General features: G+C 33.1%; 6 protein-coding genes and 2 pseudogenes across 6 annotated transcripts; 5 read left to right on the top strand and 3 right to left on the bottom strand.

Annotated features, from left to right (window-relative positions):
* Window positions 1-839: 839 nt before the first annotated feature.
* LOC107635115 (ALBINO3-like protein 2, chloroplastic) lies at window positions 840-6,916 on the bottom strand. The gene is made up of 14 exons (XM_016338494.3): window positions 6,286-6,916; window positions 6,088-6,194; window positions 5,602-5,729; window positions 4,902-4,973; window positions 4,485-4,586; window positions 3,757-3,816; window positions 3,467-3,532; window positions 2,697-2,744; window positions 2,404-2,601; window positions 2,259-2,314; window positions 2,014-2,131; window positions 1,746-1,835; window positions 1,376-1,485; window positions 840-1,271 (listed from the first exon to the last, which is right to left on the bottom strand). Exons 1-14 carry the CDS (start codon window positions 6,669-6,671, stop codon window positions 1,097-1,099), a joined length of 1,716 nt encoding a protein of 571 aa, XP_016193980.2. The 5' UTR covers window positions 6,672-6,916; the 3' UTR covers window positions 840-1,096.
* Window positions 6,917-11,216: 4,300 nt separating this feature from the next.
* On the top strand, window positions 11,217-12,089 carry LOC107637161 (arogenate dehydrogenase 2, chloroplastic pseudogene; annotated as a pseudogene).
* A 52-nt stretch (window positions 12,090-12,141) lies between these two features.
* Window positions 12,142-18,234, bottom strand: LOC107637160 (arogenate dehydrogenase 1, chloroplastic pseudogene; annotated as a pseudogene).
* Window positions 18,235-24,626: 6,392 nt separating this feature from the next.
* On the top strand, window positions 24,627-27,656 carry LOC107635114 (UDP-arabinopyranose mutase). The gene is made up of 4 exons (XM_016338491.3): window positions 24,627-24,761; window positions 24,879-25,039; window positions 26,041-26,170; window positions 26,264-27,656. Exons 2-4 carry the CDS (start codon window positions 24,926-24,928, stop codon window positions 26,281-26,283), a joined length of 264 nt encoding a protein of 87 aa, XP_016193977.2. The 5' UTR covers window positions 24,627-24,761; window positions 24,879-24,925; the 3' UTR covers window positions 26,284-27,656.
* On the top strand, window positions 26,397-27,656 carry RGP5 (Alpha-1,4-glucan-protein synthase family protein). Its single transcript, XM_088483812.1, has one exon. The coding sequence runs from the start codon at window positions 26,397-26,399 to the stop codon at window positions 27,435-27,437; it is 1,041 nt and encodes a 346-aa protein (XP_088339938.1). The 3' UTR covers window positions 27,438-27,656.
* Window positions 27,657-35,618: 7,962 nt separating this feature from the next.
* On the top strand, window positions 35,619-36,926 carry LOC107637158 (uncharacterized). The gene is made up of 3 exons (XM_016340601.3): window positions 35,619-35,744; window positions 36,396-36,533; window positions 36,621-36,926. The coding sequence occupies exons 1-3, from the start codon at window positions 35,619-35,621 to the stop codon at window positions 36,924-36,926; spliced, it is 570 nt and encodes a 189-aa protein (XP_016196087.1).
* A 19,927-nt stretch (window positions 36,927-56,853) lies between these two features.
* On the top strand, window positions 56,854-61,856 carry CYP97A3 (cytochrome P450, family 97, subfamily A, polypeptide 3). The gene is made up of 15 exons (XM_088483579.1): window positions 56,854-57,476; window positions 57,811-58,027; window positions 58,180-58,251; window positions 58,339-58,449; window positions 58,732-58,923; window positions 59,049-59,210; window positions 59,619-59,714; window positions 59,795-59,896; window positions 60,084-60,116; window positions 60,211-60,291; window positions 60,372-60,454; window positions 60,788-60,919; window positions 61,007-61,067; window positions 61,257-61,322; window positions 61,498-61,856. The coding sequence occupies exons 1-15, from the start codon at window positions 57,124-57,126 to the stop codon at window positions 61,672-61,674; spliced, it is 1,938 nt and encodes a 645-aa protein (XP_088339705.1). The 5' UTR covers window positions 56,854-57,123; the 3' UTR covers window positions 61,675-61,856.
* A 170-nt stretch (window positions 61,857-62,026) lies between these two features.
* LOC107635113 (sterol 3-beta-glucosyltransferase UGT80A2) lies at window positions 62,027-69,190 on the bottom strand. The gene is made up of 14 exons (XM_088483580.1): window positions 68,854-69,190; window positions 68,338-68,534; window positions 67,563-67,799; window positions 66,970-67,081; window positions 65,766-65,936; window positions 64,941-65,004; window positions 64,672-64,729; window positions 64,399-64,576; window positions 64,133-64,275; window positions 63,309-63,411; window positions 63,143-63,219; window positions 63,004-63,051; window positions 62,771-62,920; window positions 62,027-62,501 (listed from the first exon to the last, which is right to left on the bottom strand). The coding sequence occupies exons 1-14, from the start codon at window positions 68,966-68,968 to the stop codon at window positions 62,295-62,297; spliced, it is 1,860 nt and encodes a 619-aa protein (XP_088339706.1). The 5' UTR covers window positions 68,969-69,190; the 3' UTR covers window positions 62,027-62,294.
* Window positions 69,191-71,651: the final 2,461 nt, after the last annotated feature.

Below are 71,651 nucleotides of genomic sequence, written 5' to 3'. Positions count from 1 at the left end.
TTCATAACCTGGCGTTACACCAAACCTTGCGTCATATGCAAAAAAAAATAGCCACAAAAGATAAATGAACTTTAAATAAACATGAAAATGAAATAAAAATTGAAAGAAAGCAAAATTCTTGAGGAAAAGAAAATAAAAGTAAAGCACTTGAAAAAAAGAAGTAAAAGTAAAACAAGTTGAAAGTTGATTTCTGACACTCACGTACACTTGCACTCCTTGACGTCAGTTGTGACTTGAAAATCAAATTGAAGTCTCTAACTCTTCTAAACTTCTCCCATTTATAAACAATGATATGAGATTGCTAATTGCTTTTCTCTTTTCTACTATCTAACTTTTCGAATTTTCATAACCAACGATATTGTATTGACTATGAAGAGACTTTGTTCTCCAAACTGAAAATCCCACATCTTTTTTACTTTGGTCACCAAATCTTTGCCCCCACGTTCTTTATTTACCACGAGTCGAATAATTTTTTCATGTGTTATTAACAAAATTCGATCTAAATTCTTTTCGGCTCGGCTCATATCATGCATAGTACAATCGACGCTCTCCTCATTATGGTCGAATCGCATGGAGTGTCAAATTTTGCACTAACATTATGAATCGTATTTCCCCCCTTCAAATTATACCATGACTCATTCGATATAACCATACAAATTTAACCTAGAACATCTCAATATAAGTATCTTTGTTTTACTAGAGGCTATTCTTAACTAGAAATAAAACTCCATCATTTTCATCGTATTTCAGTTAATTTCCATCTATTACATAGAAATAGAAGTGAATTTGAAACGTGCAACATTAAAAAAAATGTGGATTACAATTACACATTTAACGTATACATAAAACAAGTATTGAATTGATTAAATAAACCTATTTCTAGGTAATTGAATATGAATTCTGTTATTTCTACTCATTTATATCTTGTGTATGGAGTCTCCAATACCCTTCACTGTTAAATGGGGATACACAAAAATTTTGAATTTGAAATACACAGCTAAAATATTAATTCAAAACTCTAAACTAGCGCAAAGAAAAACTTTTATTGTTTTGAATATACAACAAACAACATAAATAGAAACCAAAACAATTGAATTTAAAGTTCTCTCCTACTATTGGCAAGATCGGTGACAATATCATCATCATCACCATCATCATCATCATCATTTCTCTCGCACTGGTCCAAGAATTTTTGGTAAGAAGGGTTGTAAGCAACAACAAGACGCAGGTACTTGGCAGCTTCTTCCTTATTACCCTCATCATATAGAGAGCTGCGTATTGCCAAAGACACAATCCAATATAAAGAAAATGACAAGAACAGTGTTGAAAAAAAAAAAAAGTTTCAAACTGGACTAAGATGAACTCTAATTTGTACCTAGCAAGAAGTAATAAACCATCAAAATAGTAGCGTTTGCTGGTAGGATCTTTCGGCTCCTCCATATTTGCAATTCTTTCAAAGTGTACGCGTCCTTCGGCCTTCTTTCGCTGCCATACAGAAAATCTTGTTTTAATAGACGCAGACATCATATAATAGATCTCTTCTAGTAAATTTGGTGATATTGAGGAGGAATAGAGGTGCAATTTTCGAGCAAGACAATTAGGGAGTACAAGACCCCTTCCATGCACATCTGTCACGATGTTCCCTATTAAATGCATATCTAATCCATTTTTTGGCCATATATCTCTCCAAAGGACTGGTGCAAAATAAGTTTACTCGGTTTGACAAATTGTAACAAGTGTTTCACCTGTCGTTCACATGCAGTTCCGGCCCACTGGGACGATAGAATTAAAAGATCAAGATCTTCTGCATCAGTTGGGAGGCCAGCATGATAAAGCTGATAAAAAAAAGAAAGTTAATTGGGGGTTACACACATTAAGTGAAATCAGACCAGTGCAGCAAAAGAGACAGTATACATCACAGTTCTTAGATGACCCAAATACTAGACCCGGCACCTAGCACCATCATAAGTCATATAAATTTAAATTAAAATGCGTGCAAACATGACATCATACCTTTGATATTGCACGCTCAAAGTATTCATTAGCTTCATCATTACTCTGTTTCAGCAACAGAATCCGACCCATCAAAACCAAAGCTCTTATATATTGAGGGTCCTTATCAAGTGCATGTCTGCAAATGGAAGTTACTAATCCAATGCACCATCAATCAGATACAAAGCCTAAGAAATAAGATCAGCAGAAGTGGTTCCAAAATCAAATTTTCTTCCCTTACTGAAGAAACTAGAAGGATGGCTTACTTTAGTAAAGGGATAGCACTTTCTTTATCATTACTGTTCATAAACGGGATTGCAAGCTGTAAGCAAATCAAGCATTGATTAGTGACAAATTCTTGATAGCAAATCTAGTTTGAAGAGCATAATGTACATGTTCTAGATCACTCACAGCAACCAATGCTTCAGGGGACATTTCCTCTATGGGGAACTTATGCCACTTTTCAGGTGAATCCATAGGGTTGTTTCCAGGAGACAAAGTTTCCTTGGTAGCTTTAGAATCACCACCTTCCTCAATAGCTGCTTTTTGATTTTTGTTGTCTTGTAACCCCAATTTTGCAAGGACAACAGGATTTCTAAGGGCATAGTGCTGCAAAATTTATTTGTAGAGCCAATAGTTATTATTATTATAAAACAGTAGTTCAAAACAGAAGAACTGAAAGATGTGGATGACATATTACTGACCTGAATGAGGGTTAATGAACTGTTGGTGGCCCAATAGAGTTGGCTTCCCTGCACGGAAAGATGGAATAAGTATACCATGAAATTAATATTAATGGTCGGTGCATCTTTTGGTTTTGATTCTTTTGTGTAGGATTTTGTCACAGAAATCAAATTTTATTCACTCCCCTCCCATAGCTTGGCCATGAAATTAATATTAATGGTTGGTGCATCTTTTGGTTTTGATTCTTTTGTCTAGGATTTTGTCACAGAAATCAAATTTTATTCACTTCCCCTCCCATAGCTTGGCCACAGATGTTACAAGTGACATGGGGTGGTTTTTGTTTCAAATGTTTTTTTTTTTTTGGTGTAAATTCATCAGTTTCAAAATGCATTATGTTCTAGGTTTTGTTGTGAATTCTAATTTTAAAATTTAAATTGTTAGAGCTTGAATTAATTAAATATATAAATTATCTTATGAGTCTTAAATTAAATGTAGTAGGCCATTAATGGGCCTTCAACCTTTTATCATAATTTTAAATTATGGATATTTTATTTTGACAGTTAAAACTTCACACACATTATGATCTTTCCTATATTTTCCTAAGTTTTATCAATAGCCTTATTAGCATAAATTGTCCAAACACAACACAGATAGCATCTATTAGTTTGGTAATAATGCATGTTGATAGAATTTCCAACCAGTAAAAAAAAAAAGCTAAACCGTATTTAAGTGAAAATATGTTATCTTAGAAGTTAGAGTTGACAACATAACAAGTAAGGATTAGAATTACCTGAGGAATACAGAAGCCAATAAAAGCTATAGGCAGTGTTAGGAAGTCCAAATACCACTTGTAGTACTGCAGTAACAAATGTATAACTCATTTAGGAGACATATTACTACTTTAGGATTCAATGAATAGTAAAATCCTATATACTATAACAAGCAATATTCATAAAACACTAGTCAAATGAAATAAGGATAAAATTGCAAAATCAAGAAATCAAGGATCAACTTGATTTTTTGGTCAGAATATGCAAAATTATTGATAGACAATAGAACTAGAAGACAACTTCGACTCACTTTGGCTAATAAGTCAAAGATGTCCCTCGCTTCTTCAACCACAGGTTTTCGGAAGGATATCTGATAAATAAATAAAACACAAATTAGTAAACATTATACCACCAACTTATTCACGCCCTTCACAAAACAAGTGCCTTAAGGTAAATTACAATACACCCAAATCCTTTTACTAGTATAACTTCAAGCAGGTCAGAAACATCTAATCTCTGTGCATATTATACCCATGCACAACTAAGGGCCTAGCATTATTCATTCCTTCATGGAGCCAAAGAAAAATCAATTCAAACTTATGTCACATAGTAAACATACTACTCAAACATGTTCATAAGGCTCATTTGTGTTTGTATTATTTGAGAGTTCAAGCAAAAGTTAGCCCCAAAAAGTTGTTAAATTTACAACTTATCCTTTTATGCATGAAAATTAATTATATAAGCATGTGGAAAAATAATTTAGGTTTTAATATCTTGGTTTTCAAGATGCTAGCTTGCCTAATCACAATATTATTGTTTTCACTGTGCAACTCGATTAATCACATGTTTGACCTGTTGCTTTTGGATCCAGTGATCTATTCTTATTTATTTAAAACAAGAAAGTAGAAAAAGTTCTGCTTCATGTTTTGTGAATAACTTTAGTTCAATAGGCAAGGAGACAGTGGTGAAACAACAGAAGGCAATCATAATATTATTCTATGGTTAAATACCTATTGAATATGAATCAAGAATCCATACCTGAACATTAATGTAGTGCAGACTAGTAATCAGAATAGGAAATATGAAGCCTGAATAACCATGAGAGAGTTCTGTTAAATTCTGGAACCACAAAGCACCACCCTGCACAACATATGACAAGCTTAAATCATTTAGTAACAGAGTGACTGTGTCAAAGGTGCATGTATCCTCCAAACCCAAATATAAGATACATATTATGTTCAGTTTAAATTTTTCAACTATAAGCCCATAACTTAGATTACATCATTATATTTTGCAGTTATCATTCAAATCTCTCTCATCATGTTAGATATACTTTAATGATAAGATCCAGTCATCCGTGGAGCTAGAACCATTAGAAGATTAAATTTGAAAGATATGAAGTTACACAAAGCAGACGCAATGATTAAACAGTATTTTAGTAAGTCAGTGCCTTACACAACTGAAACCAGGGTGACCATCCAGTGACATCTTCCTTATGCTAATCATCCACAAGAAAAAACATGGAAGCTGAAAATAAATTGAAAGATAGAAAGTCAATATCATGATAAAACTTTTGTGGAGCCGCGCTATCGACATATCACATTATTCTTACATATTTTGATTTCTCCAGAAGGTTAAAATGATCTAAGGAAATTCTACAACTTCAATTATAAATCCATGTTCCAAAATACAACTGTTCTGTCGACAGGAAGTGGCACAAAAGTCTATGGCTGTGTCTAGCTTATGCAATTATTTGGATCTGTCTTCAGCAGAACACATGCACTGTTAAGTTTCTCTACAAGGTAAAGCAGGTGGTCTACACGTTGTCCATGCACTCTTAACAAATAGCAGTTTGCATCGAAGGTTGATTCAACTGATAAGGATTGAAATGTGTTGGCTAAGAGCTCATGGAAAGGTTGGTACTTTTCTTTTTCTTTTTCCCCGTAATTGACACTCATTTATTAATTTTATTTTCAAATAAAAATTGTTTTCTTTAGCTACTGAATGAAGCCAAAATATAATAATCTAATCAAATGGTACTATAAAATTCTTTGATTATCAATGCATAACAATTAATAGTATCCAATAAAAAAGTCTGCTTAATAAGGAGAGTAAGGAAAAAGGAGAATTTCAACTCTCAAGCTAGATATATCACCTGGGTAATAATAGGTAACAGTGGCCACACGTATGAGGGGCACCCAACTTCTTTTCTCTTCTTCTGGAAAAACTGAAACTGACGACGGTAACTCTTTCCTGAGAAAGGTGGTGGAATTGGAGGAGGCACTTTGAGAAGTGAAGGAACCAATAATTAATAACAATTAAAGTAGATATCGAACATAAATATCAAATTATGCCAAATTAAAGAGGCTTGTTCTTTGTGTATATACCATATACTAACACAATCAATATGACTCATTACTATATTGTCAAGGTAATTGAGAACAATCATCACTAACATTAATCAAATTCCAACAATAACTATTACTTAGAAATCAGAATTAAACAATACATTCAAGATAGCAATCAGCTCAATCACAAACGCTAACAAAGTGACCATCTTTAAAAGTAATCAGTAATAATTTGAGTTCAAAGCTTATGGAGGGAAATGCCTTCAAATTAGAATAGAACGCAGGATACTCACATTTCGGGAAAAACTCGGCAATTCTTTTAACCTTGTGAAGTGTTAGAACCAAAGGAAAAAGCAGAACAATCCTCAGAGCCAAAGTAGATGAAACTATAATTATCCACCTGAAAGTTTTTCAAATTCCATTCAGTTGCCAAATTAAACCAAAAGATTCCATATAGCAGCGAGAACCAATCGATGGAGCTTGAAGCTTACCATGGAAATCCAGAAACATCATGGTACGCATCAAGCATCGAAATCAAAGTGCGAACGGGGAAAATGCGGTCATCTTCGCCGCCGCCGCCGGTGGAGGCGGCATCCCCGATCGCTCTAAGTAGCTCCGAGTCAACCTCCGATTCGACTCGGAGCGAGTCAGCGTCCCGTTGGCTGTCGCCGGGGAAGTGAGTGGAGAAGGCGCGCGTACCGAGGAACGCGAGGGGAGGTGCGCGTGACAGCGAGGGATGTGTAGAGAGTGGCGGCGGTGGTGGATGTGAGGGAACGTGACGCTGAGAGGTGAGGACACGTGGCACAGAGAGGAGGGAGAGGGAGGTGAGTTGCCGCGAACGGCGGATGTTGTTAAAAAGCGCCGCCGCAGTTGCCATCGACGGCGGAAGAACACAGAAGTTCAGTGTTTAACTAACTTAGCTAGCTGGGAACTGGGAGGTGAGTAACCTCCATTTTCTTTTTTATTTTTTCGGTAAGGACCGGGGCAAAGCAACAAAGCCCAGAGGCCAGAGCGAACAAAATACGAGCTCCAATCTGAGACCCGACCTGGCGTCCAAACCATCTTCCCTCTCTATGTTGCGACTTGCGACTGCGAGAACTTATTCGAGTAACTTCCATTCTTAGAAAAAAAATTTCTAATTTGGGCCCCTTTTATGGGTCAGTAGGCATATTTGGTGTTATAATTTACCCAAAAAAAACACAATAGTTTTAGAAGTCGAAAAAGTCTAGGACCAGCAACTTTATTAAATTCTGGCCAACATGTAACCAGCAAAGAAAAGTGAGTTATTGGATAAAATTTCACACCAATCTCACACCATTAAAATCATTATTGATAGCTATTTGATAGCTACAAATCACAAAAGTTACTGTTCCTCTAACATCCCTCTTAGAAGTTTATCAATTTTGATTTGGTTGGGTCCAAGTTTTTGTTGCCCCTATAAAAGGGTTACTTAATTAGTTATTACTGTCCAAAACAATGACCAAACAGTAATTTTAGAAAAAAAAAAAAAGTAAGTTCTTGATATTTTGTTCCACCGATATTTAAATTTTTTAAAATTAAAAATTATATTTAAATTTTTTATTTTTTTAAAACCTCGACACTTGGATTTTTCTGTCCATCTGGACTTGCAGAACATAATAAAAAAATCTGACTAGATACTATTTTGCAGATGTGATCGTTATGATATTCCACATGTATGGTATAAAAAGGTAACGGCACAAAAAAGATTTCAATCCTCAAATGATGTTATTTGAGTCTAAACACTCTCTTAAGTTTGTCCCTTTAATTTTCTATATTTTTATAAAATTTATAACACATTAACACAATCACACAAAACTCTAAATAAAGATAAAAAATCATACTCATTCTGTTTTTTCCTAAAAAAAAAGTCCAATTTTTTTTGTTGACTTAGTACATGTCTTCGTGACTTCGTCTACGATGATAAATTTGGTTTGCATTGTGAATTCGTTTTACGTAAAAGGGTTTTAGTGAGTGCAGGCATTTGAAAAATGGATTGATATAGCATATTGTAATATGAGTTGATTTTGAGATTGTATTGTTTAGGGTTTGATTTATAAATTGCAACTTATGATGAATGATAGCGTACTCTGCATTAGGGTTAGAGCTCGCAGCGAGCCGTTCTTATCTTTTTTTATCTCCACTTTTTCTTGAGTTTGAAGATACATTATCGGTGGCCATGAGAAGAATTAAAGTCCCTTTTTATTTACTCTTCCTCTAAATTTGAAAGATTAGGGTTAAGGCCTAAATGATATCGTTTGAGGATTGAAGAATTTTTTTATTCTGTTATTTTTTTATACCATTTATGTAGGACATCGCAACAATTATCTCTACAAAATAATATCTACATCGTACTTTTTCGTTATGTTTTATAAGTCCAAATGGATAAAAAAAAATCTAAGTGTTCATATTTTAAAAAGGTTAAAGATTTAAATATAATTTTTAATTTAAATATTTAAATAATTTTATCAAATATAATTTTAATTTTTAAATACTATTAACTTTAATTAATTATTTTTTATAATTAAAATTCTTTTAATAAAACAAATCTAAGCGGATTAAAATTTAAAATCCAAATTTAGTCGTAATACAAATTATCAAGAGTTTACATAAAAAAAAGAAGAAAATCCAAAACAACGACCCCTGACAATTACCTCGAAAGACAACAAGGTCCTTGACAAAAAAAATCCAATCCGGCACCGACAATTATTTCGAAAGGACAACGAGGTTTTTGTGCCAAAAAAAAGTTAATGTTATTTTTTTTGGCACAGGAGCTAATTAGTCCCAAAAAAAATATCAGGAATCGGATTGAGTGGTTTTTTTTTTTTAGTCTCGTTGTCCTTTCAAAGTAATTGTCAGGTATTTACTCTAAAAAAAATAGTAAAAGGATAGAAATGAGGACAGATGGAATATTTTTTTACATAAATAAATTGAATTTATTATTTAACAATGTATATATTTTTATAATTATTTATATTTTTAGTATATTATTAGTTAAAATTTAATTTTAATATACTGTAATATAATTTTATACGTGTATCTAATTATATAAGACTATGTAAAAAAATATTTTTATCTTAATTAATGATCATTTGAAACAAAGAATATAATTAAACAATAAAACTATGTGTGCATTTTTTAAATTAAGTCTTCAACTAAGTTTGTTAAGTTGGGATGCTTCTTTTTCCTTACTTTTTTTCTTTTGTTATATTTATTTTTTGCGCACTTCTTGGTTTAATGTCGTTGTTACTGTCGTCGTCCTCATTATCGTTGTCATTATTACTACCACCACCACTGCTATTTTCTTCTTCATTTTTCCTCCTCCTCATCCTCCATATCCTCCTTTATTACTATTGTCATTGTTATCGTCTTCTTCTTCTCCTTCTTCTCATCCTTCATATCCTCCTTTATTACTATTGTCATTGTTATCGTCTTCTTCTTTTCCTCCTTCTCTTATATATATTCAGCAAAAATATTAAGTATAAAAATTTTGATACATAATACAAAAAATTTTAGTATAGAAGAGTACAAAAAAATTAGTGCACAAGAAATTTTTTTGTGTTATATCAAATAAACTTTTATACTATGTGTTGTATTTATAAGTTTATGTGCTATGCATAAAATTTGTTTGGTGTATAAAAATTTTCGTGCTCTATAACAACATTTATATTATGTGTTGAAGAAGTTTATAGATAAAGAACCATCTAATAAAAATATGTATTTTCTTTTGTTAGATTCATACTAACTTAATTACTAAAAACGCTTGTATATATAACATTACTTATAATTAAATAATAAAAAGTAGAGAAAATTTCATTTTTTTAAGAGATGTTAAAATGACACTTTTTTTTTCTCTATTTGTAAAATGTACATTCTCCTCTCTTATAACTTTTAAAAAACTTCTTCTTTAATCTATTTTAAATTTTTTGTGTTAACTAATGTTAACTTTATTCATTTTTCAAAAAAAAATTATTTTTTACAAAAATAATCTTTAACAAAAATTTTATTTTTTGTCATTAAATTTTTCTTACCAAAATACTCTTTAATAAATTATTTCTTTATTGATTAAATTGTATTCTTGATAAAATATTTTTTAAAAAAATTCAATAATTAAATAATTTTTTCAAGATATCTTTCAATAATTTTTAATTATTAAATTGTGAATTTACCAAAATTTTCGTTAACAATTACTTTTATATTTTACTATTAATTTTTTCGATATCAATATATATTATTTTAACATTAAATAAAAAAATCTTACTACTGTTAATATGTAAAACAATTAATATATATTGATATTGAAAAATAGTTTACTAAAATTTTTTAATATATATAAAATTGTAAATTAGGTGAACAAAGATAAAACATAAATTGAGATTAATTAATATTATTCTATTATTTATTATTATGTAAAATAATTATAAAAAGAATTTAATATACCTATTTTTTTAAAAATAATTTTTATAGACTGTTAATATAAAATAATTTTATACATATATTTAATTAAATAATAAAAATATTTATTTTTTATATTAATATATAAATAGTTTAAAATTTAAAATAAATAATCATTAAAAAATTAAATATAATTAAACTATTATAAAAAATATCCTTATATCCAAATTAAACTCTAGACAAAAAAAAGATAGAAAATTTTTCTTATAAATAGTCCCCTCATATATTGTACTTGTCCCTCCCATGGCCATAGTTTCAGAGTCCTCTTCACTTTTTTTGAATCCAAAGTTGATAGAAAAATTTGTCTTATAAATAGCCTACTCATATATTGAGGTTTGGTTTGGTAAAACTTTTTACAGAGGTGCTTGTGCTTTTTAAAAGGTCAAGCTCCTCATTTTGTGTTTGGTAAATCAAAAAGATAATGTGCTTGTGCTTGCAGCTTTTAAAAGATTGAGTTACTTTTGAAAGCACCTAAGATAGAGCTTTTCAAAGTTGGCTTGTACTTTTCAAAATTTAAAACTCTAATATAACCTCATATGTTAACTAATTTTCAAATTTAATGCTTACATTTATGTCTATTATAGTATTTTTAAATTTTAAAAGCTATTTTACCAAACACAATTGATGTTGCTTATGTTTATTAAAAGCTATTTTTTATTTGATTTACCAAACATAAATGCTACAACTTTTAAAAAGCCATCTTTTAAAAGTTAACTTTTATAAGCTACTTTTAAAAAGTAAAAGCTTTACTAAACTATGTCTGAACTTGTCACTCCCACGGCCACGCAGATTCCTCTTCTTTTTCTCTGAGTTCAAAACCAATAGGAAGTTAAAGTCGATGAGGTAAGTTCCGATAGAGCTGCGCTCCAGCTATTCCTACAATTTTTTCTTATAGGTTCCTCTTTGAACTCTCCACCGCTAACCACTCATAAAGGCCACGGAAACCATTATGCTCTCCATTGCAACTCTCAACCCTTCAACCCCATTCAACCACTCCCCAGATTACATTGTCTGCCGTATTCTCAACCGTTACTCTCTCCTCCCATCCACATTCTCACTACTATCCAAATCCAATCCCTATTCCTCTTCCTCCACCTACAAACCCCTATGCGTGCGCGCCATCGATGCCGCTCATCTCTTCGACTACGAGTCAAATCTCGCCAAGGAGTTCACTGTCTCCCATCACCTTAAGATCGCAATTGTCAGCTTCGGCAACTTCGGCCAGTTCCTTGCTGCCACATTAGTCCGCCAGAGCCACACCATCCTCGCCCACTCCCGCTCCGACCACTCCGCCAAAGCCAGAAAGCTTGGCGTATTATTCTTCCAAAACCCCAACGACCTATGCGAGGAGCATCCTGAAGTGATCCTCCTCTGCTCCTCCATAATCTCAACGGAGCGCGTGCTCCTCATGCTCCCTCTCCAGCGCCTCAAGCGCAACACTCCCTTCGTTGACGTCCTCTCCGTCAAAGAATTCCCCAAGAAGCTCCTCCTTGAGCTCCTCCCCTCCGATTTTGACATCCTCTACACTCACCCGATGTTCGGACCTAAGTCTGCAAGTGACGGATGGACCGGCCTCCCATTCGTCTTTGAGAAGGATCGAATCCTCGACGAAGAGCACCGTGTTTCTCGCTATGAGAAGTTTCTCAATGCGTTTGTTAGAGAAGGTTGCGGGATGGTGGAGATGAGTTGCGAGGATCACGACCGTTACGCTGCCAGTTCGCAGTTAATTACTCATACCGTTGGAAGGATTCTTGAAGGATTGATGCTAGAGTCGACGCTACGAAAGGAAATCTACTATGCGGTCTACAATGCTAACCAATGAGATGGAAATCTTTGGCATAAATTCATTTGGTGTCTATAGTTTTTGAAAGAGGTTATGACGCATCACTGTCCTCAGATTTCTCAGGCAGTATAGACCTCTTTGGCAAAGCAAGGATCTGTTCTTCATTTTCAAATAGCTGCTTTTGGTGGATATTATGCAATCGGCTGAAAAGCTGCTTCTTCAATGATTCAAAAGCCAAATGGAATCTTTCTAGTTGCTCCATGGCATTTAAATTATTTAGGAATAAACCATAGTACAGATCAAAACTATCCCCCACGGTATTTTCCACCAAACTCAATAAAGTTTCGTAACCCTTTGTGTTGATTGGTGTTTTTTCTAACCCTAGTTTTTCTAAAAGTCTTCTTGTTGTGTGTGCAACAAATTGGGATCCAGCTGCATGCCAATTATGTGCAGCACAAGACATTTCAACTATTCAGCATCCTTCACTAGCAAAAATGTCGAGAAACCGATAAAATCGCAATATTGTTGATTCTTCGTTCCCAATTCTAACTTTGTCATAAACAAGAGGAAGATTTTTTCACCCATTCTTTTCACTCTCCGGCCCAAACTTGGGATGTGTGCAGAAAACATCAAAATCAAGAGGCAAGTGATGAAGGAAGAGGTTTCTAAGAAACTCTTTGACGGATAATACATCAACAAACAATGTACTTCTCTTCAACCTTTGGAAAGGTAATGATTTAAGAACTTTACGGTCGAAAGGATGGAAGTGCAGAATAAAATCACTTATGGATGTTGCTCACAAAGATCATCTGCATCGCTGAAATGCGAAACCCCCAAGTCTCAAGCCACATCAGAGTAGTCTGATCTAGAATACGCCAAAACTTCATGACCTTGACTAACTATAGTTTTTGCAAAGAAGATAGGAAAGTTTTCAAAACCAACTATTGCAATCTTGAGCTTTGTGTTCTCATCAAACTGGTTAGAATTGTTTGAAGCGGAACTACTTAGCTGAGCAACATCATTGGATCTGCATTATTTGCATCATTACTCATTAATCATTATCATGTAATAACCCTTTTTCCATTATAAGAACAACATCTTCCGAATTCAAAATGATTAAGTTGCTTGCTCTCAATCTCAACAAACACGAACACTCTCTAAAACATCAATAGCAAATATTCACACAATGTAGCAAAAACCTCTGAGATTTTTTCAAGTTTCAAATATCAAATACCTGGAATACAGCAATGCAGATCCATTACGAGCCCGCCGGAGCAGTGCATGGCTGTTACTTCCATCCAGCTGCTACAACCTTTCACCGTTCTCCATCAACTAATTCCTCACCACTTGATGTAACCGTGCAATGAGCTGCTTCCTGAGATCCTCAAACGCCAAATCAAGCTTCTCCAAAGAATTCTTATTAAACATGAACAAACCATAGTACAAATCAAAGCTATTCCTAGCAGTGTTCTCCACCAATCCCAACAAACTCTCGTATCCTTTCGAATTAATGGGCGTCGACTCCAGCTTCAATCATTCAAGAATCCATCCAATGGTATGAGTAATTAACTACGAACCAGTGGCGTAACGGTTGTGATCCTCACAACTCATCTCCACCATCCTACAACCTTCTCTGACAACCGCATTGAGAAACTTCTCAAAGCGAGAAACACGGTGTTCCTCGTCGAGGATTCAAACCTTCTCAAAGGCGAATGGGAGGTTGGTGCATCCGTTACTTGCAAACTTAGGTCCGAACATCGGGTGAGTGCAGAAGACATCGAAATCGGAGGGGAGGAGCTTCTTGGAGAATTCTTTTACGGAGAGGACGTCAACGAAGAGAGTGCTGCGCTTGAGTCGCTGGAGAGGGAGCGTGAGGAGCACACGCTCCGTTGAGATTATGGAGGAGCAGAAGAGAATCACTTCGGAATGCTCCTCGCATAGGTCGTCGGGGTTTTGGAAGAACAATACACCAAGCTTTCTGGCTATGGTGGAGTGGTCGGAGCGGGAGTGGGTGAGGACGGTGTGGCCCTGGCGGACTAATATGGCGAAAAGGAACTAGCCGAAGTTGCCGAAGCCGACAATTGCGATCTTAAGGTGTTGGGAGACAGTGAACTCCTTGGCGAGCTTTGACTCGTAGCCGAAGAGCTGAGCGGCGTCGATGCTGACCACGCAAAGGGGTCTGTAGGTGGAGGAAGAGGAATAGGGATTGGATTTGGATAGTAGTGAGAATGTAGATGGGGTGGAGAGAGTGACAGTTGAGAATACGGTGGAGAGTGTAATCTGGGGAGTGGTTGAATGGGGTTGAAGGGTTGAGGGTTGCAATAGAGAGCGTGATAGTTTCTGTGGCGGTTTTGAGTGGTTAACGATGGAGAGTTCAAAGAGGAACCTATAAGAAAAAATTGTAGGAATAGTCGGAGCGTAGCTCTATTGGAACTTACCTCATCGACTTTAACTTCCTATCGGTTTTGGACTCAAAGAAAGTGAAGAGGATTCTGTGTGGTCATGGGAGTGACAAGTTCAAATATACGAGTGGGCTATTTAGAACACAAATTTTTCTATCGGCTTCGGACTTAGAGAAAGTGAAGAGGACTTTGAAACCGTGGCCGTGGGAGTGACAAGTACAATATGAGTGAGCTATTTGTAAAACAAATTTTCTATTCTTTTCTTTTCTCTAAAGTTTAATTGGATGTAAGAATATTTTTTATAATAGTTTAATTATATTTAATTTTTTAATGATTATTTATTTTAAATTTTAAATTATTTATATATTAATATAAAAAATAATTATTTTTATTATTTAATTAAATATATAAAATTATTTTATATTAACAGTGTATAAAAATTATTTTTTTAAAAAAACTAGGTATATTAAATTCTTTTTATAATTATTTTACAGTATAATAAATAATAGAATAATATTAATTAATCTCAATATATGTTTTATCTTTGTTCACCTAATTTACAATTTTATATATATTAAAAAATTTTGGTAAGATTATTTTCTGATATCAATATATATTAATTGTTATACATATAATTAAAAAACGTTTTGGGTAATTCAGGTAATATTTTTGGTTTTAGTAGAATCATGTAATTTTCTCTTTCATTTGGTTTAATATCGCATTTTATCTGAAATTTAAAGTCCAAATTTAGTCGTAATACAAATTATCAATAGTTTATATTAAAAAAAATAGTAAAAGAATAGAAATGAGGACAGATTGAATATTTTTACATAAATAAATTAAATCTATTATTTATCAATGTATATATTTTTAAATATTTATACTTTAGTATATTATTTTTTAGAATTTAATTTTAATATACTGTAACATAATTTTATACGTATATCTAATTATATAAGACTATATAAATTTTTTTTTATCTTAATTAATGATCATTTGAAACAAAGAATATAATTAAACAACAAAACTACGCGTACGTTTTTTAAACTAAGTCTTCAACTAAATCGCCACGTTGGATATGCTTCTTCTTCCTCCTTTTCTCTTTCCTTTGTTATCTTTGTTTGTTGCGTCACTTCTTTTTTAAATGTTGTTGTTACTGCCGATGTCGTCGTTGTCGTTGTCTTTGTCACCGCCACCACTACTACTACCACCACCACCACTATCTTCTTCTTCATTTTTTCCTTCTCTTCATCTTCCATATTCTTTTTTTTATGTTATATCAAATAAATTTTTATATTATATGTTGTATCTATAAATTTATATACTGTGTAAAATTTGTACAGTGTATAAAAATTTACGTGTTTCATAACAACATTTATATTATGTGTTGAAAAATTACAGAGATAAAGAATCACGCAATAGAGGCATGCATTTTCTTTTGCTGGATTCGTACTAACTTAACTACTAAAAACACTTGTATATACAACATTATTTATAATTAAATAATAAAAAATATTAAAAAATTTTCAAAATTTTTTTGTCTTTTGCCATCATTTAGTTATAAACTCAATTTTTAAATTTAATTTTTTTAATCCAGTAATTTAATCACATATTTTATCTCATGCTTTTAAACATTAATGACATTGCCCTCTAATATTCCTCTATAATAATATTACATTGTCAACATATATTATCATTTTTTACCAGTATTTAATTAGTAATAATTTGTGTTCTTGCAAGGATACTCCTTCCGAGCTATACGTCGGCTCCTCGTTGATCGTGGTGTGCTTAATGACTGTAGCCGAATCGGGGATATCCTCGTGAACTCGGACCCGAGCGTGGTACCTGCAAAAAGGACTCCGACACTCAAGTCAGTAAAGAATTATAAAAGGAGAAAGTGTTCGGAATACAAGTCGTTTGTATAGTAGTGCGTTGTTGCTGAATGAATCCTATGGTCACCCATTAGTCTTATTTATAATGTGTTTCGGGTTGATTTGTTCATCGGTAAGTGCCGAGATTTTTGTGACCGATGTAAACACGTGCGGGCGAGATCTTTGGAAAATATTTGGATACGTTGGGAGACCTTATCGTTTTGGTTTGGTATAGGCTGACCAAGGTATAACTCGGCTTTATCCTATGTTTGAGGGTTACGTTACATAGCCCCCAAGCTTGACTTGCGATTTTCATGTTTTAGCAAGTTGAGCTTTAGAATGTGGTTATACCTCGATTTTTGTTAATAACCCCAGCCCCCAAGCTCAACGTGTGATAGTTCTTTCAAGCTTGGGCATTTTATTTATCTTCCACATAAATCCATGTAATAAATTTTCTTGGGAAACCGTTATCTTTTCACTTGGGTTTGGGCCTTGGAAATCGCCTTGGTATGTGAACAGTTACGCTTTTTGAGTTACCCACTTAGTGAGTGGGTTATTGTGCTCCTTTATTACAGTTTTTCCCTTGGAAAACTGCACGAAGTTTTTATCCCGGTGGTCTTTGCTTAAGTGAGCGAAACATGACTGCGAAAGGTTAGTCTTCCTGTTTTTCTTTTTTGTCGTTTCGTCTCCACAATGGTTAGAGAGAGAGAGGAAAAGAGGGAGAAAAGGAAAAGAAAAAGGTAGTAGAGGTGAAAAGTGAGAATCCCTACCAGTGGGTACACGTAGACATTAAGACCCGCGTTTCTTTTTATTGTGATGAGGAGTCTCTTCGTGAAGTTAGGTCTTTGAAGTTGTCAAAAGAGGGATCTGGCATAGGTGTCAAATTAGTGCCTTGCAATAGTGATGAGAAGGTTTGTGAAAGGAGGGGTGACTGGAGTTATTTCTACATGTATACTCCGTGTTTTTCCGAGCTTTTTCTGAGATTTTCTTTTACTGATTTCGAGTGTAATGTTTTGACCCAACTCAACTGTGCTCCATCCCAGTTACATCCCAATTCTTGGGTATTTTTTAAGGCTTTTCAATGTTTGATGAACTTTCTGAGTTTTTCGTCTTCATTGAATGTTTTCTTTTCACTGTTTCAATCAAAAGGGGTTCGAAAAGGGTTGTGGGTTTTTCTGAGTAGCTATCTGGGCCGCTCTATTTTTCTTCTTTACAAATCATCTTTTAAAAAATTCAAAGCCATGTTTGTGAAGGTTCGTTCTTGTGAGACTGAATATCCGTTTTACTTGGATGACAAACTTGTTGAAATATTTTCATTGTATTGGTGTCCGAAGCCAATGCAGATTTTGGATTCTGTTGAGAGGAGTGAGGAAGAGAATATATTTCTGAATTTTTTAATTGAGTGTTTTGCGGAGGGTGAATGTTTGTCTATTCCAAAATTGCTTAAGTATGATGAAGGAAATGATAGGGAAGGGTTGGAAGCATATATAGGTATTAAGTACTTGTTTATTTGCCTTTGTTTAGTGTGAATGATTTTTTATTTGAAATTTGCATGTTGCAGGTGGAAGGGTTCCGAATTTGAGTACTTTCCACCTTCAATCGTTTTTGAAAAAGAAAGGTGATAAGGCTGGTAGCGTATCAGGTATGGCAAGGGAATGGGGTGGGGACGTGGCGTATTCTTCTGCCCAGCTCCCTCTTTCTCCAAAAAGGAGAAAACTTGACTCTGAGAAGTCGCTCGAAGTTCTTTCTGAAGGGGATTTTACTGGCAAGTCTGTTTTTGAGAGACAAAGAAAGCTTCACGGTTACATTGATGAGGCTAATCCTCATTCCGTCTAGAGTGACCAGTACCTTATCTCCGAGCTTTCTGACCGTGTTTCCCAATATCCTGGGGATATGGGTTTGACCCGGCATACTGTATTGAGGCAATGGGAAAGTTTGTCCAGGTAATCTTTTTACGAACAGTACCTGTTTTTATTGTATTTGAACTTGAGATGCGCTGATGCTGCTTTTTGTTTTGTCTTTTAGGTTGTTGCTTCCCGTTTGTTATGTGTCGAGCATACTACTGAGTTGCTGGCTTCGGAGCAACAAATCGCTGTAGATAAGGTGGTTAGGCTAGAGCAGTCTTTGAGGGAGAGGGACGAAGTGATCATTGATTTGACCGGAAAGGTAAAGAGTGGAGAAGAAGAAGTTTCAAGGTTGCAGGACCAGATTCGTCTCTTGTAGGCTGAAATTAAAGAGAATGATAAGAATAAAGGAGAAATCACCTCTCGGATCCACGAGCTAGAGGAGGAAGTGCTCGAAATATTTTTCGTAGGGTTTGACCGTGCTGTCAGTCAGGTTCAATTGTTTTCTCTTAATTTTGCTGTGGAGAAGCTTGATGTGACCAAAGTGGTGATTAATGGTGAACTTGCAGAAATTGAGGCCGATGAGGAGCATGCTGAGAATGCTCCTCCCCCTTCCTAGGATATTTTTCTTGTTTGTAATTATTTTGAAACTGTTTTGCTTTTTCCGAAATTATTCAGAGTACTTAGAATGTTGTTTTATCTGACCTTCAGTGTCGGTTTGAACTTTGATCAATGTTTTGCTTCCAGTTTTTGATGTGCTGGTTAGTTTAATGATATTTGATATATCTGTTTAGATAGTTGGATGTGTTAAAATCCTCACTTTTTGTTTGAGCGACTTTTGGAATCGTTTGTTTCATTTGATCCAGCCTGTGAAGTTGGTTTCGATGTTGGTGATATAGAGTGATTCCAAACGTTGCCTTGTTGGTTCGATGCTATTTATTTGGCAAGAATAAAGTATGAATAATTTGCGTAAAGATTGGTATATTCATTTGTATATAGTTTTGAATTCCTTTTAAGGGAGCGTGAAGTGATCGGCCTCGTTAAAACCTGTCCGAGTAAAACCCTCCTTAGGGATAAAACCTCATGATCAGGAAAAAGAGTACATGGCCAGTTCACATATACAATAGAGATTCAACTGTAATACATTTTTAAAGACGAAATGTTCCAAGTGTTGGGAAGAGTTGTTCCTTCTAGTGTTTCGAGAGAATATGCTCCTTTTTCGATGACTTTAGAGACGCAGAAAGGGCCCTCCCAATTAGCACCTAGTTTCCCATCCTGGTGGTTTCCGAACTTCTTCCATTTGCCTTAGTACCAAGTCTCCCTCTTTGAAGGCTCTTGGTCGTACTTTCTTGTCATATTGCTTTTGCATTGCTGTCTGCATGGCTTTTTGTCTTAGTTCGGCTAGGCTTCGTTCTTCAGTTATTAGGTCAAGTTCGGCCAATCTGGCTTCCGGGTTATGTTGTTCGTTGAAGTACTCAGTTCGAGTCGACTCTTGGCTGATCTTAACAGGTATCATACAGTCTGCCCCATAGACCAGCCGGAACGGGTTTTCGTTTGTTGTGGTCTGAGGTGTTGTGTTATAACTCCATAGCACCTCTGGTATAAGCTCGGCCTAGCATCCTTTAGCATCTGTTAATTTCTTTTTTAAGGCCTGCAAAATAACCTTGTTATCGCCTCCGCGAGCCCGTTGGTTTGTGGGTGTTCGACGGAGGAAAAATGATGTTTGATATGTAGGTCGGTTAAATATGAAGCAATTTTCTTATATGTGAATTGTCTGCCATTATCGGATATGATTTCTTTGAGTAAACCGAATCTACATATAATTGATTTCCAAATGAAATTTTGTACCTTTTCTGCTGTGATTTTCGCAAGAGGTTGTGCTTCGATCCATTTTGTGAAATAATCAATAGCTACCAAAAGGAATTTTACCTGCCCTGTTGAAAATGGAAATGGTCCCAGTATGTCCATCCCTCATTTGTGAAATGGCCAGCTGACGTCTGAAGTGTGTAATAGCTCGGCCGGGTTGTGTATTAGAGGCACACATTTTTTACATGCATCGCATCTTTGTACTTTGCCTTTGCAGTCGTTTCTCAGTGTCGGCCAATAGTATCCTGCTCGGTGTATTTTTGTGGCCAGACTCCTGCTTCCTGTATGATGTCCGCAGACCCCGCCGTGTACCTCGTCCAAGGCAGCTTCGGCTTTCGCTTGGCTTAGGCATTTCAGTTGAGGTCTGGAAATACCTCGCCTGTATAGGTCTGCTCCGATTATAGTATAGTGGTTTGCCTTGTATCTGAATGACCTCGGTTTTTTGTCTTGTGGTATCTCCCCAAATTTTAGATAGCGAATGAATGGGCTTTGCCAATCTTCCTCCTGTGACATGCTTAGAATAGGTTTGATATCTAAACTTAGTGTTGTTAATGTAATGTGATTCAATGTTTCTGTTTGATCGGTTATCCTATGTGTGGCTAATTTGGATAAGATGTCGGCTCTGCAGTTTTGTTCTCTAGGTATATGCAGTATTTCAAAACTTTGAAAAAATTCCATTAGGGTTTTGACTGAGTTCAAATATTTTTCTAGGAGTGGATCTCGTACCTGAAATTGACTGTTTACCTATTGTACCACGAGAAGGGAGTCACAGTGTACTTTTAAGCTGGAGATCCCTACTTCTTTGGCTAACCTTAGGCCTGCTAGTAGAGCTTCATACTCGGCCTGGTTGTTGGTTGTTTCAAAAAGAAATTTGATTGACTGTTCGGCTTGGACTCCATTATCGTCCTTCAGGAGAATTCCTGCTCCACATCCATTTTCGTTTGATGCTCCGTCCACGTATAATTCCCATGTTTTGATGTGATCCTCTTTATCTGTGAATTCCGAAATGAAGTCGGCCAATGCTTGTGCTTTAGGTGATCCTCGCGATTGATATGATATGTCAAATTCAGAGAGCTCGATTGCCCATTTCGTTAATCGTCCCGCTAGGTCCGGCTTCGATAATATTTGTTGTAAAGGATGACCTATCCGAAATATAATTGGGTGTGTTTGAAAGTAGTGCCTCAACTGCCGAGCAGTGATTACTAGATCGAATGCCAATTTTTCTATCATCAGGTATCTTGTCTCGATGTTTTGTAAAACTTTGCTTACAAAGTACACCGGGTGTTGTTCTTTCCCTGCTTCTGTTACAAGCATAGAACTGATAGTGTTAGTGGAAATTGAAAGGAATACGAAGAGTGGTTTACCTTGTTCCAGTTTCTTGAGTATGGGTGGTGACCCCAAGATATGTTTGAATTCGGAGAAGGCTTTTTCACAATCTTCTGTCCAAACGAACTTATCCGACTTCTTCATGGTTTTGAAGAAATGATAGGATCTGGTTGCTGCGGCTGGTAAGAACCTGGATAGGGCAGCTAAGCAACCTGTGAGTCGTTGTACTTCCTTGATCGTTTTTTGTGACTGCATGTTTAGGACTGCTTGACATTTGTCAGGGTTCGCTTATATACCTCGGTTTGTGAGCAAAAATCCGAGAAATTTGCCTTTCTGTACGCCAAATGCGCACTTCTTTGGGTTTAGTCTCATATTGTAAGCTCGGAATTGCTGAAAAATCTCCTGAAGATCGGCTTCGTGTTATTTTTCTGAACTAGACTTGACGACCATATCATCAACATGTATCTCAATATTTTGTCCGATTTGATTTTTAAAAATTTTGTTCATCAGTCTCTGATAAGTTACTCCTGCATTTTTTAGTCCGAAAGGCATTACCTTATAGCAGAAATTACCTTGGTCGGTAACAAACACTGTCTTATCCTCGTCATCTGGGTGCATTTGTATCTGGTGGTATCCAGAGTATGCATCCATAAAACTCAGCACTTGGTATCCAGAGGTGTCGTCTACTAGTCTGTCAATGTTCGGTAGCGGGTAGGAATCCTTCGGGCAAGCCTTCTTTAGATCTGTGAAATCGACACACATCCGCCATTTTTCCGAGCTTTTTCTGACCATAACGACGTTTTCTAGCCATGAGAAAAATCGGATTTCTCGGATAAAACCTGCATCAAGTAATTTCTATGATTCTGCCGCTGCTGCATTTCTTCTTTCTGTGCCCAGTTACGTTTCTTTTGCCTTATAATTCGGGCATTAGGGTTGACTGCTAGTTTTTTGCTTATGAAATTCGGGTCGATCCCTGGCATGTCAGCAGGGGTCCAGGCAAACAGGTCGGCATTGGCCTTCAATATGCCTTCCAAGTTTTATCTTGTTCCTGCAGAGAAAGCCGAACTGATGTTAGTATATTGATTTATTTCACCCAATTGTACCTTTTCTAGGTCGTCCGTTGGGGAGGGGTGACTGTTGTTGTCCCTAAGGTCCATTCCGGCCAAGGTGGGAATGCTTTCCGAGTTGTAAACGGAATGGATTCTCGGAATGGTTTCCTTCGTGATTTTCTTCAAACTCGCGTTGTAGCATTGTCTGGCTTCCTTATAGTCGGCATGCACCGTCGCCACTGTGTTATCCTGCAGAGGAAACTTGACACATAGATGAATGGTAGAGACAATAGCTCCAAAAGAGTTAAGGGACCGACGCCCTAAGATAATATTGTAAGGACTAACACAATCGACTACCAGGAACTGGATGTCTAGTGTTTTGGAATCTGGGGGCTCTCCCAATGTTGTTCTTAACCATACATAACCTGATATAGGGACTCTTTCACCTGAGAACCCTGCCAATTCTCCTCCCGATGGTTGCAATGCCTTGTCGCATAGCTGCATCTTTTTGAATGTGGAGTAGAATAAGACATTAGCATTGCTCCCTGGATCGAGCAGGACCTTTTTTACGGTTAGTTCTTCCATGTGAACCGAGATCACTACTAGGTCGTCTGAATTTGGCGTCTGTGACTTAAAGTCGTCAGTATTGAAACTGATATGGGCGGCTGAGGTTGGAACTCTTCTAATGTTTTCGGTTTTGCCACAGCTATAGCTTCTTGGAATTTTTCAGGTCGGAGACTGCTCTTGATAGCATGCAGCTGTACTTCTGGATTAAGGTCGGGAATTTCCATCGCTGCCGTTGTGAAGCGTGTCATGTAATCCTTTAGGCTTTCATGCTGCCCTTGTTTAATTGTGCTGAGGTAGTCTGAGTCCCTCATATAGATTTTGGATGCTGCAAAATGATTGATGAACATTTTGGCGAACTCATCAAAGCTGGTTATGGATCCTGCAGGCAAATTAGAAAACCATAATAAAGCAGCTCCATCTAAAAAAGTTGAAAAAGATCGGCACAGGATGGGATCGGAGTCACTATTGAGGAACATCGTAGACTTGAATTTCGTGACATAAACTTTAGGATCTCCGATCCCCTTATATGGTGTTAGGGTCATAGGGAGTATAAAATTCTTAGGTATTTTGAAATTCATTATCTCCTCGAAAAACGGGTTGGTTCGTCGTCTTCCAGTTTTGGGGGGTGTTTCCCCTGTCTTTGCGTTGTACTCTGACTAATGCTCTTCGTGTTGATCAGTGTTTGTTTTTTTGTTGTCAACTTTCCGTTCTCCGTTATTTTGTATTGCTACTAACAGTTCGGCCATCCACTGATTTTCTGCTAGGAGGGCGGCGTTAGCGGCCATGAGATCGGTATTGGTTCGGGGGGTTGCTGGGTCTCCGAGTGATCAGTCATGCTTCCTTTTCTGCAAAGAAAAAGGGGTACAAAGCAGATATGGATAGGTTATAAAAATTAAAATATCGGGATGGGGGTGAAGTTAAACTTTCCGGCCCCACGGTGGGCGTCAAATGTTCTTGCAAGGATACTCCTTTCGAGCTATACGTCGGCTCCTCCTTGATCGTGGTGTGCTCAATGACTCTAGCCGAATCGGGGATATCCTCGTGAACTCGGACCCGAGCGTAGTACCTGCAAAAAGGACTCCGACGATCAAGTCAGTAAAGAATTATAAAAGGAGAAAGTGTTCGGGATACAAATCGTTTGTATAGTAGTGCGTTGTTGTTGTTGAATAAATCCTATGGTCGCCCATTAGTCTTATTTATGTGTTTCAGGTTTATTTGTTCGTTAGTAAGTGTCGAGATTTTCGTGACCGATGTAAACACGTGCGGGCGAGATCTTTGAAAAAGATTTGGATACGTTAGGAAATCTTATCGTTTCGGTTTTGTATAGGCTAACCGAAATATAACTCGGCTTTATTCAATGTTTGAGGGTTACATTACAATTCGTATTCATATTTATAAATGTTTTGCACATAAATATATAATTTATATCTATATTTACTAAAATTTTATACACATAAATTAATAAAATTTATATTAATAAATTAATATAATTTATATTTATATTTTTTAAAATTTACACATATAAATTAATAAAAGAACAATTTAATATTTATATTAATTAAATAATAATAAAAAATACTTAAAATTATTGGTCCAAAAAATTTCTCTCTCTCTTAAATAATTAAAATATCAATTACTTTGTTTAAGAGTTATTAAGAAAAGCGGGCAGAACGAGGGGTTGACTGTTGTGAATGTTATAATGTCTGAAATGAGTTATCCATCCACAAAAGAGAGCAAAGGCAAAAGGCCAATCCAAGGGCGGAAACTTCAGAGATTCAAGGATCTGGTTCCTCTTCCTCTCCAGCACAACCATTTTTATTCTTAGTATTTACTATTATTGTTTAATTTAATTATTATTTCAAAATTAATTAATTAATTAAAATTTTCATTTATTCGTTTGAAGAGAAAGAGAGAAAGAAAGGAAGAAAGAAAAAGGAGAGAGTTGAATGAATGAGAACACCGCCAACACTGCTCTCTCTCACAATTGACTCAGCGGTCATTAATCTCTCCGACTTCTCCGATCTCTCTGTCATCCCTGATCACATCCTCCTCGATCTCTTCCTCGTGAGTTTTCCTCCACTATTTCTACTCTCTTTCTTCTCCAATTTCAAACTTCGTACCCTAGCTATTCAATTCATTCATTCATTCATAGGTAACAACAACAACACCCCATTCTTATTTTGATCGTTTTTTTAGTGTGTTGTGTTTTGATCTGCCCTAAAAATCTGAACTTGCTCATGATTTTTGCTGCCGCTGCAAGGTCCTTCTTGTTAGGGTTTTCTTTTTCGTGAGTTTCTCATGATGCTAGTTAATTTGGTTTATATGCAGCTGCAAGTTTACGTCAAATGTTTGGCAAAGTTTGTTTATCATTATTAGTACCTAAAACTCTGAATTGAGTTGATTTTTAATATATGGGTCATTGGAGGGTTAATATCTTGTATATGCACATGAATTTTATCGTAAATTACACATCTCTGAGGTTAGGTGATATTACATACCTCGCACTTTACAGTGACTACTTCTTTAGTGGGGAGGTTAGTGTCAGTGTGTCACATTTTGCCATATTCAGGTGAATATTATATAATAATTTGAATGTGAGTTTCAACAGAGTTTATGTATACCCTTACAAAGGGAGGGCATCTTGTGTATATCACTTAATCTCAAGGGAAGTCAATGTGATTTAACCTATGATTTATGATAGGGTGCAATTAATTCATCCATGTAACCGAACCCAACTAGTGGAATAAGGTGTAGCAGTTAGTAGTCCCAGGGTCAGATTTGCTTTACATTCTGATTTATTCTTTTTCGACCCCGTTACATTCTGAATTCAGATTTCCTTGTTGGTTGTTGCCTTGACCTTGGATATTTATTGCAATAAAGAAGCAAGTCTTCTTTGTGATTTTTCCATCAATGGAGTCTGCCAATCATGATTCGTAATTTAGAGTCAGGCTATTGTAAATTTGGTTCTGATTATTTCGTTCTCTTTATAGAATATAAATCTTTTATTGTTTGCTGAAGTTTCATTTTGTTAGCATTTTGATTGCATTAGATATTTTTGTGGGCAGAGAATTTTGAGAGCTGGTAAACTGACTGAGAAAGTTCTGAGATTGTTTATAGCAACCGGTAAGGATGAAGTCCTCTCACTTGTTCAGGCACTGAATATACAACATATTCTGACCCCTGTGCTTCCTACCAGTGAGTTTTTCTAAGAATTTATCTTACACATTTTGTGACTAATCCTGGGGTGGCAAGTGTTTCTTTTCTGACCCTCTTAAATACTTTTTACAGGGTGCTCTGAGAAATTTTAAGAAAGCATTAAACCATTGTCTGCACTTGACTGCACTTCAAATTTGATTCATCGGGCGTGGCAGCAAACAACACTTGAGTTTTGTGAGAGAATTTGTATTCTGCACCTCAGAAGATGGCTCAAGTAACTATCAACGAAAATGAAGTGGATATTGTGATTGGCGCATTGCACTCTGATCTTAAATCTTTCTTGAATGAGTGGAAGCCAATATTCTCCCGTTTCCACCTGATAATAGTGAAAGATCCTGACCTCAAGGAGGAACTCCAAATTCCTGCGGGCTTCAGTGCGGATGTCTATACAAAATCTGATATTGAGCGTGTGGTGGGTTCTTCCGCCGTTCTCTTCTCCGGATATTCATGTAGATACTTTGGTTTTCTGGTTTCACGGAAGAAGTATGTTGTCTGTGTCGATGATGATTGTGTCCCAGCAAAAGACACTGCAGGAAATATGGTAGATCCCGTGGCTCAGCATGTTGTGAACCTTAAGACACCCGCAACTCCTTTTTTCTTTAATACACTGTATGATCCATTCTGTAAGGGTGCAGATTTTGTTCGTGGGTACCCATTTAGCCTGCGAACTGGGGTTGATTGTGCTTTGTCGTGTGGACTATGGCTGAATCTAGCAGACCTTGATGCACCAACACAAGCCCTTAAGCCAAAAGAGAGGAACACGCGATATGTGGATGCTGTTCTGACTGTCCCGGTGAGATCCATGTTGCCGGTGAGTGGTATCAACATTGCCTTCAACCGTGAAGCAATTGGCCCGGCATTAGTCCCGGCTTTGAAATTGGCCGGTGAAGGAAAGTTTAGGTGGGAAACTGTGGAAGATATATGGAGCGGAATGTGTGTGAAAGTAATATGCGATCACCTATCCCTTGGTGTGAAAAGCGGATTGCCCTATGTCTGGAGAACAGAAAGAGGCAATGCCATAGAGAGCTTAAAGAAAGAGTGGGAAGGAGTGAAACTGATGGAGGAAGTAGTTCCTTTCTTTCAGTCAGTAAGGTTCTCACAATCAGCAACTACAGCCGAGGCTTGTGTGCTCGAGATGGCCAAGACAGTGAAGGAGAAACTGGGGAAGGTTGATCCTATGTTCTCTCGTGCCGCTGAAGCCATGGAAGAGTGGGTCAAGCTCTGGAAGTCAGTCGGATCCAGCTGAAGGATGGGGAACGTGTGATTGGCATGTTCTCTGGATTTGTAGAAAGAGTGAAGGTTATTGTTGCCTTGTTGGTTTTCTTATTTCTTTATTTTATTTCACTAATTTGTATCTGTTTTATTCTCACTATGTAGTTACCTAAACTTGTTTACCTGACAGTTACTCTTAGATTGAAAGGCTGAATAAAATGATTGTACTTGTGGGCTGTGGCAATTGAATAAATGTTTGTCTTGCATAATCACATAAAATGCAAGTAATTGTTACCCCCCAAAAAAGGGGGGCAATAGGAATTCAAATCAGAGTTGAAGGATTTCATCAGTGGTTTTCTGCAAAATTACTTTTCTTTTTTTAAAAAAAACCAATTATCATTACAATAATCCTGATAAAACACCGATTAATCTTGCTTAATCAACACAGCCACTGTCCTCCACTTTTCTATTGTGCCGACCATGCTGGAGCAATATCCTTCTCCCCACCTTACTCATCAACACGCCATTGTCCCTGTCCGAGCATGCCTTCCGACGCTGATGGAGGAGCCAACTCCCATCCTGTCACACTCACCTTATCGATCCGGCCGTGCTCGCCTTCCAGATCCAGTCATGCTCGAGTTCCAGTTCCGGATGTGGTGCTCGCCTTCCAGTTCCAATAGTGTTCGCCTTCCAGTTCCAATAGTGTTCGCATTCTAGTTCTGGGTGTAGTTTCTAGTTGTTGTGCTGTAGTTTTTGGCATTGGGAAGAGAAGACAAAGTTAAGACAGTGGCCCATTACTTGCCGAAGATGTCACTTACCATGGAAGGGAGACCACCGGGCAACCCAATCTGAGTGGCAGGAACGAAAATGGGCTTGTGAGACCATGAGGACTTGTTGGGTCCTCCTCGGTTGGGAAGAGGAAGGGGTTGTGGTGGAGTAAGAAGGGTTAGAGGAATAGGGTTTTTTTTTTTTATCGTTGACAGATTTGGGGAGATTAGATCCGATGTCTAGATCGAAACCAAAATCGTAGTTGTTGAGTGAAAGAAGCGATTATTTGTTTAGGATGAAATTCATGTCTACGTAGACCAATAAGCCTTATTGGCTTGAAGCCTATTAAAAGGCTTGACTAAATTTTTTAGTCCTTGAAATTCATGTCTATAGATTTAATTTGGTTTCTCAATTTGCAACACGTTTTAATTTAGTCCTTAAAATTTTAATTGTCTCTATTTAATCTACAAATTTTACAAACATAACTCACATTAGTCCTGAGATAATTTCTGGTACAAAAACGTTAATTAAGTACTAACATGAACAATCAAATGTAACGCTAAAACTTGTAAAACAATGCCGTTTTAGTTTTGGTGCTCAAATAATCCAAAAATAATGTCGGGTCACTTGTTTTGAGAGGAAAAGCTTTAATAAATACCACTTACGATGTTTTTTTGGGTTATTTGAGTGCCAAAACAAAAACGACGTCATTTTACAAAGTCCAACATGGTATCCAATTGTCTATGCTAGTGTTCTGTTAACGACTTAACGTTTCTACGTCGAAAATTATCCCAGGAACTAACATGAGTCATATTTGCAAAGTTTGGGAACTAAAAAGAAGCAATTAAAACTTCAAAAACTAAATTGAGACTCGCGTGCAAGTTCAAGTATCAAATTGAGTATTAACTCTTCTTTGGTGCCTCATTTGTTTTTTTACCAAAGTTGCTGCACAAACAAATTAGAGTTTAATTTTAATGTACTGACAGTGTAAATTGTGTGATATAAATCGTGCAATCACACGTGTGTTTTTAGATAACCATTCATCTGATTAATGAAAATAATAATTATTTTTTATGATGTAGCATGATTGGATGCACGAATAAAGCTTTTCTACACTAATTAGTGTATAAAAATTAAATTCAACAAATTAATGGTTGGATGAAGGAATATAGATCCCAACGATTTTTATTTTATTGTATTTATTATTTTATTTTTAAAATTTGATTTAATTTTATTTGTTATTTATTTTTTAATCTCTGAAATAGATAAACAGTCAATGTCATCATATATTAGTAAACAAAAAGTATATATTAGTAATATATAACATATTAAGTAAAAATTCATTAAAAAGATTAATATTGTATATATTTTATTTACGAATATGTTTTAAATGCATATAACAAAATTATTAGAATAATTTATTTATATTATTTTATAATATATTTTTTTATGATATAAAACATAAAAATATAACTTATTATCACAATAATATTCAACAAAATAAACTAACTAAAAAGAGATAATTTTTATATTTTATCGAATCCAACTTGTAAAAATTAAAATAATTTTTTTATATAACAAGTATTTATTAGTATTTTTTAATTAAAAAAATTTTAATCATGATTATATATAATATATATTTGATTATATAATATTATAATTTTAGACTCTACTAAATTTTTAGAACTAATTCTCTTAATACTCAAATAAGTTTTAATTCTTGAGAATTTATAAAAAGTAAAAGTTTATTAAGAACCAATGCTTTCAATTCAAGATTCTTTCAAAACTAATTTGTGCGTATATTCTTAATTAAAACTTTCCCACACACATTATTATCAAATTTCACACGGTGAAATTTAGGAAGAAGAGAGAAATCATCACGAGTTAAAACCAAGACCAAGAAAGAGATTAAGAGACAAATAAATTTTGCTTGTAAAATAAATTGATAATTAAAGGACAAGCAAGGCACTTATATAGAACATTATTGGCTTTATTTTAAAGGTACAAATAAAATTTTCTAACACATATATCATCATCAACGTCAAATTATTTCAACAGAATTTATTTTAATGATTACAAGAACAATTGGTAGTGTTCTTGAAAATCCATCATCTAAAATATATAAAATAAAAAAAATTAACATTCATCTGAATTCCATGGATACCAAATATCTGTATTATCTGGTACACATCTAGAAGGTCCTTTTTTAAATATTCTATAAATACATTGTTTACACTTTTTCCAATCTCTATCTTCATTATATATTTCGAACCAATGACACGCACCTGGCCATCGGAAGCTACAAAAAAAAAGTGTGCCACCAAAAAAATTAACTCTGAATTCAAACTCATATGTATCCATATACTTCACAAGCCTCGCTCCAAGATCATCTTCTTTGGATTTGCAATGAACTATCAAGCTTTCATGCCCTTCCATGTAATTTTGGATAGTCACATGTATTTTTGGCATCAATTCGCTGCTGCATAATAATAATTGAACAAGAAGAACAAGAAGCCATAGCATGAAAATATTTCTACTAACACAAAAAGTCATTGATGTTTGAATAATTATCTATCTCTCTTACTCTCTTTCTCTTTGTTTCACTCTTGACGAATTATGATTGTTGTGTATAGGTATATATATACACCATTTTTATCGAAAGTTTAAATCCACAGAAACTAAAGAGACGAATAATTTATTTCTAATAATGTAATTTAAAATATCGTAAATTGTGAAATTAATTTGTGTTCATAGTTTGAAAACTATAATGATAAATAATTTTGACTATTTTTATTTTTAAGTTTTAGGATTAATTAGGACACGTAATAATTACTATTAATAAAAAATTTTAAATTTTTTTATTTAATAAATATAAAATAAATATATTAAAATTTAAATTTTTATATTTTTAATAAAAGAAATTTAATTTATAATTTTATTATATGTTCTTAAAACACAAAATAGATAAATTCGTTAAGTATTAATTTAAAATAGAATTATTTGACTCTAAGAGATAAAAGATGAAGAGTCAATAATTAATTGACTATTTGTTTGAATAATGTATTAATTCTTCGTTGATAAATGTGGAGACACTTGATGAGAGTTATTGTATATTTTGAATGCATTATTTCAAAATATTTTAAGAGGTTAATCTTATATTTGAATTTTAAAAAATTATTTGACTCTATTACAACAAATTTAAAAAAATTGTATATTGATAGTAGTGATTTCTCTAAAAGAGTTAGCATTTCCTTTTAGTTTGCTATTTTTTGGGATATTGCATTAACTTTTGAATTATTGATTTTGTATTTCGAAAATATATGATCAATTTTTTAATGCATTTTAAATACATAGTATAATTTTCTGTTGTTAATAATAGTCTAGTAAATATACATGTGGAATAGATCCTTTTAATTTTTTTTAATAATTGAAAGAATAAATTTCATTATTAATTTATAAGTGAAACAAAAAAAACTTGAGAAAAGAGAATAACATAATGAAGAGGTAAAGATCACACTTTACTCCTTTAATTTTTTTTAACAATTAAAAAAATTCATTTCCAATATACATAAAGTATATAATTGCACAAAACTATTCATATTATCCAAATTTGTAACTACACAAAATGTAAAAATAGACAATTAAGATAAGAGATTGATTAATTTTGACTATTAATTTTCTCTAACACGATTCAACTTAAGATTTTTTTTAATAAATTATACTATATTCATGAAAGGAGAGAATATCAATAAATGGGAAAAGTATTTTTTGTTCAGTGTTTATATTTTATTTCACTTTTAATTTTAGTATTTTATTGTTTTTAATTTTATAATCGCATTTTAAATTATTTTTCCTTATGTGTCAATGACATACCAACTTAAAATTGATGGCCTTAGTTATTTTCATTAACGAATTGTATGCTCTACATTAGTCCCAAATAATGGTATATAACGAAAATATATTTAAAATATTAGATACAAAATCAAAATAAATAAAGTAATTACAAAATCAAAATAAATAAAATAATAGAATTAAAACAATAAATATTTGATTAGCAGTGATAACGATAATAATAAATTAATAATGATGATGATATTGTATAATGTAATTTGATCTTAGAATTTATTTTCAAGAAAGTAAAAAATCATATATAAATAATTAGTCTATTTATATAAAATTTTAGAAAAATCACATTTAAAACCTTATTAAAAATGGTTTTATAAGATTTTTATATTAAAAAATTGCCATTTTAAAATTGTTATATACTATCATTATATCTGTTCAATTTTATATAAATATCATACCCTAATATCTGTATTATTCATAATATAACACCATGTAATTATTTGACTGCATGCCATGATGAGTGAGTGCAATGATGTAAATTGTGAATATTAAAAAACATAATTATTTATATATATTTTTATTTATCAATTTAAATTTTTAATATAAATAATTTTATGATATAATATTAAAATTTTCATGACAAAAAATTTTAAAATTTGATTTTTGTTATTCTTAAAAAAAATTAGTATAAAAAAGAATGGCTATGCGCAAAGCAAATTATACAAATTTAAGGGACATAATATTGATAGATATATAATCATTTATCTATTTCTTTTTTTCAATTTAAATATTTAAATTAAATAATTTTATGATATAGTATTACATTAAAAAGCAAATAAAAAAAAAGAACATATATAAAATTTAGGCAAACTCAAAAATAAAAGTGATATTATGAAGAGATTCAAGTATGAGATGAGAGAATTGAAGAGTGATGACATTTGTGAATTGAAACTAAATTGAAATTCATATATGAGATTAGGGAAAGTATGAGGAGTCAATGAAATATTTGTACAATGTGTATAATAGAGATTTAGGGAGTATTAGAGATATAACCATTAGTGTTACCTTTTTTCATAAGTTGAAGTTTTTTGAATGAGTGGTATCATCACATGGTATTAAAGATCTAGATCCGAAAAATTAAGAGTTCAATTCTTATTGATACCATCATCTCCTTTTTTCCGTTCCACAACTACCATTTATTCTTATCAGTGACCATACTATTGACACCGTCAGAGCCACCATCACGGCATCACCCACCCCCTTTATCCACCATATTTCTCATCACACTTCCTCTCTCAACAATAGTACTATAAGAATTCATAATAACAAATTGTGGAACAAGTTTAATTTGATATTCAGATATTATTCAGAAATGTACAGTGAGTACTTATTTATAAGTTAATGATATAGTTTAGTGATAATGAACAAATCAGCATCATATCAAACTAAATAAATATTACATATGCTTAAATACTATATTAACATATAATATTTTAAATATATTATAATATCTCATTTAAATTCAAGCGACAACTTATTAAAAAACAATGGAATAAAAAAACAATGTAAATTTGAAACCATTGCAAAAATTTTGGGTATACACAAAATTACGAAAATAAAATGCAGACGAAAACTCAGGATGTAAACGAGACTGCAGAGAACAGGTGAAACTGCTAAAACTCAAGTGTAAGCAAAACTAAGTAAATTTGATAGTGTCCATGAAAAAACAAGTTAAAAAGGTGAGAGACTTGAGTTTAAAACAAACAAAAGACTAAGAGAGTATATATATATATAAAAAAAACAATAATACTTTGTATCTAAGTGATTTCACTAACCAAGTTGTTATAACCTCTTTTATATCCAGGCACTACGTAATTGACTTTTAAACGTAAACAACTTCCCACGTTAATGTAAACAGCAAATGTTGCGTCTTCTTCTTCTTTTCCTTTTTCTTTTTCGTTATATTTCTCTTTTGTTATTGTCATCACCAATAACACCGACATTTTACAAACATCTTTATTGGTTTTAATTTTTTCTGATACCATCATTAAATAATTTTAGCTCATTTTTTAGTTTATTTTGGTTCATTTATGTGTTAATTGAGGTTCACTTGATGCTGTTGATAAGTATTGACCAAATTTTTTATTCCCTAAATAATTTCGGTTTATTTCTTAGTTTAATTGATGTTCCTTTGGATCCAAAAATGAATTCGATATCTTTTTGTTAATGATTGAGTCTTTTTGACTGTTTGTTCAAATCTGGACTAATTTTAGTTCATTTGTGTGCTAATTGAGGTTCACTTGATACTTCTGATAAGTATTGACCAAATTTTTTAGTAAGGAATAATGAAATTATTTATTATCACTTTATTAAATTGCATTAGATTCCACTTCATTCCATTCAATTAGTTCAATTTTGAACAAATAGTCAAAAAGACTCGATCATCAACAAAAACACATCGAATTCATTTCTGGATTCAAATGAACCTCAAATAAAGTAAGAAATTAACCGAAATCACTTAAGGAATAAAAAATTTGGTGAATACTTATCAGCAGCATCAGATAAACCTCAATTAACATACAAATGAAACGAAATTAGTTCAGTTTTGAACAAACAGTCAAAAAGATTCGATCATCAACAAAACACATACAATTTATTTCTGGATCCAAATGAACCACAATTAAACTAAAAAATGAATTAAAATTACTTAAAAAATAAAAAATTTGGTCAATACTTATCAGTAGTATCAAATGAACCTTAATTAAATCAAAAATGAACCGAAATTAGTTCAATTTTGAACAAGCAATCAAAAAGACTCAATCATCAACAAAACACACATCAAATTCATTTTTGAATCCAAATGAAGTTCAATTAAAATGAGGAAAAGAAAAAGTAACAACAACATCAATAAAAGAATGATGATTGAGAAAAAACACGCGAAGAAAAAGAAGGATTGGAGGGCGGCGAAAAAGAAGGAAGAACGAGAAGAAGAAGGAATGCGAAGACGAAAAAGGAGGAAGAAGGAAGAATGCGAAAAAGAAAGAACACGAAGACAAAGATAAAAAAAAATGTGTTACGTTAATGACTAATTTTGTGGCTGATTTTTTATATACATAATATTTTTGTAAATTTTTATGGGCATAGATTGTTTTCAATCCACTAAAAGTCAAACTATTTTCGAAGTATATTAGGTATATTAAACTTTTTCGAGTTAAATAACACTCAACGTAATAAGATATCATTAAACAATAATCCCATCCAAAATTTTTTCTTTACAGAAAAATAAATTAACTCATTAAATATTTAATTTACATTTTCCCCTAAAAGGGAAAAGAAAGTTGACCTCTTATGTAATGATTAAGTTAGCTATAATACCGGGTCATTTAGACCCTTTTATATGGAACATTATTTCATCTGTGTTTCTTACCACTATTGAGCGTTAATTACTCTCTTGTATCCGACAAAATCGCTAAGGAATAATAGAACACTATATATACATTATTTTTCACAATGATAAAGAACAAATTAAAGCAAAGAAAACTTGCATATACAAAGTTACAAACTAAACGTATTAAAAACAAGAAGAAAAAGAAAAGAAACAATGGCAGGAAGAATTAAGAGCCTAGTTAGCTCCCTTCCCAAGTTTGGGCATGCTGGTGCAACCATTGCTAGGGCTCGTGTATGGAACCCTAGGGTTTTTGCAGCTGTTACCCCTAGGCCTATCCAAGTAATTTACTCATATCATAATAATATAAATAATTTATATTCATATTTATTTATGTACGTGTCTATATAACTATTCATGTATATATTTTTTGTTTATCAAAATTTTTATAACTTAGAAAGTTTGAAACTTTTTTTTTATACTGTATTATTAGGTGTGAAATTTTTTATAATGAACTAAACTATATGTTAAATACTATTATGGTTATTTACAAAATGTCATTGATGTATTGATGTTTTGTGTTTTGACAATTAAAATAATATTTTCTAACAAAATGTCGGTGACGCTTTGTGTTTTAATAATTAAAATAATATTTTTTATTATAAAACATTAGTGACATTTTATTCTTTTATAATTAATTTTTTTATTACAAAATGTTAATTTTTGTGCTACTACTACAATCGTGTAAAACATTAAAATAATCAATTATTTTTATATTTCACATTAAAATTATATATATATATATATAAATTTTAGCCGAAAGTTTGAATTTCAACTTTTATTAACCTATAAAAAAAGAAAGAAGACCTATATATCCAAGATTTACAGTGCGTAGTTTAATTTTCTTTATATAATAAGGTTATGACATATAGCAATATTGGTTGATTTATTTATATATTTTGAGTATTACCAAATGATGGTGTTAAACTTTAGGTACCACCCCATAATAATAAGGCAGAAGGCACAGCACCTGGTACTGATGGCATGACGAGGCAAGAAACAACTGAAACTGTTTTTAACAGCATGAATGATACTACCCAGCAAGACAAGTCTTATTCCACAGCTGAACATGTAATTACCTTTTAACTTCAATTTTATCACATTTCATATATATTCATACAATATATTACTAAATTATTTTTGTGGAGAAAATGACAGGTGGCACACAGGGCAGTAGACAAGGCAGGAGAAATGGCAAATCAAGTGTCACAAACAGCACAAAACATAAGTGAGAAAGCAAAACAAACAATGCAAGAAGCATGGGACACAACAAAGAGCACAGCCAATAGGGCAGCAGCACATACCATCACTGATAAGGCAAAGCAAACCATGCAAGATGCTTGGGCATCTACCCGCAACTCTGCTAATAGGGCTGCTGATTCTGTTCTTGAAAAGGCTCAAGATTCTGCTGATGCTGTCAAGGAAAATGCTGAGGCTATAAGGAGGAACATCAAGAAGAACTAACTCATTTTATATACCCATCTATCTATACACATGCTAGTGGCATTTTGCTATTTAGACAACCTTTTCTTTTTCATTTTCTTATTTTTTCTTGGCACCAATTGTGAGAAGATTAGATGTGTCTTCCCTGTGCCTTTGATTTGAAACAATTAAAAAATGTCATTGTTTCAATCACCAATAAATATTTGGATTTTTTTTAGGGGTTTTGCTAACTTGTGTTTTTAGTTTTTAATGCATTAAATACATTAAAAATATTAAAAACAATTATTATTATATTTTTAAAATGTACCCTTATAAGTTATAACACAAGTTAGTTAAATCTTTTTTTTTATTAACTAAAACTAAAAAAAAATAGAGAATTTACATTAAAGAAATTAAAATGTTCAATTTTACAATGCATTAGATGTTAATATGTTATAATTTTTTTTTACAATTATTCTGCTATTAAAGGTGCTATTAAACACACATATGAGGGTAACTCTTGAGTCAAAGGCCTTTTTTTACCATTTAAGAATTTCATGGAGTTAAACGGTAAGTTTTCATTTAATTTGAAGAAATAAATTGCACATGAACCAAAATTAAGATGAGTAAATTTCAATTTATCCTCTTTTCTTTTAACTAAATTTTATCCTACACTTTATTGAGTCCTTTTTTAAAAGTTAAGAAATAAGAGAAGATTTTTTCCCCTTTAATCACATAAGAAACTAAAACAACACAACTAAAGTTATTCCAAATTCTTATCCACTCTTAATATATAAAAGTAGATAAATAAGTTTATCCACTCTACTTGTAAGACATTTTTTTCCTTCTATTAATACCATGTCAGCAATATTGCTTACTTGGCAAAACTTTAGAATCAACCACTCAATTCTTACCAAATTAACTATTATTTTCAAATCAACAATATATATATATATATATATATATATATATATATATATATATATATATAAAAACAAAAAACTAAAAAATACAATACAATGAATTTGTAACCTACAAATACATTGAATTCATATTCCTATATTTATTATATTTTACCGTTATAAACAATACAATAAATTTATAACCCCAACAATTAATTTATTAATTTTTATAAATAACTCACTAAAGGTAATAAACATCCATATTACAAATGTCATAAAAATATTATTAATCATAATAAATTTTACGTTACAAATATTTAAATTCCATACTATTTGAAGGTTGTGGTAGGCTTAGAGAAGGGGGGGTTGAATCGATGCCTTCATTTTAGTTGCTGTTATGACCCTTTTTAAACAAGAATACAATTCTGATTCTGTTTGAACTCAGCAGCGGAAATTTATGAGACAATTTATTTTTGTCTCATGAATATCAGAAAACAGAACAGAGCAGAGGAGAAAAAGCTAACACCAGCATGTATCCTGGTTCGGTTGCCTTGTGCTATGCAACCTACATCCAGTCTCCTCCACAACCATGGAAGAATTTCACTATAGTTAACAGTATTACATACACCAATTTCACAGGATTGACACAATCCTCTCACACTCAAGTTCTAACCTAACTTGACATTGGCTATGCTAATACCTAACTACTCACTCTTAGTGCTAACCCAACTAAGAAAGGGATACCATTCAGATACTAGATACAAGACACTTAAACAACCTAAAGAAATCAAAAAATAACTCTAGGCTTTTCTCTCAAGTGTATCTCTCAGCCTTTTTTCACTCATGGCTTTTTCTCAAGCTTTCTCACAATGCCTTTTCTCTCAAGAAATTACAGAAAGATAAGCTTAGAAAAGTACATTACAATCAGTAAAACATGAAGGAGATTGACTTCATCAACAGTCTCTGTGCTATGCGAAAAACCAGATTAGCAAGCCTCTGATTCAGTTCTTCATACTGGCGGAATGCACCTTTGATTAGGTTACACTGTCCAGTTAGTTGAACTTCTTCAAAGAACTCTCTTAGAACAAACACCTCAGGTTCACTGGTTTTCTCTCCTTGCCCCTGAATGAACAGCAGGCTCCTTTTTATCTCCTTGCATGTTCCTTGGTTCTTCTTCCAAGGTCAACATCTTGAGCCTTGAGCTTCACCAACCCACAAGCTTACTTTTTCTTCATTAACATCAAAGAGTAACCTTTGCTTCTGACTTTTCCAACTTGACCGAAAGCCATGAAGAAGTAACCAAAATTGTTTTTCCAATGGTCAACCAAATCTGAACCATAGAGATACAACTTGGTCCCCAAGTTTTGATTAAGTCCGTAGATACACAGCAGAATGGGGCATCAAACAACTTTCCCTTCAAAGCCATTTTCGGGTAGTGCAGAGAGTTGGGAAGAAGGGATGAAGATTTGATGCATGCAAGATGAGATGGATTACCTTTCTTAAGCTTGATTTAGCTTGGGATTTCTGTTTTAGCTTCTGTGCTTCAAGCTTCAACTCTCTCTCTCTTGCTTCTTTGGTTATTGGCTTATGGAGGAAGCTTTTTCTCTCTTTCTCTTTCTTACTTTTCTGAACTCTTGATTTGACTTGATTAGAGAGGAGAGGAACGTTGCTTTGGTTGGAGCAAGATGGAGGGAATTGTTTGCTGAAACAAAATTGGGCTTGGATCGGGTAGAGATATGCTTGGCTCATTTTAATTTCTTAAGCTTGCTTCCTTTTGGGCTTTGCTTGATTTACCAGCCCATCAAACTTGTTTTGTTTCTTATTCCATTTGGGCTGTAATTCACATTTTGGCCTGCAACATATAATAAGTAATTAGCAACATATACTTGTTAATTAAGCAACTCTAATTATTTATTTTGCCAAAAATAATGTTTGTCATCACTAATTAATTTAGTTAATTTCTTAACTCAACAATCTCCCCCTTGATGACAAACATAATTTAAGCAATAATCAAAAAGGAAATGAGTTTGAGTCAGGTTTTACAGACTCCCTTTGAATGATGTTGCTTGCTAATGTGTTGCTCCCCCTTTCCTTTTCAACAGTAGCTCCCCCTGAATCTATGCTCTTTCCTTTTTGTTCCTGTTTACATTAAGCTTAAAAGGAGCTATTCAAGATGTAACTTGACTAAGGGATTCTATATAACCAGCAACACATATTCAGCCCAGTATCATGGCAACAGCCAAAGCATATTGTAAAACAAAATATTTTGCAAACACAAAGTTCAGTTCTTATCCGAAACAAGGTTCAGAAAGGAATTAGCAGTATCAATAAATTATCAGCATCAATCAACTGACTAATCAGAAGACTAATCAGAAAAAGCAGCAGCATCATTCAACTGAATCAACCATAGCTATTTCTCCCCCTTTTGTCATCAAGGGCGGATAACAAGCAGGATTAACAAAAACAGCACTATAAACCCTGCAAGAAAGATTAGTGCACAGCCAAAAGAACAAACTAAGTGACCAAAAGTGCATCAGTGTTCAAAGTTATTACAGTTATCCAAGATAGTAAAAGTATACCAAACAGTAGCAAAATAAAACAGAGTTTATGAGACAAAAAATTGAGGAGCATCAACAGATTTTGTGAGACAAATCTAGGCATCAGAACCATTCCCCTCCGAAGCAGCTTCATCCTCAACATCAGTGGCAATGTCTTCATCATTTTGAAGATTATCAATGAAGGTCATGAGCACAGCCACCCTATCCCTAGATTTCTTCAGAAAGTTCTCATGCTTGCTAGCTAGTTTCCTTTGTTCCTTACTCATGGCAATCAAGTGATTTGACTGGGAAACAAACTCTTGAGCAACATCCTTGACCACATTCAGCAGAGTGGATTTCTTCCCAGTGGAAATGGAAGTACCCTCAGTGGAAGGAGCAGAAGAATCCTCAGGGACATAGTCATCATCTTCATCATCTAGGACAACTCTTTCAGATCTAGTGGGTCCTTTGTTCTGTTTCACTGAACCACCTCCCTTTAGATATGAATGTCTATTTTCATATTTCTCATTTGTCAAGTCAACACCAAAATACTCAAAAATACAAGTTAGAAACATGCCATAAGGAAGAGCTTTGTCCTTTTCACTTCTAACAGAGTCAAACATGTATCTAACCATCAAATATGCAAATGAAATTTCAGTTTTGGTGAGAAGGCCATATAAAACAAGAGTATCAGTGTACGAAACCCTTTGATATGAGCCGCTTTGAGGCAGAATAATATGATTGACTATTCGGTGCAGTTGAGCACGCTCATATCCTAGGGGGAGATTGTTGGTAACCGAACCCAAAAAGTGGATTTCCAAAACCATGCAACTGCATCACCATTTGAAAAGACTTGAAAAGACATGACCTCATTCAAGAAAGATTTTATTTGATTTTTAAAAAATTAATTTTAAAAAATTTGAAAAACAACAATATTAACCTGAACCACCTTTTTGGGCCAAAATTAAATCCTCTTGAAAATCTTTTGGGCCACAAAACATTTATTGAAAACCTTTCATGAAACACATAAGTCATCAAAAACTAACACACAAGATTGTAACATTCATATTCGGGCCTTGAGGTGATAAGAAATTAATGAAACACATTTGGACCACTCTTGATCTGAATATTGAGGTTGGCCCAAATTGAGATTCATTTGAAACAAGCCCAGAACACGTTGACTTGATGGAAACGTTCATCACCTGCCCAGAATTGTCTCATACCTGTTTATGAGATAAAAAGCTCCAGCAAATACATCAGTATTTTTCAAACAAGGAATCATAACTCAAAATTCCTAGACAAGTCCTAAGCATGCAGAATCTATCCTCAGCTAATGGTTTTGTAAAGATATCTGCCAATTGCTCCTCTGATTTAACAAATTGAATGCAAATATCCCCTTTTTGGACATGTTCTCTTATTGAGTGAAATTTCACTTCAATATGTTTAGTCCTAGAGTGCAAAACTGGATTTTTAGAAATATTAATGGCACTCATATTATCACACAGCAGGGGAATATTTTCAGCCTTTAATTTGTAATCAGCAAGCTGTGTTTTTAACCATAAAAGCTGAGAACAACAAGAAGAAGCAGCTATATACTCAGCCTCTGCAGTGGATAAGGCCACTGTTGGTTGCTTCTTACTTGACCAAACATTTAAGGACTTTCCAAGGAAACAACATAGGCCTGAAGTGCTCCTTTTATCAACTCTATCACCAGCAAAATCTGCATCACAATAACCAACTGCAGAAAAATCATCAATCTTAGGATACCAAAGACCAAAATTGGATGTGCCATGAACATATCTAATGATCATTTTAACAGCCGAAAGATGTGACTTTTTTGGTTTGGATTGGAACCTTGAACACAATCCAACACTTTGCACAATATCGGGTCTAGAGGAAGTTAAGTACATAAGAGAACCAATCATTCCTCTATACCTAGTCTCATCAACATCTTTCTCATTTTCTCCCTTATCTAATTTAGAATTCGGGTGCATGGGAGTTCCCATGGGTTTGGCATTTTCAAGGCCAAATTTCTTAACTAATTCCTTGGCATACTTTTCTTGATGAATGAAAATACCATTTTCAGTTTGTTTAATTTGTAGCCCAAGGAAAAAATTAAGTTCACCCATCATACTCATGTCAAATTCACTTGTCATGAGTTTTCCAAATTCAGAACAAAGGGATTCATTGGCTGATCCAAAAATAATGTCATCAACATATATTTGGACTAGGATAAAAGAATCATTAGAATTCTTGATAAATAGAGTTGTATCAGTGGTGCCTCCTTGAAAACCATTTTTCAAAAGAAAAGAACTAAGTCTCTCATACCAAGCTCTAGGAGCTTGTCTTAAACCATAGAGAGCTTTAGACAATTTAAAAACATGATTAGAATGCTCTTTATTTTCAAAACCAGGAGGTTGCTCCACATAAACTTCTCTATCTATCACACCATTCAAAAATGCACATTTCACATCCATTTGGTATAGTTTAAAACCACAAAATGCAGCATAAGCTAAGAGAAGTCTTATGGCTTCCATTCGGGCAACAGGGGCAAAGGATTCATCAAAGTCGATTCCTTCTTCTTGGTCATATCCTTGTGCCACCAGCCTTGCCTTGTTCCTTGCAATACTACCATCTTCTCCCAACTTGTTCCGGAATATCCACTTGGTGCCGGTCACTTTCTTTCCACTTGGCCTTGGAACCAACGTCCACACTTGGTTCTTTTCAAACTCAAAAAGCTCATCCTCCATAGATTTAACCCAAGAAGGGTCACTAAGTGCTTTCTTGACATTTTGAGGCTCTATTTGTGAAAGAAGGGCAATGTTTGAACCTTCATTTGCCTTTCTAGTGGAAGACCTTGTTTGCACTCCATGAGAGACGTTCCCAATGACAAATTTCTCAGGATAATTCTTCAAGAATCTCCATTCACGAGGTCTGGTGGACTTGGAGGCAGATTCAGTCACCAAGGGATTCTCTGTGCTGCTGTCTGCAGAATTTCCTTCAGATTCATGAGACAAAATGGAATTGTCTCTTGAATTTTCATCATTTGCTGTTTCTGGTTCAGCTTGTCCAGAATTCTCTTTTCCATGATTCTGAGCAGTCTCATCCTCCTTTTGAGCTTGATTTCCTGCATCAACATCTTCCAAAATGCTTTGCACCAAGTTAGTATCACAGAATGTAACATGTATGGACTCTTCAATAATTCTAGCATCTTGATGATAAACCCTATATGTTTTACTAGTTGTGGAATATCCTACAAACAAACACTCATAAGCCTTTGGATCAAATTTTCCCAAATTTTCTTTGTTATTTAAAACAAAACATTTGCATCCAAAGATGTGCAAGTAATCTAAGTTTGGTGGGTAGCCTTTCCAAAGTTCATAAGGGGTTTTCTTCAAAAATTTCCTTATGATTGTTCTATTTAAAATGTGGCAAGCTGTGTTAACCGCTTCAGCCCAAAGGAATTTTGGAACATTGCTCTCACAAAGCATAGCTCTTGTCATCTCTTGTATGCTTCTATTTCTTCTTTCCACAACACCATTTTGTTGTGGTGTTCTTGGACAAGAGAAGTTGTGAGATATTCCAAATTCCTCGCAAAAGGATTCAAACAAATTATTTTCAAATTTAGTTCCATGATCACTCCTTATAGAAGAGATTTTCAAATCCTTTTCATTTTGAATTTTCTTGCAAAAAGGTTCAAAGGCCGAAAAGGCTTCATTTTTGTGTGCAAGAAATAAAACCCAACCAAACCTAGTGTAGTCATCCACAATTACCAAACCATAATGTTTACCACCTAGGCTTTGAGTTCTTGTAGGACCAAATAAATCAATGTGTAGCAACTCAAGTGGTCTTTTAGTAGAGATGTCTTCCTTTGGTTTAAAAGAACTTTTTGTTTGTTTTCCCATTTGGCAAGCATCACAAGTGATGTCTTTGTCAAACTTTATCAAAGGAAGACCTCTTACTAATTCTTTCTTTACAAGTTTGTTTATTTGAAACATACTTGCATGGCCCAATCTCTTGTGCCATAACTACTTTTCAGATTCTTTGGAGTGAAGACAAGCTACATTTTGATTCTTTAGTTCATCAAGAGTAAGTCCATACATATTATTGAAACGCTTGGCAACAAACATCACTTTATTTGTCTTTTCATTGACAACACAGCATTCAAGCCTTTTGAAAACAACTAAATATCCCAAATCACACAGCTGACTTATACTTAAAAGATTGTGCTTTAAACCACAAACCAAAAGTACATCATCAATGAAAGTAGATTGCTCATTACCTACTTTTCCAACAGCAATGATTTTACCTTTACCATCATCTCCAAAGGTCACAAAACCTCCATCATACTTATTTAGTTTAATGAAGTAGGTTGACCTTCCAGTCATGTGCCTTGAACATCCACTATCCATGTACCACATGTCCTTTTTATTCTTGGATGCTAGGCAAATCTGCATGATGAGTTTCAAGTAGCCTTAGGTATCCAAATTAATTTGGATCCTTTGAAGTTAATCCATCTTGGTTGCCCAAGTGCATTGAAATCACAAACAACATTATAAACTTTGTTTCCTACAACTCTCTTTTCAATAAAACATTGTGCATATGAGTGACCAAATTTCTTGCAATTGACACAATGATTTTCTGATGTATGTCGCTGAAATTGAGTTGAGTTATATTGCTTGAAATGATTAAAGTGTTGAAATTTTCTGGTTTTTGGAGGAGATGCATTTCTTTTGACAAACTGATTTTATTGAAGTTATTCCTCTTTGCAAAAGCATTTTCACCAGAATTTCTTTGAACATTTTTACCTTTCGAGTATGAGGTTTTGTTGTAAAATGGTGGTTTCTTGAAAACAGCCTCATTTTTTGAAATGTAACCCAAACCTGGCCGGTTTGAACTCGGTTCAGTTCTTGGTGAAGGCTCAGTTTCACTTGTGTATACTTCATCAAATTTTTCTTCAAATGTTGAAGCATTTTCAATACCAGATTTGTTTGGTTTGGTATTTGATGAAGAAGCCACAAACTTTATAGAGGAAATATTAGAAACTATGTCTTCCTTGGCTATGTAGCCTAAACCAGATTTTTTAAACAATGGTCTTTGACTTGCAAGTAATTTGTCCAAGTTACTAGAACCTTGAGCAAATTTTGCTAAGTCACCATTCAGCCTTTTAACCATATCATTTAATCTTTCATTTTCAGCAATTAACTCATGTGAAGGATCCACAATGTGCTTTCCTTTTAATTTTTCAAGTTCAGATTTTAGAAATCTGTTTTCTTCAATGATGTCTAAAGCACATTCAGTTTCCTTCACTTTTTCTTTTAAAAAATTATTTTCAGCTCTTAACACATCTCTTTCAGATCTGCACTCATTGTACTTGTCAAGCAGTTTTGAGGTGTTTAAGGTGAGATCATCAATAATAGCATGTAAATCATCCATAGACAAATCAAAGTAATTTACCTCATCAAAATTTTTGTTTCCAGCCATGAAACAGTCTTTGTCTTCACCTTCAGACTCTTCTTCCTCATTGGAGTCGTTCTCGAGATCCTCCCAAGCTGCCATGAGCATTCTCTTCCTTTCATTCTTTCCTTTGTCCTCCTTTTTGAGTTTTTGACAGTTTAGCTTGAAGTGTCCAGCCTCCTTGCAATGATGGCACGTCACCTTGCTGAAGTCGATCTTGTGCTCCTTTGAGCTTGAACCCTTGTATTTACCCTTGTCTTTCATCATCCTTCTAAATTTCCTAGCAAAAAACAAAAGCTCATCATTTGAAATACCATCACTAGACTCACTTTCTTTTGGTTCTATTTGTGACTTGAGGGCTATTCCCTTTTTCTTTGAGTCTGTGTTTGTGTGTGTGGCTTCATAGGCAAGGAGTTTTCCTCTCAGCTTATCATAGGTTATGGGACTTATGTTGTTGCTCTCGGTTAGGACAATGGCAGTGTTTTCCCATTCTTTTGTGAGGCTTCTAAGGAGTTTTCTCACCAAGGTTTGTTCTGCATAGTTTGTACCCATAGCATCAAGGTTGTTGATTATGATTGAGAATCTCTCAAACGCTTCATCAATGCTTTCTCCATCCTTCATGCTAAACATCTCGTACTCTTTTCGTAGCATATCAATCCTCGTTTCTTTGACTTGTTTAGTGCCTTCGTGTGTAACCTGGAGTTTTTCCCAGATTTCTTTGGCTGTCTTGCATCTAGACACCTTCCGGTACTCTTCAAAGCTGATAGCACAGTGAAGAAGGTTGATTGCTTTAGCGTTCAGCTCTATCTTCTTTTTGTCATCTTCATTCCATTCAGCTTCTTCTTTTGGAGTCACCACTCCATCAGCACTTGTTTTTGTTGGGATCTTGGGACCGCTCACAACGATCTTCCATATGTTGTAGTCAATGGATTGGATGAAGATCCTTATCCTTTCTTTCCACTAGGAATAGTTCTTTCCGTTGAAGAAAGGTGGCCGATTGTTTGACTGGCCTTCAGTGAGGGTGTAGGCAACTGTGGTTGTGCCCAGATTGTTCGCCATTGGATCTTTGCTCCAAGTGGTTAAGCTTGATTCTTGAGACCTTAGCTCCTGATACCAATTGAAGGTTGTGGTAGGCTTAGAGAAGGGGGGGTTGAATCGATGCCTTCATTTTAGTTGCTGTTATGACCCTTTTTAAACAAGAATACAATTCTGATTCTGTTTGAACTCAGCAGCGGAAATTTATGAGACAATTTATTTTTGTCTCATGAATATCAGAAAACAGAACAGAGCAGAGGAGAAAAAGCTAACACCAGCATGTATCCTGGTTCGGTTGCCTTGTGCTATGCAACCTACATCCAGTCTCCTCCACAACCATGGAAGAATTTCACTATAGTTAACAGTATTACATACACCAATTTCACAGGATTGACACAATCCTCTCACACTCAAGTTCTAACCTAACTTGACATTGGCTATGCTAATACCTAACTACTCACTCTTAGTGCTAACCCAACTAAGAAAGGGATACCATTCAGATACTAGATACAAGACACTTAAACAACCTAAAGAAATCAGAAAATAACTCTAGGCTTTTCTCTCAAGTGTATCTCTCAGCCTTTTTCCACTCATGGCTTTTTCTCAAGCTTTCTCACAATGCCTTTTCTCTCAAGAAATTACAGAAAGATAAGCTTAGAAAAGTACATTACAATCAGTAAAACATGAAGGAGATTGACTTCATCAACAGTCTCTGTGCTATGCGAAAAACCAGATTAGCAAGCCTCTGATTCAGTTCTTCATACTGGCGGAATGCACCTTTGATTAGGTTACACTGTCCAGTTAGTTGAACTTCTTCAAAGAACTCTCTTAGAACAAACACCTCAGGTTCACTGGTTTTCTCTCCTTGCCCCTGAATGAACAGCAGACTCCTTTTTATCTCCTTGCATGTTCCTTGGTTCTTCTTCCAAGGTCAACATCTTGAGCCTTGAGCTTCACCAACCCACAAGCTTACTTTTTCTTCATTAACATCAAAGAGTAACCTTTGCTTCTGACTTTTCCAACTTGACCGAAAGCCATGAAGAAGTAACCAAAATTGTTTTTCCAATGGTCAACCAAATCTGAACCATAGAGATGCAACTTGGTCCCCAAGTTTTGATTAAGTCCGTAGATACACAGCAGAATGGGGCATCAAACAACTTTCCCTTCAAAGCCATTTTCGGGTAGTGCAGAGAGTTGGGAAGAAGGGATGAAGATTTGATGCATGCAAGATGAGATGGATTACCTTTCTTAAGCTTGATTTAGCTTGGGATTTCTGTTTTAGCTTCTGTGCTTCAAGCTTCAACTCTCTCTCTCTTGCTTCTTTGGTTATTGGCTTATGGAGGAAGCTTTTTCTCTCTTTCTCTTTCTTACTTTTCTGAACTCTTGATTTGACTTGATTAGAGAGGAGAGGAACGTTGCTTTGGTTGGAGCAAGATGGAGGGAATTGTTTGCTGAAACAAAATTGGGCTTGGATCGGGTAGAGATATGCTTGGCTCATTTTAATTTCTTAAGCTTGCTTCCTTTTGGGCTTTGCTTGATTTACCAGCCCATCAAACTTGTTTTGTTTCTCATTCCATTTGGGCTGTAATTCACATTTTGGCCTGCAACATATAATAAGTAATTAGCAACATATACTTGTTAATTAAGCAACTCTAATTATTTATTTTGCCAAAAATAATGTTTGTCATCACTAATTAATTTAGTTAATTTCTTAACTCAACACTATTTAAATTACTTATATAAGTCTCTTATCACTATTCCTTCAAATAACATCAAATTTAGCACAAAAAAATTATTTTCGAACTACACATCTCAAACTTACTCAATAGAGCATCATTCTTTCATAGCAGAATGATTAGAAATCGAATAACTATCCAATATCTAATGGTCATGCAATGAGAATCTGATGATCATCAGGTATGACAAAAAAAACTCACAACATGCATCATATATTCATACTTACTCAAATACCATATACCTAATGATAACATAAATTGAATATTAGAATAGGAAAAGATCTTCACAATTTTAGCAACTATAAACGAAATTGATGACAAATTTGGATGGAACTATGTTGAATGTGAAAAATACAAGAAGAAAGCATATAAAAAAAAGGAAACAACTACATTTATGGAACATGTAATTAAACACCACAATATCCAACAATAAGGTAACTTTATATACTTTTCATAATCTCATCTATCAAATTATTAGTTACTAACCCAATATTTATTCTAGGTTCAGAATTCAATTAAAGGTTTCAGATTAAAGTGTTACAACAACTTTTGTACTATTTGGTGACGAAGCAAAAAAATTATTGGACACAACTGCTTCAAACTACCAACTAAAAGAAATGAAAAAATCAAACTGTCAAATAAAAATGTTACTTTTTACAACTCCAACATCCAAACTTTTTATACTACAAATTATTTTAAATAAAACAGTTTTTAAATTTAACTTTAATTTATATATATTTAATTTATTTCTACAAAACATAACAATTTTTAATATTTATTATATACTATTATTAATTTATCGCCCTGTGTATCGTGCGGGTCTTATTTTAGTTTGAAGTAAAATTAGTAAATGTTCTTAAGTTTCGATTAGTAATAACCCGTTCAAGCTAAGTGGTTGATTTAAAAGATCAGTGTTTCAATCTTTAATGAATGATAATTGAATCAAATCAAATAGATATATAATAAACACTACAAAAAAGTAGTTGAATACCATCGGATATATCGGTGAATTTAATAAAAAAATTTGCCAATAATCTGTTTATTATCGGATTTAATGGTAAAATAAATCTGATAATATAAACCTCGTTGATAATTATTTATCGACAAATTTTTTCATCTGCTACTAATTACCAGCAGATATAAATTTTTAATTGCAAAATTATGGAGCCTGTTATCATCTGATTTTTTTTCGATAAATCCAACGGTAATTTATGATTTATTATTAATAATTAAATTAATAGTTGCCGGCAGATTTAATTGGCGGTAAATCCGATAATAAACGTAAATTTTAATTTTTTTTAAAATTTTTTTTGAAAATTTACTATACAATTTTAAATATTTAAATTTAATAATTTCTAAACTAATAAAATTTAAAATTTTAGAATTTCTTAAAATAATTTGTCTATAATTTTTAGTTGAAAACTCACAAACAAAAATTTTGAATAAAGAAGATGAACCAGGTTTTTTTTTAATCTCTTTTCTTTTACTTTGGAACTACTTCATTCATTCATGAATGAAATCTACCACTTACATGGGAGCTAAATAATGACAAATCAAAAAGCTAAAGATTCAAAAAATAATTCCTATATAATTTGCAATCCATTCAACAAATCACAAGATCATTAAATTGAACAAACTCCTACACCCTAAATAAATCACAAAATCATAAGAAAGCTGAAAACAAAAAATAACAAAGCATAAAGAAAGGCATAATTGTTCATTTTATATAAGCAGTACACAATCAGATGTGGAAAGAAAAAAACCAATTACTTACCTTATAAAACATACACATACCGATAACATAAATAGAAATTATTACTATGTTATTCTCTTTGTTTTCATATTCTACATGTTACAGAACCACAAAACCAAATTTAATGAAGTAACTTAACTTAATTCAGTATCACATAATGTTATCAAACACCGTTTGACAATGAAGTAAATCACCATTAGGGAATAAAAACACAAAAATAAAAAGAAAAAAAGAAGTAAAACAAAAACAAAAACTAACTTATATTATATCATCATCCATGATGTCGTTTTCCGCCATTCTACTATCAGTAATTGCTGAAAATCAAGTGGATGAGTTGCAACTTGAATTAAATGATCGCAAAACACTATAGAAATTATGAAATATGTAATTTTTACCTATAGAAAAGTGCATAAACAGAACTATAACTTAATTAGACACTGTAAACACCAACAACAACCATAATAGTTAATAAACCACATCAATGATATGAAAATCGTGCATTTCAACTATCAGAAAACACAAGCTATACTTATGAAATGGCTAACACCCTCTTTTTTCCAATGATATGAGCTACTCTTTTTCATCAACAACATAACCTACTAAGAGAGAAGATTCTTAGTTACTAACAAATCTTACTTCAGTTTATCTTCAACTCAAATGACTATCTCATCCAAAACATATATAAACAAAGAAAACTAAATAAGAAAAGAGAAATCAAACCTCGAACCACTTTGTAAGCCTGCCTCTTGAAGAGAAAAAGGGCAATGAAGATAGGTGTTGTAGCAAGCACCAATTGCTTGGTTAAACGACACAGAAAGACACCTCAACAACACGTTTCCAAACACAATGGAGACACAAAAAACAAGGCTCAAAGCAGAGATCTAGAAGAACATAACAATTATTAGCAAAAAATTTAATAAATCAACAAGAATAATGACAACAATAGCAACAATCACTAACAAATCAATAAGAACAATAACAACAATAACTACGATAACTAAACAATTATTAGCAAAAAATTTAAGTAATCAAGAACAGTAGCAGCAAATAAATTCAATAACTACAAGAACTGAACATCTATGCGACAACAACATAACAATTAACAAGAAGAATCAGCAACAAGAAGAACAACTAACAGAAGCTGAAGAAGATCAGAACAATCAGCGACGAGATGCTGTTAGGGTAAAAAGGGGGTTAGAAAAAAAAAGGGGTTAGATTTTTTATTAAAAAAAATAACAGCAGAATGGAATAAGGAGAGAGATGAGAGCAACCTACCTGGACAATGGTGGAGAGACATAGCTTCTGCGACAGTGGGGGCGGCAGCTGCAAATCTTCCAACGATGGCAGAGACAGATGGAACAACTCCGTTTGAAGCAACGAAACACGATCCAGGCAACTTGACGCAGATTTTAGAGGAGAATGGAGGTGGACAGTACTGGCGGAGGGTTGCCGGAGGATGTTGAAGGGCAGAGAGAAGAGAGAGGAGAATGGGAGAGAGAAAATCAAAGGGTGTTCTCGAAAGTGAGGGGAGAGGCCGGTAAATTCAATGGTAATGCATTGCGCATGACCAAAACGCAATGTTTCATTAATTGAGATTTACCGGCGGATAAATCTGACGGTAAATTATACGGTAATTTTGGCGCCAAGTTTTTTTGTTTTTCCTCCAATTATTACTGACGAATTTACCGTTGGAATATCAATCCGGCAGTAACCTTTTTATCTAATAAATTTATTGCCATATCTGCCAATAAATTTATCGATAAATCCGTCGTCAAAATCCACCGCTAAATTCGACGATATTCAACGTTTTTTTTATAGTAAAATTTATATAAATATATTAATATAAACTCTTAAAAACCTAAAATCAATAATTCAATATCAATTAAATTACATAATCGCATAATAATATCTACCTTCACTTTTTTTTTTCTTCTTTACAGTTTTTTAAAAGGTATAACTAAAATGTCATTCATGGGATTTGAGGATCTTTTCTTTGTTTTAAGAAAACAAAGTTTGCTTAGCCTAGCCTATCAAATAATCGTAGGATGATTAGACCAATTTTCATCGGTTTGCAACAGTAATCTTGAAGTTGGTTATTAAAAGAAAAAACAAAAAAAAAGTGATTAATTTTCGGTTGAATCGATTAAATGGTATAATCTAACCCAATTCTTAGAACTATAGAAATTACTAAAGTTCAAAAACTTGAATCAATCTTCAAATAGAGATAATTTGAAATTCATAAGTTTAAAGGTTTAAAAAAGATTTAATTGAAGTTGAACTATATATAATAAAATAATATATTTATATATGAAAATATATTTTTTAAAAAGATATTTTTTGTATTTTATTATTTTGGGTAAAGTATATTTTTTGTTCTTGAAATTTGACAAAAATTTAAAAAATGTCTTTAATAAGTTTTATTTTGTTTCAATTTTGTCCCAAAATTTTTTTATTTGTATTAAATATATTTCTGACGGCTAATTTTTTAAAAAATTTAAAATCAATTCAACAACAATTTCATAAGAATAACCCTCAACACAAGCAAATCAAGTATAATTTTTATGCATTATTGTTAGATTGGTCTTAGACTTTTTGAAAATTTAGCCGTAGAAGGTATATTTGATGTAAATCGAAAACTTTTGGGACAAAATTAAAATAAAATAAAACTTAGAGGTATTTTTGAAACTTTTACCAAATTTTAAGAATAAAAAATATACTTTACCCTATTATTTTAAATAATTAATTATTAAAAAATCAGATCAAATTGATCGATTTACTAATTTTTTTAGTTTTTGATCAATTCATCGACGACTAAATTTTATCCAAAAATAAATCAGTTTTGGTGATTAATCTATTTATCTATTTAAAATATATTAAAACAGAATTTAAAGTAATCTTTGAATACATTTTTAGACTTTTACTTATTTCATCTAGACCTTTATAATTTTTTGAAGTTTTTTTTTTATTTTTTAATCTAATTGTATTCATTAGTTATTCATTTTTGAATAATTTTTTCAATTAAATTAGTCATTAAAAAATTTAAATTTAATCACATTTATTTTTCGTCAATAAATTAACAGTTTCGTTAATAATTTTCTATTTTTGTAACAAGCAACCATATATATCACCAAAACTTCCTCCTCCAAGGTCGCCGCCTCTCTTACTCCAATAATTTTTCATGACCAAGGATCTTTTGGGTGATGATTAGGGTTGGCAATTCATATCCTACCCGCGGGTACTCAATCCGATCCAATCCGTTCAGATAGGGTAGGCTACCCGACCCGCTGCAGATAGGGTAGGATACGGGTTTAGGGTGTATCCTATCCTACCTTATTCGCACCTCATATATAACACACATTTTATAAAAATTAGGTATATAATAAAGGAAGTGAGAGTTGAACCTACAACCTCCCTTATATAATGACTTACAATAAGTGAACAACCACTAAAACTAGTTAGTTAATTTAGTAATTTAAAGCATTAGTTTTTTATTTTTTATGTTATTAATATGTATAAAATTCAAAATGATAGAATTTTATATTTACTTTAAAAAAATTTGATATTTCTGCGGGTAGGGTAAGATAGGGTAGGGTTTAGAATTTTAAGGTCGAGTAAGGTTAGGGTTGAGAGATTCTCAACTCGTGGATAGAATAAAGTAGAGTTTTAATAAAATTTTCAACCCGTGAGTTGGGTTAGGGTAGAATCCAAATCCTACTCTACTCTACTTATTGTCAACCCTAGTGATGATTCCGCCATCCGCCACCAAATCTTTCTAAGGCGCAACTCTAACCTCCAATCAGACTCACCATTTTCAGCATCACAGGTCTAATATTATTAAAAATATGCTATTACTACTAATATTAATTGTAAAATTGATTGTGATGTGAAATTATTTCCCGTGGCCCTTGCAAAATTGGAAAACGGCAAATGAACAAAAAGATAGAATTTTGGGAATAAAGTAAAAAAAAAAATGTGCAACCTTTTCATTAGAATGAATTACGAAGAACTGGTGGTGCTCACTTTACTAGCAACTATAAATAATTAAAATAATATAAAAAAATTAAAATATTTTGTTGACAGAAAAATTCCAATAAAATATGTAATTAACTTTATCTTGGTGTTTTTTTCCGTTCTAATCAATAGAGAAGAGGAAGTGAAACAAGATGAAATTAACAATGTAAATGGAGGAGTGAAAGAGTTTACTCTCAATAATCATATAAAATGGCATCATTTTGTATCAATTTAATCCTTATAATCAAAATTGCATCGTTTGTTTTAGGGATGGTTAACGTTTTATGTGGCTTTTCTTAACAGAATCTGTTAAGCCATTAACGGAAGGACAAACACGGTTAAATTTAAATTTTTTAGGACTAATTTAATTAGAAAAATTATTCAGGAACAAATTTGAGGAATAGCCAATTTTTTAAGAATTAGTTTGACTATTAATCATCTTTTTATTTAAAAAAATATATTTTTAACATAATAAATAAACATAAAAGTATTTTTATATTGTTTTATCTAACATAATTATTAGATAAAAAGATATTTTTATATGAGATATTTAAATATAAAATTATTTTTATTTTTAAATTTTTTAAAAAAATCATTTTAAATTTTTTTTTTTTATAAATGCTCACCCAAATAATTCTTTAGTCCTATAATTTTTTAATATTATGCCTTGTCATAGTTAATTAGCTAGCATAATTTACTTACTATTTATCTAATTGAATTACTTTTTAATTTTTTTTATTTTTGATTGAATTGATTTTTAATCCTTTTGTTTCTATTTTTCATGTGCTATAGCTTAGAGTTTTTTTTTTCATTTTCCTTAGCTTCTCACTCTCGTGAGTTATGAGTCATGAGTCATGACATTTATTTTTTTTATATTCTTCTATAATTTTCGTATTTAATTATTATTTTTTATTTTTATATAAGATATTATATACCTTCAATATTAATATTATTTTTTTTAATAGGTATAAACATAATTTATCACCTTTTTTATAGTCATTCGTTCTTATGTTTATTATATAAAATTACAATTTAAAATTCTTTTTTATTTTTTTTCTCACTCTTATGACATTTATTTTTTTATGTTACTTTATGTTTTTCATATTTTTATTCTTTACTTTTATGTAGGATATTATATAATTACAATGTTAATATTATTTTTTTTAGTAGGTATAAATTGAGTAATAAAATATAATTCATCATCTTCTTTCATGCTCCTTTATATACTCCTTATATTTACTATATAAATCAACTAACATTTACTTCGCACATATTCTTTATCTCCTCTTTTCACATAATATCGTCTCTTTTATTCTTTTTCCTCCATTCTTACTAATGTTTTGTACAAATATTTAAAGATTTGGTTGATGCCCATAATTTTTTTTAGTTTGCTAAACATGTATATTGGATAATAAATTCCTAAAACATTAGAACTTTACAATTTTTTTCAAATTTTTTATTTTTGGTCTAATAATATTCATTAGTTATATCATCTATATATTTTTTTTTTCTTTCAATAATTTATATTTTTTAATATTATTTAATTATAATATCATTTAAAATATATGATATTATCGTGAGTCATAAAAAATAAAACTAAAAAAATATTAATTTTAACTATATATATCATATCTTTTATAATTTTATTTTAGTCTAATTGTATTATTAGTTATAATATTAATATCTATATCTCATTTCTTTTTTTCCTTCAACAATTGTATTCATTAGTTATAATATACATATGTCACTTTTTTTTTTCTTTCAACAATTTATATTTTTAATATCATTTATAATATTATTAAAAATACATGATAATATTGTGAGCCATAAAAAACAAAATTAGAAAGTGGAATGTTGAATGTTGAATGTTAATTTAACTATATATCATGTCCTTTACAATTTTTTGTTTTACAGTTTTAGTTTTTCAAGTCTAATTATATTATCTTCATTAGTTATATCATTCATATATCACTTTTTTTTAACAATTTATATTTTTTAATATTATTTAATTTTGATATTATTAAAAATATATATTATTATCGTGAATAAAAAAATTATAAAATTTAAAATTAATTTCAACTATTGAAACTTATATTCAAACTTGTATTTCATCTAAATAATTTTATATTTGTACTATAGTATTTAAATATAATCTATAAAAATGACTAAAAAAAATTAAAAATAATAATATAAAATAAAAAAATTCAAATTAAGTATTTTTATAATTTACTTAAAATTTAACTTATGTATAAATTTTTTAATTTTATAATTATTAATTTTAAATTAATTTATATATTTTATAAAATATATATTCATTTTATTTTTGCTGGGTGGATCTAAATTGAGTTATTAATTAACCCGGTCAATCGGGTCACTTCAGTACGGTTCTGGTATCCATAGAAATTAGTAAATTACATCAATTCTAGTAATACTAAAAGTATGAAATCTATGAATTGACCCTCTTTTTTTTTTCTTTTTTTTTTTCGAAAGGGTATGAATTGACCCTTATATAATACAAAATCAGTGTATTTTATCATTATTCAGAAATGAAACTATACTTGTTGATGACCAAGCAAACGTGGCTTACTATGACACGAACATATTTAACAATGGAAGCTAGAGAAAACGGTATCTTGTAACCAAGTTGCACATGTTTAGCATATGATGGTTCCAAAGATTCCTATGTACAATCCGACACACTCTTGAGTTTTGAGTGTTCTCCATTAACCACTTACTTATCTCTTTCCAAGTCCTAACACTAACCCAAACTGTTACCTTTTCTGATTATTATTGGTTTGGTGCTTTGTTATGTTACCCATGGCTTCCCATGTTGCTTTTCCTCATGCTTCTCCTCTTTCTCTCTCTATTCCCAACAAACGATTCAGTTACAAACAGCTTCACATAAATGGAATCAAATCCATCACTACTTTCTCTTCATCTTCTTATTATTCTTCTTCTTGTTGGTGCTTCCGTTCACTTTCTACACAAAGAGGGTATTGTTTACCTGTGATTGCATGTTCCTCTTCCAATGGAAGGGGCCCTAATAGTTCTAAGGACGATGATGGTGTCAAGAATGTTGAGAAGCTTCTTGAGGAGAAAAGAAGAGCTGAATTGTCTGCTAGAATTGCCTCAGGTGAATTCACAGTGAAGCAGCAATCTGGGTATGCATAAACAACCTTAAAGTTTCTAACTTTACCTTATTTCATGCATTTGCTTTTGTAATTCTATGATGGGGTTAGTTAGTTACTCACTCTGTCGGTTTGAAAATTTGGTACATTCATAATTCAATAAATTTGGATATCTCTGTAACCATATTCATTGAACTATGAATATACTAAATTTCCAAGATGATAGATATTTTGGAATGGAGGGGGGTAGTTAGCTGCAAAAATTGAGAGATATGGTGTAAGAACTGGTTATGATCTATAAGAATATGACATGATTTTTATTTGCTTATGTTATGGTTTGTTCTGTTCTTGTGGGTTTTGATCTTAGTTTAAGTTCTATGTTGAAGAAGAGCTTGTTAAAGGTGGGGGTGCCCAAAGAGGTTGTGGGGTTTTTGCTCGGTTGGGCGGCAGGGGAAGGTGATTACCCCGAAATTCCTGAGGCAAAAGGATCTGTCAAGGCTATTAGAAGTGAGGCATTCTTCATTCCATTGTATGAACTTTACCTCACATACGGTGGAATTTTCAGGTTGACTTTTGGACCAAAGGTTAGTTTCATCCCTTTGTAAGCAATTCCTTATTACTTACTACACAGGAATAGGATAGGCAATGAGGATTTTGCTCTCACCGGATCAATTTTTTGCTCCTGAAAATTGATTCAAATCCAGTTGATAACTGAGTTTGTCTCCTTGGTTTACAGTCCTTTTTGATTGTATCTGATCCGTCTATAGCGAAACACATCTTGAGAGACAATTCAAAGGCTTATTCGAAGGTGATCAATTCGATAGTGAAGAATGACTACCCTTGTAAAACAGCCTTTCTGCTTTGGCCCTCATTTTGTACTAGTTTCCATTTGCAGGGTATCTTGGCTGAGATCCTAGAGTTTGTAATGGGGACAGGGCTCATCCCGGCTGATGGGGAAGTGTGGCGAGTTCGACGACGAGCTATAGTCCCAGCATTGCATCTGAAGGTTTGTCTAGTGTTTTTGGACAAATTTATTTGAACTCCCAAAAAATTAATATGCTAGATAGGATTATGGTGCATAGGTCATGATTTAAAAGGTTCACTTCTTATATTGGATGAACTAATCCTGCATTGTGCAGATAAGCATGTGTATCTCTGTTAGGAAGTGTACATTGAACCGTGCATAATTGATTGGATATTCAATAGCTACTTCACCCTTACTTTTTTGTAAATCTTTGCTACAGCTTCTTGATCTCTTTCTTGTTTTTGTTTCTCGATTGTGATGTAGTACGTAGTGACGATGATTAGCCTTTTTGGACAAGCCACAGATAGGCTCTGCAAGAAGCTAGATGATGCTGCATCTGACGGGGAAGATGTTGAGATGGAATCACTTTTCTCTCGATTGACCTTGGACATCATTGGAAAGGCAGTATTCAATTATGATTTCGACAGTTTAACAAATGATACCGGTATAGTTGAGGTATGTTCTTGGAATATTCCCCTACCCTTGTATGTTTATCATGTTTGATGTTTGAGTTTAGCAAGTATAGTGAAATCACTTTATATACAAGCTTCATATTGTTGTACCTTACCTAATTAGATCAGGCTGTATATACTGTACTGAGAGAAGCAGAAGATCGAAGCGTTTCTCCGATTCCAGTATGGGAGATCCCAATATGGAAAGACATATCACCGCGTCAAAGGAAGGTTTCTGCTGCTCTTAAATTGGTCAATGATACACTTAATGAGCTGGTAGCAATATGCAAGGTAATATTCACCATAGGGTGATGCAAGCTTAAATTCTCAAAAAGGTTTGTTTAGTCATACTAGAAGTTCTTCATTGGATGATAAATCAAGTCCCTTTTGTTTAAAAATTTTGGTAATCAAGCCTTATATTTATTCTGAAAATTTTGGTATACTATGGAGATTTTAATCATGAAAAATTTAAATGTTTAAAATATAAAGACCAAATTAAAACTTTTGTATAATGTAGGCACCTAATTACTATTTACAAACTTTTAAGCTATAGGGACCCGATTGAAATTGAGTTAAATTATAGGGACCTCCAAAATAATTAACTTGATTCCCATTGTGAACCTTTATAATGCTAGAGTCTGCTAAACCTGTGGTGGTATCTCATACATTTTTAATATTTTTTTCAATTATCATTTGCAGAGAATGGTGGACGAAGAAGAGTTACAGTTTCACGAGGAGTACATGAATGAGCAAGATCCAAGTATTCTGCATTTCTTGTTGGCATCAGGAGATGATGTATGTTAGCTTATTTCTCAAGTTATTTTAGTTGAGGAAACAAGAATTTGACATAATTGCAAACTAATGACTCTTTGTAGGTGTCGAGTAAGCAACTCCGCGATGATTTAATGACAATGCTCATCGCTGGACATGAAACTTCAGCTGCTGTTTTAACTTGGACCTTCTATCTTCTATCAAAGGTATAATTTGTGGTCTCACTGCTGCATTATACACTCGCACACGCACGTGCACACACGAATAGTCACATGCACGTACACATGCATGCAAACAGATTTGTGGTTCAATTTAATAATGTGTAAACTTGATTTATAATGCATTAATGTCTAAAATAATAGTCCTTTTATTTGCTGTTTCTGTTGGCTGCAGGAGCCTAGCGTCGTGTCAAAGCTCCAAGAAGAGGTTTCATGAGATTCTTTTTTAGCTTTCAGATTATTATCAAAGTAACGATTAAGTTTCCACTCACAAGAATCTAACAATGTATAAATTTTCATAGGTTGACTCCGTACTAGGGGATCGATTTCCAACGATCGAAGACATGAAGAAACTCCGATATACAACCCGAGTGATCAATGAGGTAGAAAGGAGACTTGCTATAGTATTAGAGCTGATTTTTTTTATAATTGTTAAACTTATTGAAATATATTCATTATTCAGTCAATGAGGCTTTACCCTCAACCACCAGTGTTGATCCGTCGCTCTCTTGAGAATGATATGCTCGGCGAGTATCCTATAAACAGGTAATGCTAATGGATTCTTTGTGTAGTTTAGTAAGTCTTTTTCGTTAGTAAATTACACTATCCAGTCTAAGATTTCATTAACTTATATCTTGCTTTTCTTCTATAAAGAAAACTACCCTGTTACAGAAAACACACTTACCTCTCTATATAGAAAAATTTCGTGGCTGAATTCACATTGCGCTATACGCCTACTACTTCACATGTGAAATCACAGTAATTTATGAAACAATGAGGATGTAAGCTTAAGGGATGAATATCGATCATTTTTGTTTCGGCCAACTTAGAGTATTCTTTTCTGAAATGTAATGATTTTACGCCATCAATTACTTGCAGAGGTGAAGATATCTTTATATCTGTCTGGAACCTGCATCGTAGTCCAAACCTATGGGATGAAGCTGATAAGTTTCAACCAGAAAGATGGCCAGTAGATGGACCTAACCCCAATGAGACAAATCAAAACTTCAAGTATATTTTATCTGCACCTAATTTATTTTTGTTGTTCTATTCTGTACTTTATTTTCATGCAAGTAATATTGCTACTCTCTCTTTCAGGTATCTTCCTTTTGGGGGAGGACCGAGGAAATGTGTTGGTGATTTGTTTGCTTCATATGAGGTAATGTGAATGTTATATTGTTGTGACTTGTGAGGTTAAGGGTGTATTTGTTTGTTCACCGGACTGTCCTTTTTATAGGAGATTCGAGACGTAAAGCCTAAACCCTATGATTATATGAGACATGATTTGCTATTCCTCACATACTAATGATAATTTTTCACTTGCATGATCTTATGATACTTATGGTAGACCATAGTAGCACTTGCCATGCTTGTTAGACGGTTCAACTTTCAAATGGCAGTTGGAGCCCCACCGGTAAGTTTGTTTCTTTTGTTGTGATATTTAACAATGTTTGATCAAGTCTCAGGAACCTGTCATTGTTTTTAACAAAACTTTTTGCCTTGAATAATGGTCTTGAAGCAAATTCAATTGCTTCACTGAAACTGCAATGTACTAAGCAGAATCTGAATGATAAATTTTGCTGTCATAGGTTGAGATGACTACTGGAGCAACAATTCATACAACACAAGGGTTGAAGATGACAGTTACACGCAGAATAAAACCTCCAATCGTGCCCTCATTACAAATGTCAACTAAGGAAATTGATCCATCCATGAGCAAAGATGACACAAGTCAGAAAGGCGAAGTTTATCAGGCTCAGTCCTAAATCTTTGAAGTTGTGAAATTAATTATGTATAGTTCTTTTGCTATCTTCCATCCATTTTTTTATGCATGTAATGAGATTGGAACACAGCAATCTTTCACATCGTCACAACTTCTAAAAAATAGTTTACCTGAGTTCACAAACTATAAATTCATCTATAGAAACTTAGAGAAGAATGCACAAAATACTCTGCTTTTCTAGTATAAGTGTCAACAGAGATTGGAGCAATGATATCTGAAATAACATTTGTAAGAATCCGAGTTAATATACCTTGATTTCTCAGTATAAGAAGACATAGGACCTAAAATAAATGGAATTTACATTCCATCCAGCAGTGGGTGTAAAACAAGTAGCATTGATCAATGAAATGAGGAGCAGGAACATTCACTATTTGCTGCTAAATAAGAGAGAAGAGTGATTATCATTTACAAGTAAATTAGATCCTGATGGATCATTCAGAAATATCCATGGAGATGATTGATTACACAGCATAAAAGAAAACACGATTTACATTTCTTAATGGCACATTACATTAGAATAGACTGAAGGGTGAACATGTGATTTAAGTGAACAAGTTAGTTGTACGAGGATTTATATCTATCTAGAATAACGAAGATTGATATCTATCTAGAAGTTGTGGATTTAGATCTAGAGAGACCAAAGCATCCTAGGAAGGAGAACCCAAGTCTAGGCATGGTGGCTACCGGTTGATGGTTGGTCTCGGAATCAGGTGTTTGAGGATGATAATGTTTATAGAAGGCTGCAACTGCTCCTGCTACCCCATCTTCATGTTTCATGGCATCGGCAAGTTCTTCGGCATTCCTTTTCACCTGTGAGATGTAAGAACGATGTAAAACATGTAGTGCTAATAAAAAGCCAAAATTGTGAACATAACTTGCATTTGTTTTATTTATACTCTCTTCTGTATGATTCCATGCTGTATTTTAGGAGGAAACTATAAATGGATCTTATGCTTGGCTTTGTCTCTGATGATTAGTTCCCTTTACATCTAAAAGCTTTCTCTACTTTCCTTTTTTCTGGTACATATGGTGTGAGACAAATACTAACCACTTTGATCGCATATATATATATATATTACCTCTGGCTTCAGCATATAGTTTATAGCATCAACCAGCCTGCCTAATGTAAATTCATCCACTGGAATCGGTGCCGGGCCTACTCCTCTGGCATGCACTCGCTCTCCCCAAAATGGCTGGTCCCCAAAGAATGGTACAATTGTTGTTGGGCACTGCAGAAACAAACAGAGATGTTCTTGTTGTAGGATGAATATACCACTTAGATTACAAAATTCACAAATGCAAGATACATTACTGCAGCTCTAAGACCAGCAGCAGTTGTTCCAGCACCCCCATGATGCACCTGGAAACATTTACAACATCTTACAACCAAGTTTCAATGTTATGCTCAAAACAATTGACTTCTAAGCCACTTAGAGAAGTTGTATACTTACCACAGCCTTGCATCTTAGGAATAGCCAATCATGTGGACAGTTGTCCAATAAGTACACGGATTTCTTTGTTTCTGCCACTGAGAAACAGAAATTACTATATGCTTCACAATGAGGTGAAAAATGCAGTATACTGCTGGCATGATACAGGCAGAAAATCAAGACTCACAATTCCCAAGTCCACCCCAGCCTTTGTTGATGATTCCTCTCTGCCCGGTCTTATCCAGAGCTTCAATTATAATTTGTGTCATTTTGTCTGGCTGCTCTAGAGGCTGCTCAAAATAAGATTAAAAAAGAAAAGGAAATTACATTAGAATGGGTTTGCAGACATTTTAGTAGTGGCAAATATTTTGACAGTTAACTAGATCAAGTGTAGAATGACAACATAGAAAAAAAGGAGTAGCTCAGAGCGGTTTTCTATATCTGCTTTGGCTATTGCCAAGCATTTAGCTTCTAGGGCTATCCTTTCCTGATGTTTTGCCATCTAAATAAGATTAATCCTTATACACCACTCAATTCAGGAAAGAGCTCTCATAATTAGTGTTGTTGGTATAGGAATACTCAAACTTTAGTTGTGGACACTTCCTGGAACAGGACATAATAATTAGGCTCTTAACTATCACTTCCACATTAAATTTTCCAAAGTCCCATCACAAAATAAGTTAAGTTACATTCAATTCAATGCCTGAATAGGGACAAACCACTGAGTTAATTATGGTTCATTGCAAAAGTTACCTGAGAAGGTTATATTCAGACAAAAAAGAATGCACCAACAATTATTGGTTGAACTTATTCTCTTTAAGCAGGGTCTCAAGTTTGAGTGTTGCTTATGGAAATAATTAGTGCTGGGATATCACTCCATAATGGACAGACTTGACAACTCCAGTTAGATTATACTGGTTGCTAGACTCGAGGGAAAAAAGCTGCAAATTTATTGCTGTGTAATCACATATCCAAAAGACCAAACAAGTGAACAATCACAAAGAAACTCACAAGGCTACCAAATCCAATATATATAGGTTTTTTGCCTTCCTTTTCGCCTTCTTCAAGCCACTCTAATAATGATATTGGTGGCTCATAATCTGAAGCAAGGTCAAGGAAACAAAATCCAACAACATCAATGTTGGGTCCCCAATCTGCAAAACAAGAAGCAAAACACAAACAGTCTATCGTAACATCATCAAGAAACAGCTCGGAGTTAGAGAGTGCCAAAAATGGAAAGATGAGATGACACTATAAAATATAAATGCATATCTAACCTTTTGGTTTAGGGACCAAATGAGGGCTCCATATATAACCATAGGGCATGTTAGGAGGGGACGTATAATATCCACTTAGATAAGTAATAGGCCTTAGCTTTAGCTTCTTCTTCCTAAATTCATTTATTAAATCTCGTATTCCAAGCCAGATTAAAGAATCAACTATTTGATATGACAGCTGAAAGACATACAAAAAACCGATAACTTAGTCATATCAAGTGAAACTAATAGATTGATTATGTTGGATTAACTCTCCGAGGCCATGTAACTTACTCTATATGCAATTTGTTGCTTAACGCGGGAAAGAGGATGAGGGAATTCATTTGTTGGCCTGAAAATATAGTCAAACATCATTAGAATAAGATCCTTATACCTATATTAGTTGCTCATATAATCTTTATGCTAACAACAAATCAATAAACGAGCCTTACTGAGAACCTTCCTAATGCCCAAGTCAATGAATGATGCAATATAGCACATAATTCGGTCAAAAATACAGGTGACTAAGTGCAGGATTAGTCCGTGTACCAAGCAAGACTTACGTCCATGGCATTGTAAAGAATATGTGAAGTGGAACTTTTAGAAACTCAGCAACATGAGTATGCCCTGCATAATTTCATACATTAAAAGAACGTGAGATATTTTTTCATCATACATTGGATGTAAACAATGCCACATTATTTGTTAATTTTATAGTCATTTCTATACTCTGTCAATGAATTTCTTTCAATTTCCTATTAGCAATTTGTGATTGACTTTTCCATTCTTAGTTACACAAAAGGAGGAAATTCTTGTCAAGATCTAAGATATGATTCACTCATTATGGACATTGTAAAAACTAAGACATCAAATCATCAATGGTGAAAGGCATTTCCCTTTCCTTCTCTTTCTGCCATGATTTGATTCTCACAATCGCTGAAACAGGTCGCAAGTTAATCTCTCCTATATAACTCTTAGCAATATACCATTATCATTATTTGACAATGTAATCTTCAAACCGTGGTACCTTTAGGTAATACTGTAAAAAATAATTTAAACTTAAGAATGGCATTCTATGAAATGCACGCGCACTTATGGATTAGCAGCTTGGATTTTTATGCAATACAAGCACAGTATAATGAACTGAGATTACCATTCTGCACTTTAATCTGTAAACTGTACCTCTACACTTTAGAGGATCAAATTCCTTAATTTTACCAGGCAGCAAGTTTGTTGTTGAATCCAGTTTTGGTTACTATACAATCTCTTGTCATTTGATAAAATGTTTGATTACATTCTCATTACAATAGAAAGACACTTTGTTGTCTATGTTATTGATTGTGTTATTGTGATGAATGGAAAGGGACAAAAAAAATTTAGGGTCTAACCGTATGCTGGAGGGTTGGCAATTATTGCATCTGCATTAAATGCAACATGAGTATCTGGATCAGCACTGTTGCAAGCTGGAAGCAAAGAGTTTATAATAGCTTTTATCTGATTTCTTTGTTTATGAATTTCTGAGCGGCCCGACGGCAAGAAGCCTTTATTCTTGACCATATCTGAAGAAAGCATATAAATAAACATATTAATAATATGAAAGCATGAGCAAGGAGAAGAAATCTTTTTGATATGGCTACTGGTATATGGTCATGCATTCAAAAGAATAAAACCAACATTCCTCTCGTAAAAACTGGCACATCCAATTTTTTTTATCTTCCTTTCTTATAGAGTAGATCACATTTCTTGATTTGATATCAATTCTTCAATTACCTTCATTGAAGTAGATCAAAATATTTGAACACCTGTTAATTTGTCATTGTATCAATTCAAGCCATATTTTTCTTCATGTTTGCAAATAAATGTCTATTTCTACAGCATAAGTGTCATGTTGACATTTCTTGTTAACGGGGCAAGGGTGACAGAGAGTAGCTCATTTGAAAAGATGAAATGGATCTAAATTATGTTTGAAAAATAGCTACATGAGATATCCCACTATCTAAATTGGTCCTGAACTTGCACACGAGCCTCAGTTTAGTCCCTAAAGTTTCAATTGTCTCTATTTAGTCCCTGAAACAATTTACAACGCACATACATTACGTGAACAGCCGGATGACACGTTGTACTCTATAAAATGACGTCGTTTTGGTTTTGGCACTCAAATAGCCCAAAAACATCGTAAGTGATGTTTATTGAAACTTTTCCTACCAAAGCAAGTGATACGGCGTTGTTTTTGGGCTATTTGAGCGCCAAAACCAAAGTTGCATAATTTTATAGGTTCTAGCGTGGCACCTGACTGTCCAGGTCAGCGCTCCATTAACGTTTGTGTGCCTAAAAATTGTCCCAGGGACTAATGGTTTGCAAAGTTTGGAGACTAAATCGAGGCAATTGAAACTTCAGAGACTAAATTGAAGCTCCCGTGCAAGTTCAGAAACCAAATTGAGTATTAACTCTCTACAATTCAATTTACACTAAAATGTGAACCCACTTAAAACATAGGAGTTCTAGTGAGCATATATACTCTTTAATCATCATTAAATTAAAACAAGCTAAATTCAGAATGGTTATCTAAGAGGTAAGATAAGAAACACTTACAACCAGCAAGAACCTTGGGATCTCCACCTAAAGGGTAAAACTCCAAGCCTGCACTCAAAACAAAATCTTTGAAATTCTTATGGCTAGCTAGCCTAACTCTGTGGCCATCTTCCTGCAAAAAAATTCCGTCTTAAACAGGCTATATTACAGCACAAGAGTAAATTACAAGAGCTGCGATCGTCTAAGAGGAACAAATGAAAAGAAAAATTGAAACATAAAGACCTCTAGATTTTTGAAAGACTCAAAAAGTTTTGATATTGTTCTGCCCTAACTAAGAAGCACAATTGACATTCATTACAGGATACAGGAGAGGACGACAGTATAACATATTAGTCAAAATACACAGCTGGTGGTCAAGAATAAGCCAAGATTCCTATGGAGTGGGTGCAAGGGAAGGCAATAACTGTAGTCTCAAGAGACCGTATTTTATCTTAGTCCCTAAAGTACTTATGATAAATTGTTTTGGCAAGTTCAAATTATTTGAAAGGGCTTAAACCAAATCATCCTAATATCTTAGTGAGTTAAAACAAAAATATTACTTTGGTGCATGGACCAGGAATTATACACGAGAAACCAGGAATATAAAAAAAAACCTGTAGACGCTTCCCAATAGCAACAAATGGCTGGACATCTCCCCGAGTGCCAACTATAAGCATTACTATTTGAAGTGGATGAATATCATAATAGGGTGTTGCTTCCCCAGATTCATTGCAAAGTTCCCTAGAGGTAACCGTAGTTCCAATGTTTTCTGGGGGCTTGATATCTCTTGGTACATCAAATTCGACAGTGCCATCATCCTTAATCACAGAAGCTCTTTTTAGAAATCGCAGCTGCAACATTTGCAAATGTATTTTTTTCAGATTCAAAACAGAAAATTTAAGAACACCAAACTATGATGTTTGAAGCCAAAGATACAAATGTAACACTAGTAGATGCAGATGAATGCTAGTGTATTCAGCAAGTGACATCTTCTTCGTATATAAAGTATTTACTAGTAACAAAATTATTACCTGCAAATTCATTATTTTTTCCAATCTATTTTCTTTAATAAGCTAAGTAATCTAATCTATATTTTTTCTATGTGGCCTGCAATGCAACCGCTTGTCATAGACTAATGCTCAAGTGATAGAAAATAATACAGGACCAAGGTAATGGCTAAAATTTAATATGTATATATCATAGGATTATGGTAGCTTGTCATTCCAAATGGCATTTAATAACACTTCTAGGTAGCAGAACTTCCCTACAGTCATCTAAATCAGTGATGCAGAAATCTAATATGTACAACACCTAAATTCCTTAATTAAAATATTTAATATAAAACTCCATGAAGATAAACAATCAATCAAATGTGATATTTTGTGGTACCCTTTTCTTGGCGGGAAGATTCTCATCAAGGAACTTCATAATGGAGCCAATTCCGGTGTTCTTCCTAACTTTAGTAGCACTCTTTTGGCGGTGATACCGGCTATGACGAGTCGGTGCACGTTCAGCTTCAGCTTCAGCCATAGCCATGACTTCAGCCAAACTATGCCTAGTAGTTGACGTGTCCCTGTCAACATGCCCTGCGTAAGGCCAATCCAAAAACACAAAAATAGTACCATTCCATATTTGAAATACACATTGTATTTTAATTTCACAGTCACTATTCCATATTCTACTATAAACTACACTAACAACAATTACACTACCTTAATCAGAACGCAATCTACAAAAGGCCGAACTTAACACGTGAACTTTGATTAAACTATCCAAAAATACACACTGTAACCACATGAACTTTGATTCTTCACTATTCCTATAAAATTATATCAATTCCACTACATTACATGAGATTAAGTAGAACGTAACGCGATCTAACACCATAAAAGAACCATGATATACCTGAAGATGATGAGGTGGTGGCAATGTCGGTAGTAGATCGAGGTTCGGCGTCCAAGTAGACTGAAACCTCGTCGGAAGAATTCGATAGGCGAGTGTTGCTCGAAGATTCCGCCATCGTCGAATTTAACGGTGAAGGTGTATAACGATTGTTATCTTTTTTTTTTTTTTCTTTTGGTTTACTTGATTTCTGGAAAGATCGAGAGGAAGAAGAAATAGGTGTGAATTGGTGGAGTGGTTGGGACAAGAAAGAGTTTGGTGATGACGATGGGTAAGGTATAATGGTTTCTTACGAACGCTGTTTTCTGATTTTTTTTTTCTTTTTTTGGGGTACTCTCTCACTTTCCCTTTCGTCTTGCTTGGTTTCTTTTTCTCGGAAAGTGTGAGAAAGTGTTAGAGGAGGACACGTGGAGGAAGAAGAAGACATTCACGAGACCGTTGAGACTTGAGACCCACGTCTACCTCAACAACAACTCATTAACTGCTCTTTTAATTTTTAATTTTTTATTTAATTTATTTAACTTGTAATATATTTTTAAGGTCTTCCATTAGTTAATACTTAATACTTAATACTTGCTCTAAACTCTAAAGGCTAATGCTAATGCTAATGCAAAAGAGTGTAGTTTTTTTTAATTTAATTTGTCATCAGAGATTAAAAAAATATAAAAAACATTTTAAATTTTATATTATAAACATTAAAATTGAATTATTATTATAAAATAAGATAAATAAAAAATAATATTTGTTTAGTTACTAAAGAATATAATATTCTTTATTTAATAAATAGTGTTTAAATATAATTTTTTTTAAAATATTATTCGAAACAACATTTTACTAAAAGAATTATTAGAAAGAAAAGTTTTTATATTTTTAATTCATTAAATACATATAACTACAAAAGGTCTTTTTATTATATTTTTATAATATATTTTTAAAACAAATAACTAAATTCTAAATCTGACTTAATCTAATCAGGCATATTTTTACTGTATCCTGCTGAGAAAAATGTTAGGATCATGCGAATTATTATTTTTTGTTATTATTTTATTGTTTATTTAATTTAATTTATTAATATTACAATATATTTTATTTTATATTTTTAAATATTAATAATTAATTAATAATAAAAAATAATAATTTTTAATAATTTTTTAATATTTTTGCTCTGCTAAAAATAAAATATACATTAATTCTACTTAATAAATATAAATAATTTTTTTGTTACGCGCACGAAGTAGGCGAATAAATGTCGCGTCGTGGCGTCACGCATTCGCATGCATTGGAGACATAGGTCACCGAACAAGTAGCTGTTACGGTATCAACATCTCTCTCTCTCTCTCTCTAATTAAGTATTAATAATTTAATTCAATAGAAATCTGTTTTTGTTGCATAAAATAATATTTAAATAATCAACATACTTAAATTTTTTACTGATGAACCATGCATATACATTCATAAAATTTTCTGTAATGTCAGTGTCAAATATTTGGCAAGAAAGTAAGAAACACACGGTATATGCAATTATGCATGATGATATACCAATTAACTTTTTCTTTCTGGGCTTATATGAACGCAGGTGGGCTTCAATGTAGATAATGAGTTATGTAAGTAAATGCAATTAAATAATCAGGCCCAATATGGCCCAATAAGATATTGGGACTACAAGTTATATTTTAATTTACCGAAAAAAAAAAGAATATAATTTTATCCTTTTTTGGTAATATTCACGTGTGCATTCAATAACGATGATGGATATTGCAGTGACAATGCATTGCAAGCAAAAGCAAGGTTTATAACTTGTGTCAGTCAATGTAGCTGGCTTCTGGTACTAACTTTCCTTTCTTGTCAAAAGCATAGTAGTTGAGTCTTTTTTTTTTTTTTTTCAAATGTTTTTAGAATATGCATTCTAATTATTTTAATAATTAATTTTAATTAATATATATTAGATATATTTTTTATAATTAATATTTTTAAAATATTTTAAATTTTTCTTTTATTTATAATAATATTGTACATTATAAATAACTATTAATTAATTATTTATATAAAATATACATTAGAATATAAATATATTTAAAATATATAAAATAAGAATGATTTTGATACTTTCTGATTTAATAATGTTATTCTTTTACTATATATTATTTTAAAAATAATTTTAATAAAAAAATTATAGAAAAATAAAATAACAATAATAAAGAGTAATCTAAAATAATTAAGTTACTCTTTTATAGATAATGGGACATAAAGTCCAAAAAAAATTAGACAAAAACTATTTTAGAAAATACAATTCTAATAAAATCTGCATGAAAATTTAAAGAAATACACAAACATTTCAACTGAAGTTTATGTTCTTGTCATGTCAATCTATTTGCACAAGTATTTGCTTCTCAAAACTCACTATAGATGTTTTAATTATTTAATCTACTGCAACGATTTTTTTTAGATGTTTTAATTATTTAACTTACTGCAACGATTTTTAATAGCTAAAATTAACGCTCTTGTAGAGTGTAGTTCAACAATTTTTTGAAGACAAAAACTTACTATTACTTTAAAATTCAGTTCCATATAAGTATTTATGTACCCAAATATTTAGATCATTTTTAGTAGAAAACTTATCTCAATCTCTATTTATGACCAACTTATCATAAAAAAAAAACTCTACATCAATTTTTGTGTTATAAATAGTAAATAAAAACTCTAAACATTTTTCTCTTCTCTATTAAAAAGAACTAAGTTCAATCTCTATTGTGGTCCTACTTAATTAATTAATTAAAATTAATATAATTATTAATTTTTTA

The sequence above is a fragment of the Arachis ipaensis genome, chromosome B4 (genome assembly GCF_059453495.1).
Source record: "Arachis ipaensis isolate K30076 ecotype BB chromosome B4, ASM5945349v1, whole genome shotgun sequence".
In the NCBI taxonomy this organism is placed as follows: domain Eukaryota; kingdom Viridiplantae; phylum Streptophyta; class Magnoliopsida; order Fabales; family Fabaceae; genus Arachis; species Arachis ipaensis.
The sequence above is the reverse complement of the archived record's forward strand: the minus strand, read 5'-3'. Positions and strand labels throughout refer to the sequence as shown.

Coding starts and splice junctions, on each gene's coding strand:
- LOC107635115 (XM_016338494.3), bottom strand. CDS start 6,671: ATGGCAACTGCGGCGGCGCTTTTTAACAACATCCGCCGTTCGCGGCAA. Junction 4,974..5,601: donor TGTTACCTATTATTACCCAG/GTGATATATCTA, acceptor ATTTATTTTCAG/CTTCCATGTTTTTTCTTGTG. Junction 3,817..4,484: donor TGCACTACATTAATGTTCAG/GTATGGATTCTT, acceptor TTTATTTATCAG/ATATCCTTCCGAAAACCTGT.
- LOC107635114 (XM_016338491.3), top strand. CDS start 24,926: ATGAGAACACCGCCAACACTGCTCTCTCTCACAATTGACTCAGCGGTC. Junction 25,040..26,040: donor TCCTCCTCGATCTCTTCCTC/GTGAGTTTTCCT, acceptor TTTTGTGGGCAG/AGAATTTTGAGAGCTGGTAA. Junction 26,171..26,263: donor GACCCCTGTGCTTCCTACCA/GTGAGTTTTTCT, acceptor TACTTTTTACAG/GGTGCTCTGAGAAATTTTAA.
- RGP5 (XM_088483812.1), top strand. CDS start 26,397: ATGGCTCAAGTAACTATCAACGAAAATGAAGTGGATATTGTGATTGGC.
- LOC107637158 (XM_016340601.3), top strand. CDS start 35,619: ATGGCAGGAAGAATTAAGAGCCTAGTTAGCTCCCTTCCCAAGTTTGGG. Junction 35,745..36,395: donor TTACCCCTAGGCCTATCCAA/GTAATTTACTCA, acceptor GTTAAACTTTAG/GTACCACCCCATAATAATAA. Junction 36,534..36,620: donor CTTATTCCACAGCTGAACAT/GTAATTACCTTT, acceptor AGAAAATGACAG/GTGGCACACAGGGCAGTAGA.
- CYP97A3 (XM_088483579.1), top strand. CDS start 57,124: ATGTTACCCATGGCTTCCCATGTTGCTTTTCCTCATGCTTCTCCTCTT. Junction 58,028..58,179: donor GGTTGACTTTTGGACCAAAG/GTTAGTTTCATC, acceptor CTTGGTTTACAG/TCCTTTTTGATTGTATCTGA. Junction 59,715..59,794: donor TGTTGGCATCAGGAGATGAT/GTATGTTAGCTT, acceptor GACTCTTTGTAG/GTGTCGAGTAAGCAACTCCG.
- LOC107635113 (XM_088483580.1), bottom strand. CDS start 68,968: ATGGCGGAATCTTCGAGCAACACTCGCCTATCGAATTCTTCCGACGAG. Junction 63,220..63,308: donor CTGGGGTGGACTTGGGAATT/GTGAGTCTTGAT, acceptor TCTGTTTCTCAG/TGGCAGAAACAAAGAAATCC. Junction 62,502..62,770: donor ACTATATGCTGAAGCCAGAG/GTAATATATATA, acceptor TACATCTCACAG/GTGAAAAGGAATGCCGAAGA.